At 43.1% G+C, this 72089-nt stretch overlaps 1 protein-coding gene across 1 annotated transcript; it reads right to left on the bottom strand.

Moving 5' to 3' along the window:
* Positions 1 to 33075: 33075 nt before the first annotated feature.
* Positions 33076 to 66507, bottom strand: PNLIPRP3 (pancreatic lipase related protein 3). Its single transcript, XM_056120327.1, has 12 exons — positions 66459 to 66507; positions 58693 to 58847; positions 52896 to 53015; positions 52088 to 52219; positions 49454 to 49562; positions 47831 to 47950; positions 47625 to 47747; positions 43769 to 43887; positions 39088 to 39220; positions 36895 to 37006; positions 33469 to 33636; positions 33076 to 33139 (listed from the first exon to the last, which is right to left on the bottom strand). The coding sequence occupies exons 1-12, from the start codon at positions 66505 to 66507 to the stop codon at positions 33076 to 33078; spliced, it is 1404 nt and encodes a 467-aa protein (XP_055976302.1).
* Positions 66508 to 72089: the final 5582 nt, after the last annotated feature.

Genomic DNA, 72089 nt, shown 5'->3' with positions numbered 1-72089 from the left:
TCAAGGGCCTGTTTCCAGGTAACCTTGAGTGAGCCCTATCAATTGATTTGGATAAATCCTCTGTTGCATTTACTCATTTTTTTTTTTTTGAGCACTACACTCAGTAATTCTCTTCCCAGAACTACTCCCAGCACATTGTGTATTGGAAGTCACTCCTGATGGGGCTCAAATTCTGGGTTCTTAATTCCCTTTACTTCCTTGGTCTACAGCATGATTTGGTAAAGTTTTTTTCTATAAAGGGTCAGGTAATAAATATCTTACACTGTATGAGTTCTGTAGTCTCTGGTTATCACTCAATTTGTCTGTCGCACCAAGAAATCTGCTGCAGACAATACAGAAATGAATATAGTTGTGCTTCAATAAAACTTTTTTTTATGGACACTTGAACATTTCATGTATCATAAGAAGTTACTTTCTTTTGACTAAAAAGCTATGTAAAAACTACTACCAATAGTTGCTTTGAGTGGCGTGTAGGACATGTTTTGCTGAATTTTGGTCTGTAGCACTGGCCTCCTGTTGTTCATCGATTTGCTCGATTGGGCACCAGTAACATCTCCGTTGTAAGACTTGTTGTTACTGTTTTTGGCATATTGAATCCTTCACGGGTAGTTTGCCAGGCTCTGCTGTGTGGGAGGGATACACTTGGGAGCTTGCCAGGCTCTCCGAGAGGGGCAGAGGAATCAAACCCAGGTCGGCTGCATGCAAGGCAAACGTCCTACATGTTATGCTGTCGCTGGTCTAAAGAAGGCAAAACTGCCCACACCCGTGTGGTGAATTAAATCACACAAAGGCGCTCACACTTTCTATCTGTCAATCCCTCTCCACTATGTGCTGATGTGAGCTTACACTCACTACCAAGGCATTTTGCATCTGAGTTTTCTTACTTATAAAATAGATATGTTGTGGAACCTACCTCCTTGGGATCCTATGAAGAAAAAATGAGGCTGGGAAGATGAAGTGTAAAGAATAGGCACATACTAACCCCTTCTGGTTTGATGAACTTTTCTTGTTTCATTTGTGTTTCTATAAGACTTTGCCAACATTACTAACAATCTTTTTTAAAAATCTCTTCTAATTAAGCTCTACCCCTTTCCTCCCTGAAAGCAAGTAGCAACTTTGACTAATAGATACTTAATTTTTAATTTGATTTTTAAATTTTGAAATCATGCATATCATCAAATATAAATTCCACAAGCAAATACTTTTTTTTTTTTTGCTTTTTGGGTCACACCTGGCAATGCATGGGAGTTACTCGTGGCTCATGCACTCAGGAATTATTCCTGGCAGTTATTCCTGGCAGTGCTCTCAGGGGACCATATGGGATGCTGGGAATCGAACCAGGGTTGGCCACGTGCAAGGCAAATGCCCTACACACTGTGCTATCACTCCAGTTCCAAATCAAAGTATTTTTAATTTTAATGATGAACAAGTTGTTGTCTAAAGAAAATCACAATGAACACTGTACCATATAATGAAACCATTTGCAATTTTTTGGTTTACATGATGGCTATAACTTTGTTCAGAGGATGCTAAAGATTTAGAGAGACATAAATACTTCAGATGAAGTCATAATTAAATTAAGTATGGCATAAAGTTACGCTGCATTTTCTCTAAAATACTCTTTCCTGGAATTTTTGGAAAGTGTTTCTTAAAAGTATGAGAAAACTGTATGAGTCAGAGAACTTTCTGGAAATAATGTGCTATTTTTCTTGTAACATAATTCTCTAGTCAGTACAAGGTCTTGACAAGTACCTCTCTTAATTAAATAGCTTAGGAGAAGGAAAGATGGCCCACAAAGTTATCTGGCACGAGAGGACTAGAGCAGTGGCACAAAGCTCAAGCATCACCCTGGATTTGATTTTCAGCATCTCATATGGTTCCTCAAGCCCTGCCAAGAGTGATTCCTGAGCACAGAGTGAGGAGTAATCTCTAAGTACTGCTAGGTATGGCCCTGAAATGACACAAAGTTATATGGCATAAGATTGCAAGTAGAATAACCCCTTAAGTATTTCACATAACATAAATTCTCTTATGAAATCAGTCTTTACTGTGCATTGATGTCAGTAAGTACTTTTTCCTAATTACTATCTTGGTTGGAGCGATAGCACAGCGGGTAGGGTGCTTGCCTTGCATGCAGCTGGCCTGGGCCGACCCCTGCTAAATATTTGATATTATCTAGTTATTGTTTTTTATGTGAAACAATAACTGCCCTGACTCTCTTGGAGAGCCCAGCAAGCTACCGGGAGTATCTAGACCTCACAGTAAAGCCTGGCAAGCTAACCATGAAGTATTTGATATGCCAAAAACAGTAACAAGTCTCACAATGAGACATTAGTGGTGCCCGCTCTAACAATCAATGAATAATGGGAGGACAGTGCTACTATCTTGGTTAAGATACAACAATGTAAAAGAATACTGTCAATTTGTCAGAATTACATTGAAAGATATATCATAATCTTGATTTATTTCCTCTGATTCATTTTTTTATTTCCCAAGAAAGGGATGAAAAGATTAAGTGGAAAAGATTGATTCCTTTAAAACTGTCTGACTAATTGATAATTTTAAATATTTGTAATAAAGGTAGCAATAACAATTATTTATTTATCCTTCTTGCATTGTAGAATTTTTACAGACTACTAGGAGTCTTTGGAATAATATTTGAAATTGTTTTGCATAAAAAACAATAACTTGATAATATCAAATATTTGTTGTTACTGTGTTTGGCATATCGAATACATCACGGGGAGCTTGCCAGGCTCTGCCATGCGGGCGAGATACTCTCAGTAGCTTGCTGGTCTCTCCGAGAGGGGCGGAGGAATCGAACTCGGGTCGGCCACGTTGGCTGCGTGCAAGGCAAATGCCATACCGCTGGGCTATCGCTCCAGATTTGGCAAAACTTATCATTTTCTTAGGAAAATTTCTTAGCCAGAGCGATAGCCCAGCAGGAAGGGCGTTTGCCTTGCACGCGGCCGACCTGGCAGACCCGGCTTCGATTCCTTCGCCCCTCTTGGAGAGCCTGGCAAGCTACCAAGAGTATCTCGTCCGCATGGCAAAGCCTGGCAAGCTCCCTGTGATGTATTTGATATGCCAAACACAGTAACAAGTCTCACAATGGAGACGTTACTGGGCCTTCTTGAGAAAATAGATGAACAATGGGAGGACAGTGGTACAGGACAGTGCTACAGTGCTACTTGAATAAAGGGCTTTCTCGTCCCAGAGTCAGTCTCTATCTGCAGGGTATAGGAGAGAATTCTTTTTTCTGTATAATATTTTTTTTCTCCATTTGTGAGCAACCTAGACTCCTGCTACCCAATGTGTGGTCAGTGGCGCGGCAGGATGAGTGTCACGTAAGAGTTAACCAGTGTTGAGTCCCAATTTGCTTCCAAATAGGATCTTCATATTTGATCTTTATGACCCTGATTTGGTTCATTCAGGATATACCTGATGTACTTTTAAAGGGAAAAGATAAAGTTAATGATTGCTACAGAATAATAGCCTTCAGAAATTGGAATTGATGAGTTCATCTATTTGGGGATTACGGGAACTACATCTATAAACATGCTAACACTACTGTTGTCTTCAGGCTTCTACAGGCTTGGCAAATCCAGCCCCCAAACAAATATTTACTCATCACATCAATTGTCATAAATTAGCAGGACCCTTGCCTTTTGGGCAATGAAGTTGCACTTAAGCACCTGCTGTATATTGAACTTAGGTTAAGGGAAAAGAGAAGCTCTAGGTCTCCTACCAGGATTTCACATGAAATTTCCGAGCGGCCATTGATGTTATAGATGAAATTCACAGAATTTGCTTCTACCTCTCTAAATGCATTTCCACCCCCCCCGAAAAATGTTTGGGGACAATAATGTTAAGTTCATAGCAGTATTATTGGGAGCTGGGGGCAAGACACTGCATGTAAGGGCTTGGCACTATCCCTACACACTCTCAGCTTGACGGGAGCTGCTGTGAATACCAGTGTGCCTGATTGTGAGGACTAGCTGCTTTCCTGGGAACTCCCACAGTTCCTTTGAGTGTCAAGAGATGCTGTACCCATTTAAAAGCAGCTCAACTGTGCTGCAAAACTCCTGTGTAGCCAATAAAACCTGCGGGACATTCCAAATAGCAAAAATCTCATACCCAGGACATCTGACTAGACCCAAACACTCTGAAGAAACATTCTCTTTTAGGCATATCACATGAGAGGATGGTAGAGAGAGAGGGTGGGGTGAGGGAATGTTCCACATTCCTGTGGGGCTAAAGGAGAAGCACCCGTGAACTTGATACTCCAAGGTTGATATTGTGAATCCAGGTGACCTTCTCGGGCTTTGGGTATTCTGCTCTCCTTTGTGATAAGCCCACCTGATATTTAGCCATTATCTAATAAACATTCTGACCTTTTTCCTCTCTACTGTTAAGAAATTGTCATGCTCTGGTGTCAATCTGGTGAAGCTGGCTATCAGCAGTTAGGCAATTCTGGGCTATTCCACTTTCACGAAAATGGCTTCGTGAAACAAGGGCATAGGGAATGACATAGTGACCCATGAAATTAGGACGTAAGAATGGCATCAGAAAGCAGAACAGCACCAAGGTGGAAGTGAATGCGGTTTCGCTATAAGGTTCCAATCATGTCTCTCTTTCATCACTGTTTTTGGTGGCTGGAGCGATAGCACAGCGGTAGGGTGTTTGCCTTGCACGCAGCCAACATGGCTGATCCGAGTTCAATTCCTCCGCCCCTCTCGGAGAGCCCGGCAAGCTACCGAGAGTATCTCGCCCGCACGGCAGAGCCTGGCAAGCTCCCCGTGATGTATTCGATATGCCAAACACAGTAACAACAAAGTCTCCATTGGAGACGTTACTGGGCCCGCTCGAGCAAATGGATGAACAATGGGAGGACAGTGCTACAGTGCTTTCATTAGAAATAGATTCTTCCATTTCTTCATCTTCTTTCCAGGTTGGTCTTTGTTGGTCTCTGCGACATATATTAAACAGCTCTCTCTCTCAGTCCTGACAGACGGGAGAAGACTTTTCTCCTTCCCTGGGACGGAATTCTTGGTTGCCTTCCAACCTGAGCACTGTCTTTGTTGCTAAAGGCTGCCAGGTGTGGAGGACATGACAAGACCGTTTTGTTGGGATATTCTCATGTTCCCTTGATGTTTAGAACTTGCTTAGCTACTGTCTGGGTATATTTCAGATAGAACTGCTCTATGTGCAGCGTTAGATTCTGCGTGCCTATTGGAAGATGTGTATTTAGGAGTCTTCCTTGTCATCTTGGACCAGAACCTCCCGAATGAAGGCTCAAAAGCACCTTCAAAAGGTTAATAAAGGTCAATAAAGGTTCAACAGGTCAATAAAACCAGGAGCTGGTTCTTTGAAAGAAGTAACAATTTTGACAAATCCTTTATTAGACTCATGAAAAAAAGAGAGAAAACTAAAAGAAACAGGATTCGAGATAACAGGGGAGAAATTAAAGCAGAGACAGAAGTACAGATTATAAGAAGCTACTCTCAAGAACTTTATGGCACCAAGTTTGAGAATCTAAAATAAACGATGAATTCTTATACTCATAACACTTTCAAGAGCAATCTAAGAGGAAATAGGAAACCTGAACAGATCAATCATGATTAAAAAAAATTTTAAATGATAATGAAAAATCTCCTTAAGAACAAAAACAAAGGTTGAGATAGCTTAATTAGTAAATTCTTTCAGAATTTCAAAGATGGCTTAGTGCCCATACTCTTCAAGCTCTTTGAAAATATTGAGGAAACAAGAATTCTCTGCTATAGCTTCTATGAGGTCAGTATTACTCTAACACCAAAAATATACAGAGACACTACTTAAAAAAAAAAGAACTTTATCAAGCTTCCTGATGAACATTGAAATAAAAATCTTCAGTAAATTTCTTGTAAACCAAATCTAACAATACATCTAAAGGATTAAATACTATTTAATTATTGATTATTTGTTATTTTATTAAAAGGTAAAAGGTAAAGGCCCTCCCGTTGATCGTCGATTTGCTCGAGCGGGCCCAGTAACGTCTCCATTGGAGACTTTTGTTGTTACTGTGTCTGACATATCGAATAACTCTCAGTAGCTTGCCGGGCTCTCCGATTGTTATTTTATTATTTATTAATAATTTTATTAATTGTTATAATTAATTAGGATTATTACTTATTAAATTAATTAGGATTATAAATTATTAAATACTTAGGCTGGAGCGATAGCACAGCGGGTAGGGCGTTCGCCTTACAAGCGGCCAACATGGCCGACCCGAGTTCGATTCCTCCGCCCCTCTCGGAGAGCCCGGCAAGCTACCGAGAGGATTCGATATGCCAGACACAGTAACAACAAAGTCTCCAATGGAGACGTTACTGGGCCCGCTCGAGCAAATCGACGATCAACGGGAGGGCCTTTACCTTTACCTTTAAATACTTCAAAAAGTTGAAGTGCTGGGATCAGAGCCATGGCACAATGAGTAGGATGCTTGCCTTGCGTGCAGTCAATCAGGGTTCAATCTCTGACTTCCCACAGTGTTCCCCAGCCCTACCAGGAGTGATCCCTAAGCACACAAGATGTGCCCCCATCCCCCCAAAAAAGGGGAAAAAAAGAAGAAGAAGTGGAGATACATAGGCACAGTGAAATAATATGCAGCTGTAAGAAATGGCAAAAGCATGCAATTTGCTGCTATATAGAGATATCCATGTTGAGAGAAGTCAATAAGAAAAAAGGGATAAACATAGAATGATCTCATATTGAAGATTTAAAGATACACCGTAAGAAGCAACAAGTGATCCAAGGCAACAGAACTGGAGAGGTGGTCCATAGAACTGAGTTTAGAAAGACAGGGGGCTGAACAGGTCAGGCCTTTTGTACTTTGGTGGAGGCAAATGGGATGGAGGGTAATGCTGATGGTGGACATTGTGTTGGAATGATGCATGTATTAAGCCATCATTCATAGTATTGTAGATAACACTACTCCAATAAATATTTATTTTAGAGCATCTGATTGAGTTTGGGGTAGCATTTATTTCGTAAAATTTCTTTGGCAACTCCAAGGTTGGTATCAATTAAAATCTGCTTATCCCATCACTCAGCACTTGGTTTTGTGGCCTCTTTGGTGGGTGAGTGAGGTCTCCCAAGAAGTGCTCAAGAGGCCTGGGTGCCCCAGTGGCAATTCTTGACCAACTGGGCCTAGAGTTCCATGCTAGAACCAGAGGGTGCCATAGTGCTTGATCCCTGCAGTGCTGGGGATTACTCAGGCCCCCTTGCTGAGTCTTTGGACCTCCAGAGCCACACCTGAGATTTGCTTGGACATTACAGTATCAGGGATGGAACTTGGTTCTAGTCCTAGTGCACTTTAACCTCTGGGCTATGTCCCCGCCCTCAAAACTGGTTTTCTGTTCTTGTAGTTCAGGACTTGGAAAGCATTTGGGAATCACTCTCCCAACCGTAGTTCCCAAGAGCTATTTCAAGTGTCTCTTGAATTTGTTGCTTGTTTCACCCAGGGCTGCACACAGCTGCAATTTGCCTGGTGACTTACCTGCCCTTCTTACAGCCTTCCAAGGAAAGTAGGCACCCAGGGGTCTCTAGTGATTGAAACTTCAGAAGGTAAGTTCCTACTTTCGGATAGTAAATTGCTTCTGAATGTGCCAGAAAGAGTCAACAATAAAATAGTACGTGTAACGGGAACTTCTGGAACCTTGCTTTGCGGGTAACTTGACATGACTATTTGTAGAGAAACCATGGGGTGCAGCATAATGAAGGGAAGACATAAAAACATTCCCAATATTTGTCCCAATTTTTATGACTTTGATATTTTTTTACTTATAAAAGTAAAAAGATATTACTTTTAATAGTAATATAAAAAAAGAGTAAGAATACCTCCAATTCTTTCTTGTTTGGGGATCACACCTGACAGTGCTCAGGATTTACTCCTGCTTAGGGATCACTTCTGATGGGACTTGGTGGACCATAATGGGGTACCAGGGATTGAATTTAGTTTGGCGACCTGTAAGGCAACCTACAGGGCAAGAGTACTTGCTGCAGCACCTCTAGGCCCCATCCTCTGACTTTTATGGCAGTTCTTACGGGTCACTATCTCTTCTATAAAGAAGAGACTGCATTTAATGAGCATTTTGGAAACTTGCTATAAAAAAGGGTTATTTTTAAAACTCACAATGAAATAGTGCAAGCCCAAGAATAATTTTTTATTTCTTTCCTGATTAGTCAGTCTAGCTTTTCCTTTGTTCCAGGAGATTCACTATAGCACAACCAATTGGATGTTTTGGATGAATTACATCAATTTGTTGAAATTAAAGCAGATAATGAATGAGATTTAGTTTAAAGATCAGATTAATTGCTTAATTAAATTGCCTTAGATGTGTTTATATTTTTAACCCAGAATCAGCCAGCAAATTGGGTCAAACTGACTTCTGCATGGAGCTTAAAAATGGACACTCAGTAATTTTCTGTTGACTTCAGGGGAAAACCCATGGCTCCATCAGGAACATTATTGATGTTCATGCTAACACAAGTGCTTGAGATCTAGTACTAGGATCAGAGTCGGGGGCTCCTTAGGTACCTGGGGACAGTCGCCTATAAAAGAATTTTCCAAAGATGCTTTTCAGCTTCCAGTTCCTCCACCGAGGTGGGAGCTGAATTCATTTCCTTCGTGTAATTTCTCTCCAGGTCACACACATGTATTTATCTCTTTCACCAGAAAGATTCAGGACTATCCAGGAAAGAGGGAAATGATTCACAACCCAGTGTCTTATCTTTTAGTATGCATTGGAGGATAAAATAAAGTTTTCTCTAGGTTATGCACGCTTTTGCTCACAATTCATCTAACGGTCACAAGTACCTGTTGGGACAGACGAGCTCTGAATGTTACAATCCTCTCCACGGAGCCCTTCATACAGTTCAATATTGAAGCCCAAGGATCAGTTTAACCTGAGAACTCAAAACTTGAGAATTTTGCTGAAATATAGACTTAAATGTTTTATTTTTTAAAGAAAAAAAGAAAAAAAAAAGTAGCTTCACAAGCCATTGAGTCTGCGAGCTTTAACTATCCCAGTGCTGTGTGCGCGTTATTCCACTAGGGGGCCCCTCAAGTAAATAAATACGTTGAAGGGCAGTGAAAAAGCCTCTCATGATTCTTCACCATGAACAAATAGATTAGTGGAAAGTTATTTCGCTTGAAAACACACAGAAATTCAAGCAGAGTTTTATAAGCTGGGGAGTTTATGATCAGAGGAGAATTTCATAAGCAAATTTAAGGAATAGCTGTATCCTATTAGTGCTGGATAGAAACAAAAATCTTAACCTAAGAATTCATTCAGAAACGCTCTAACCTAATTCCAAATATTATCTTCCCAAAGGAAGCAGTTTTGTAAATGAGCTTTAACATTGTCAGTATTTCCAAAATTGGGAACTCCAAAGCTCAAAGCTGGGGAGTAATTTATCTAGGGCTAGAGTCCTAGTTATTGCAGTTACCTGGGTAACACCCCAGAGTCCCTGTTCATGGTGTGCCCCCGTGTTCTCTAATGGACCAGTATTCTGTTTCTATGAGGTTAGAGTATTGTCTCTGTTCTCCTCTCGGGCTCCAGATAAGCATGAACTCCAGGATTCAGCACTGGAAGAGCCAGAGAAAGAGGTAGTCAAGCTGAAGGTGTTGTTGGGATAAGGCCACTAGCCCAGAAGACTTGATAGAGCGGAAGGATCTAAGCTGAGAGGGAATTCAAGAAGGGACCCTCCTTCACTGCTGATGGGAATGCTGACTGGTTCAGCCCTTCTGGAAAACAGTATGGACGCTTCTCAAAAAATTAGAAATCGAGCTCCCATTTGACCCAGCAATACCACTCCTGGGAATATATCCCAGAGAGGCAAAAAAGTATAGTCGAAGTGACATCTGCACTTGTTTGTTCATTGAAGCACTCTTTACAATAGCCAGAATCTGGAAAAAACCTGAGTGCCCGAGAACAGATGACTTGATAAAGAAACTTTGGTACATCTACACAATGGAGTACTATGTAGCTGCTAGAAAAGATGAAGTCATAAAATTTACATACGAATGGTACTACATGGAAAGTATCATGTTAAGCGAAATGACTCAGAAAGAGAGGGATAGAAATAGAAAGATTGCATTCATCTGGAGAACATAAAGTAACAAAATAGGAGACTAACACCCAAGAGTGGCCAAGATTAGTACCAGGAGTTTTGCTCCATGGCTTGGAGGCCAGCGACACATGCTAAGTGAAAAGGGAGCTCAGACAGAGAAGGGAGCACCAAATAAAGGGTGTTGGGAGGATCCTCCTAGGATGGGAGAAGCATGCTGAAAGTAGACTATAGACCAAACATGATTACCACTCAATGCCTCTTTTGCAAACCACAACACCCCAAAGGAGAGAGAGAACAAAAGGGAATGCCCTGCCACAGAGACAGGGTGGGGTGGGATGGATACTGGGATTAGTGGTGGTGGAGAATGGGCATTGGTGGAGGGATGAGTATCATTGTATAACTGAAACGCAAGCACAAAAATTTGTAAGTCTACAACTGTACCTCATGGTGTTTCACTAATAAAAATTAAATAAATTTATAAATTAAATTTTTTCACTAATAAAAATTAAATAAATCTTTAAAAAAAGAAGCAGCAGCACAGGAAAAAAGCAGAAGTTCTTAATAATGAAAAGCTCCCTGCTATGGGTGAAACTACACAGCAAAAACCAGAGGTTGGGGCTGAGCCCAGTCCAATGTGTTTGAAAATCTATGCTACCATGGCTGGAGTTTACTGAGAACATGAAGGGCATTGAGTTCCTGGATAAAGAATCCAAATAGGAAGAATTGCTCCTTGATTGTGCATAATCTCTTGAAACTCTTCTCCTCAGAAAGCGGCTCAAAAGCAATTGAGAGAGTTACAGTGATTGTTTAGAGAGAAAGTTGCAAACCTGTGTTGGGACTCCCTGACACGGGATGGAAACGAATGCCAAGAGAAAGAAAAGCCCTCCTAGACTCTGAAGCAAATCCCCCAAGAGACTGAAGAACGGGCTACAGAAATTGATGTGGAAGCAAAGCAGTGATATAGTCTGGGTGGATTAAGAGGAGAGACGGTTGCCAGGGGAGACATAGAATTTTGAGAGTCTCAGTCTTTTTCTTTGAAACTATAATATGGAACTAGTAATATTTCCAGTAAGAAGACATTTCCAGTAAGTCTTTTTACATAACCTATTTGCATAACCTTCTAAATAAAGGCAATAAATTATTTTTTTCTTCCCCTTATTGGCAAATTCATTTAAGTAAGATATAAAATACTTCCTGCAAAGACAGTAGCCTGTAGGATCTGTCTGGATTTGATCAAGAAAGAGCAAAAGGTACTTTCAGGGCAAAAGTAAATTAATTCCTAATTAAACAGAAAATTCTCACACATAAAGTTAGAAACATTTTTCAATAATTCATTTTGACATGATATTCAGCATATAATTTTATGGCCCTTTTGTTATAAGTTTATGATTATAAATAGTAATTATTATGTTTTACTAAGTGATCTTTCCATTATTTATTGCTTAGAAACGTAATCTTATTTTTTAAATAGCTGTTGTTAACTTTTTAAAACTTTTTTAGTTGGGCACTTTTAAATTAAATTAAATCAATTAATTTTTATTGAGGTGACATGATTTATAATAGTAATAATAGATATGCATTAGACATTCACTGTTATGCATAACATCCTTGGGTTTTTTAAATTGAATCACCATGAGATACACAGTCACAAAGCTGTCCATGGTAGCATTTCAATCATACAATTTTCCAACACCCATCCCTCCACCAGTGTACATTTCCCACCACCAATGTCCCCAGTTTCCTTCCCACCCTCCCCCTACTCCCTCCCCCCCCCCCCCCCCACTGTCTTTATGACAGGCACTTTTTCTTTTGGACATCCTTAAGGATTACACCATTTTTAAAAAAAATTTTATTAGTGAAACATCATGAGGTACAGTTGTAGACTTACAATTTTTTGTGCTTGGGTTTCAGTTATACAATGATCAAGTACCCATCCCTCCACCAGTGCCCATTTGCCACCATCACGGATCCCAGTATTCCTCCCCCCCACCCTTCCCATCCCACCCTGCCTCTGTGGCAGGGTATTCCCTTTTGTTCTCTCTCTCTTATTGGGTGTTGTGGTTTGCAAAAGAGGCAATGGGTGACAATCATGTTTGGTCTATAGTCTACTTTCAGCATGCTTCTCCCATCCTGGGAGAATCCTCCCAACGCCCTTTATTTGGAGATAACACCATTTTTTAAGGGTGTTATTTTGGGGTAATTTTATTTTTAAACTTTATGTCTTTATTTTTTATTGGGAGGATTGAGGGGATGAAGAGAAAAATGAACTCTTGTAATAAGTAGATGGTTAGACAGTTTTAAGTAATAATTTTATGAAATTTCTTGAGATTTACTTTATGGCAAAATAGATGGTCAGTTTTAATGAAAGTATTTTGCTTAGGAAAGAACATTCTTGTTGCTACTGCTAATTGCTCACACATATGCATCCAGTAACATAGCTTCAAAATATAGAAAACAAAATTATGAAAACTTCGAAGATGAACTGATACGCATTCATATGACCATAAATACATTTACAAAAACACTTTAATGAGAGCGATAAATCGATGAGAAGACAGAAAAAATAGTGGTGACTTAAATGATGTAAATAATTACATACAAAATACTTATGGTAAAGAATAACATAAAATGCATCATCTTAACTATTTATGAGTGACATCGAATGTAGTCATAGTTATGCAGTCAGTCATCACACAAACATCCCTTCCCAGAGCTCTTGGAAGGGATGTTTGTATGATGAATGCTAAAATTTTGTACCCATTAAACAGTAATCTCACACTCTCTCTCTCCTTCCCACGTGCCCTGGCATTCACCATTTATTCTGTCTATATGAATTTGTCTAAGTGTTCTATGTAAATAAAATCATATAATATCTGTTTTTGGTAATTGACATTCCATGTAACATTATGTCCTCAAGTTTAAAACAAACTATAACATGTGTTAGAATTTCTTTTCTTTTGAAGACTGAGAGTTACTCAACTGTATATATCGACCACATGTTGCTTCATTGATGGATACTTACATTCATCTGTTGATGAATATTTGAGTTGCTTCTTACTCTTGACTTCCTATTGTAGCTCTTTCATGAACATAGATGTACTCCCAGTTTATTTTTCTATGAAAAGGACTTAATTCTGTATGCAGGTTATTCCTTGATCTACCTCTCTGATAAGCAGCTGAATTGATTACTTCAAAAATTTCTCCTTGAATTTTTGAAATCATAAAAATGTCAGCATAATATTTGAACTTTTTCTTTGAATTACTTTGGATATATATCCAGAAGTAGAGTTACTGAGTTGGACGATAAGTCTATTTAGTAATTAAAAGTTTAGAAACTTAAAATCCTCTGAAATAATACTGTATGATCCCATGTCTTAGGTGAAGAAGAGGAAAAACTATATTTTAATTATAAAGTCATAAAATTACCTTAAAGTGGTAGAGAGGTAATTGAAAAGAGTGTAATGGATTCCTCTAGAATGAAAGAAGTGTTTTACATCTCGATTTAGGTAGAGGTATACAGTTTGTATATAGAAAAATTCACTATATTAAGGATATAAGAGAAAAAGTCATATATCAAGTATGCATATATTTTACTGCATGTAAATTATGTCAAAAAACTCTCAGAGAAGTTCATCAGTTATATTTTAAGTGGCTATGACTCAGAAAATGGAGTCACAATATATTCAAATTTGATTTCAATATAAACAAGTATACAAAAATGTTATGTTTTTTTAAAGAGAATTTGTAATATCTAATTTTTTCAACTCACGAGACAATTCTAGAAGGTTCCGAATATCAATTTAGATTATGAGCACCAATTCATAGGCAATGTTTCCTTTGGCCCAATGTCCCATAAGAAAAATACAAGAAAAGAGAAGAGTCCAAGGATTAATATCCAATTTTAACTTTGAAGAGTTTATCTGAATAACAAATATGCACAGTGATTAAAATTTTATCATTCAATCTGGGTTATCAATGCTTAAATGAGTACTGATTTTAATGGGATGGGTGTGGTTTTTCACTTTTACCATTTTGAGTGTTGATGTGCTTGATGTGAGTAGACGTTGCTAATGGTGAGTCTTTTGGGGAAGGAAAGCTGCCAAACAAACACTAAGAATTACTTGCCTACATATATTTTTTATGAACAATTGTCTAACTCAGTATTTCTCAAGAGGGGAGGGCATATGACCCCAAGAATACTCCAAGGGGGTTACTGGTGAAAATTACAGAAATGTGGGACTATGGTAGGTGGCTGGGGTCCCATCAGTAAAACCATGGTCACAGAAAGGAAGTAAGGACACTCTGAAGGAAGTCTGCAAAACACTAGCTTAATCAGAAACAGAGTCAGAAACAAAGGTAAAGATAATTCTATACCACTAACCCAACAAGGTAATTCAACCATTCTAGAAAATTGGCCATTATTTTGACTTAGTATGAAGAATGCCAGGCCAATTTATCTTTACTAACAATGTAAAAGAAAAAATATGCTAACCAGAGGAGTTGGGATAAAAGTATAAAGAGAGAACAAATCATAGGTTACCAGAGGAAATTAGGAGAGAGAATCAGCTGAGATTCAATTTGGAGAATTTCATGCAGGGAAAATAGAGAAAAGAACTTACTGAGAAGAGAATTGAAGATGAGTTAGACACTGTCTGGTCTACCAGCTTATAAATTCCATGAGCTTGAAGCAGAGACTTGGGGTACTCATACAGAGTCTGTTTTATGGAGTTCCGAACATATAGTCATCAAAAAGGTAATTCAGTGCCCAAGTTAAGGAAAGGTAACAAAATAAATAAAATGGCTTTTTGTCTCATGAGTGATCAAAATATTACCAGAAGCTCAACTGTTACTGAAAAGTGGTGGCATCATTTATCAGTCCTCAGTTTCTGTCTCCTGAGAGGAAAGAATTCACATAGGAGACTCAGTATTAGCTAAAGTAATGGAAGTCTTATGAGAAAAGACAGGAAAGAATAGTCCACTCAAATGGCATCAGAACAAGCTAACCCAAGAATGGGAGTAGCTGCTGACTTTTGCCGTTTCTCTGAAAACTGATCCCTGAGCACCAACCCACGAGCAGCCTCCAAGTACCACCAGGTGTGGCCCAAGAACCCAAACCAAAATAAAACCACAAACATACCCCCACAATGATGTTTCCCCATCATTTTCTGTACATGTGCACTTACAGTATGTACACTATATGTTTCTCAAATGCACATGCTCATGGTTCTCTCTCATGAATATGTATGAGTTTCCTGAAAAACTACTAGAATACACATAAGTTATTATATCACTATCTCTGCTGGGCATAAAACCAAACTCCTACTCCCTTTCTTGGAAGCTGTTCTCCAGCTCATGCTGTGCTCAACTTTAGTTGTTACCACACTCGTATGGTCCTTCTTTTTTATTTTATTTTTCATTTTTAAATTTTTTTCTTTTTGGGTCACACCCGGCAATGCACAGGGGTTACTCCTGACTCTGCATTCAGGAATTACTCCTGGAGGTGCTCAGGGGACTATATGGGATGCTGGGAATAGAACCCAGGTTGGTCGCGTGCAAGGCAAACGCCCTACCCACTATGCTATTAATCCAGCCTTCCCTCCCCCCACCCCCGCCGGCCCCGGTCCTTCTTTTCTGTTCAGTTTCCCTGTGTTTTTTAAGATGATAGTGCTATATAGCACTGTAGCACTGTCCTCCCGTTGTTCATTGATTTGCTCGCGCGGTCCCAGTAACATCTCCATTGTGATACTCGTTATTAACTGTGTTTGGCATATCGAATACATCACGGATAGCTTGCCAGGCTTTGCCGAGCGGGCCAAGATACTCTCAGTAGTTTGCTGGTCTCTCCGAGAGGGGCGGAAGAATCGAACTGGCATCAGCCAGGTTGGCCGCGTGCAAGGTAAACGCCATACCTGCTGTGCTATCGCTCCAGCGATATATATATTATATATATATAATATATATATATAAAGGTAAAGGCCCTCCCGTTGATCATCGATTTGCTTGAGCGGGCCCAGTAACGTCTCCATTGGAGACTTTGTTGTTACTGTGTCTGGCATATCGAATACTCTCAGTAGCTTGCCGGGGTCTCCGAGAGGGGCGGAGGAATCGAACTCGGGTCGGCCATGTTGGCTGCGTGCAAGGCAGACGCCCTACCCGCTGTGCTATTGCTCCAGCCCATATATATATTCTTTTCAAAGACATGCTTATTTACATCGTAAAGATGTTTGGTGCTGTCCTCTAATCATTTTACAGTTCTTCCTTTAATGTTTGAGTCTTTAATTTTCATAGAACTGATTTGGGGGTTGCCTCCCAGGCACTGCTCATGGAGGAGATCAGGGGTAGCTCCTGATGATTCTCAGAAAATCAGGCAGATTGTTCAAAGTTAGGGCCTCAGATATTCGAGCAGCAATTTGGGGCCTCCAGGGCTCACCCTATGATACCCAGGAAGTCACATGGTGCCAGGGATTGAACCTGGGTCAGGCATGTGTAAAGTATGTACACTAACCACTGTACTTTCTTCCAGCTCTAGTATTAATTTTTAAATATCTAAATTGACATTGGTGGTTCAATTGCATATGTGTAATCGACTCTTCAAGCATGATTAGTTAAGTTTGACATGTTCTCTTCACAGCAGCCAGTTTTATAGTGTGTCACCTTTTTCTTTCTGGGTTAAACCCGGAAATACTCAGGGGTTACTCCTGGCTCTGCACTCAGAAATTACTACTGACAATTTTCAGGGGACCGTGAGCCAGGGATCAAACCCTGGTCAGCTGCATGCAAGGCAGATGCCCTACCCACTATACTATCACTCCAGCCTCAATAATGTGTCACTTTCATATTTGGGGCTATGCCTTTGGTACCACTGATCTCTTTATCATTTTACTCAAAAGTTAACTTTTAAATTTTATTCTTATATTACTGTCATAAGAATACTTTTCAGGAGATCTGCCTTATTAATGGATGTTTACAGATGTTTAACGCACAGGGCACAGTATCATAAAGCAGATTCTGGGATGTACCCATCATCATGTATAATCAACATTTTCCACTGGTGGACAGCACCCCATTTTAGAAACACACTAGAAAGTGACTTCCTCAACATAACAATACAATTCCCAAGAATCAGTGCTTAATGTTGAAAGACTAAGCATTTTCATTTACTCCAGATGACAAAAGAAGCATCTATGTTTATTATAATTTAAAATGCTCTAAAAGTGCTAAATAATGCAGTAGTTCAATAGCAAGCAAGATACCAGCTGTACTGGAACAGGCAATATTCCCTTATTTCCAGATGCTAGTTATTGATTCATGCAAAACACATAAGAAATAAGAGATTTATGCAAATGATCAATGATACAATTCATATATAAAAAAATCAACATACTGTATGAAAACAGTATCATAAAAGAAGAGATTCTTTTCACAAAAACAAAACACGCAATATCTAGGCACCCTGGTAAGAATCAATAACAAATACCTGCTGAGACTATGGTCTTATTTTTAACTTTTTTTAAAGTAACTTAATTCTCAAAGAAAATGTTGAGTAGATGGTGTTATTATTTTAGCCATTTTGTGATTGGAAAAGGGGAACTCTCATTTCAATTATTTCCCTGATCATTCACAGGACATAGAAAAGTCAGGATTTAAACCAAAGTTCATGATTTTAGATATTAGGTAAGACTACAATTCCACTTTTACAGACTCTACTGAGAAGATGGTTGCAGATGTCAAATATTTTCATAGTGCATTTGAGTTTGAGGGCAACCCAATAAACTCTGAAAGAAATTTTTTATGTGCCAACTCTATTGATATTCAACTATTCATATCAAGAGCTCTTATCCTTCATTCTCTAAATTATTCTGAGCTCTGTAAGTCTAAACATTAAAACTCCAAAAATGAAAAAGGGAAACACCTTGCTGATTCTAACTTAAGATTTATAAAGCCACACTTATTAAAATAATAAGGAAGTAGGATAAAAACAGACCAGAATTCTCCATCTGGGTAATATTGTCCCTCAAAGAACTTTGGATAGTCAGAGAGATTTTCCCCCATTATTACAACTGAGGGGTGAGGAAGCTTTTGGCATCTGGTGGGTAGAGAATAGGAATGCTACTGTACTCCTAGAAAACCTCCCACCCCCAACAATCTCCCTAAATGCCAATAGTTCCAATACTAAGAAACTAGACAAATTAAAAGAAAACATTGTAGAGAACGTGACTTTAGACTTAAGTATTTACAGAAACATAATTCAACATGGTATCTTTATATCAGAAGAAAACAATAGATTTCAGATAAATAGTGAACTTAACTATTTATCAATATACCTATTTATGTATTTATTGTATTGGTTTTGGGGTGATATTTGTCAGTAATCACGGCCTAATCCTGGTTCTGTGCTCAGAGATCACTTTTGGCAGTGCTCAGTGAACCATTTTTGGTGTTGGGGATCAAACCAGAGCCGCACTGCAAGGGGAAAAGCCTTAACCTCTGTACTATCTTTCCAGCTCTAAACTCATTTTTATAAAATCCGTAGTAACCATAATCTCATTTCTTACATCAAATCTGACAGTGAACAAAAATTAAAAACATTTCCATGGCATAAAGACAGAAACAAAAAATAGACTATAACCTGGGGGAAATATTTACTCTATTCATTGGATGAAAAACTAATATCCCTAATATACAAAGAGTTTTCACAAATCAATAAGGAAGATGCAACCTATACAGATAAAATCAGCAAAACATATACACAGACTATTTGGACATTAAATATATAAAATAAGTTTGAAATGCAAAATAAAAATTTTGTAAAAAGTAGAAAATATATGTAGTAATAAACACAGAATGAAAACTTCAGATTAAATCAAGACATTCTGAAAAGAGTAAAAACAAGAGCCTGCAATGACAAAAAGCACAGATTTGGGGACCAACTCTCCTTGAATCTGCAGTATCCTTAGTAATAGGCTGTAATAAGTATTACCAGTATTGTAAACTAGCTAGTCTCCAATTTCATAGAAAAGTTATGAAGGGCACCTACAGCAGATGTGGTTACATAATGAATAGTCTAAATTTATGTTACCCAAATGCAAGATAAACAGCATTCTTTTATATAGATGGAACTTATTTGACTGTATAAATCTGCACAAATTCAATCTTCCTGGTGCAAATTCACTAGAGGCAATAGCAGGAAATTTTATTTGCTGTTGTGATTTACTCAGGCCTCTAGAGTGCTATTTATTTCCCAGTGGAAAAGTAGTTTGGAATACTTCAGTATTTCATTATTCACTGATTTCTCCTAAAGTCCATTAGAAGTTCAAGTATTCAAAAACTCTCCTTCTGGGCCACAAATGTCCTTAATGGTCTGAGCTGTACTGATGAATATTTCTGAAGAAAAAGCTTTTGGATCTAACCCTAATCTCTTGGAAGGGACTTTCAATATATAAGGAGGAAAGTTCCCTCTCTAATTGTTGTCTTTAAATTGCTTAAACTATCTAATTTGGTAGAGAACTTCGTGTTGTAAAGAGCAACCCTGGTGATTTATCAGGCCTATGGGAGTGGCATGTCCCAGGCATCCTGAACTCAACCCTCTGCTTGAAATCCAATGCCTTCATGTGACTTACTCAAGACTGCCTGGTTCTCTAAAACATTTCTGTGAGGTTGGGTTTGCCCAACGGGACAGCAGACAAAGGCAATTTAAATATCACAGGTTGGCTGCCCCCTAAACAGACATCACATCCTGAAAAAGCTCAACCTTAACCTACTTGGGTTCCCAACCCTCCCAGATGGGCCAGGAGGGAAGATCTGCAGGTCTTCGGGACTTTTGTGGGGATCCTATGGGCCAGAGCGTTCTAGGAAGCACAGGCTCAGAAACAAAAGCAGTGGGACAGAAAGAAAACATCTAATTGTAAGGAAGAATCAAAGAGGTCATTTTTTATTCAGAAGAACTTGCTCATAGAATAAAAGTATACAAAGAGGAAGTGAAATGGGGGAAGCCTGCCAGGTTACCAAGATCACAGCAGCAATCTGACAGAAATATGCTCTCCTAAACAGGAACACTTAGCCCAAACTATTGGTAAAATGCACTAACCAAGAGTACTGCAAAAGTTGAGGATATGGAACAAGTTTTCCTATGAAGGAGTGTTACCGTATGGGAAATATTCAGAATCTTCCACTAGTGTCCTGATGTCCTTGGGATGAATTCGAAGCTGCTACCCATGTCTCCCAGCTGCTCTCTGCTCCCTGTGGCACTTCCTCTCACCTGTGCCTGGTGCTCTGACTCTCACCACACCTGTGATAAGCATTAAACATGCCAATATCAGGCTGGAGAGACAGTTGTAGGGGCTAGGGCACATGCCTTGTCAGGTTTGGTCCTGACACTACATGCTTGGAAGCAAGCATGGCTCCCACACGCCACTGGATGGTCTTTGTGGTCTTCAACAGTGCATCCTTGGACTCTAGAACTAAACTGCCTGATGACATGCTGAGTATTGCTGTGAGTGGCCTCAGTCTCCCTGAAAGCCACTGGGGAAGGCCCCTTCACTCAAAAAAAAAAAACAAACATACCAAGTCAATGCCTACCCGAGGCAAATGTTTGTTTAGTGAAGAAATGAACCCAAGCTTAAACTCTGAAAAATGAGGCCTTATGCAGAAGGCAGATGTTGTGCCCGTGTCTTCCTGTGTGGACCCCACAGAGAGGGATTTGGGAAGATTCCAGAGTGAAGCTCAGTAGAATCAGGGAATCCCCCGATTGCCTGCCCTGACAGTCTCAGGGCTATCCTCTTCCCTCTACCTGAGCAGAGAAGCATCTGTCTTCACCCCCACCCCCACCCCCGCCCCGAACTACACCCCTGGAAACACCAATGAGTCCCTCAGCCATGGAACCGGCCTCTACAGCACCCCTCCTGGACAGGACACAAAAGTTCCCCCCTGGGTACTCACCTCTGCCTCCCAACCCTAGTGACTTCCCCTTCAGCCTCTCTTCAGTGCCTCTTCAGTGCAGCTGGCCACATGTGTCTGAGTAACTGGTTATTTCCCAATATCTCCAAATTCATCTTCCCTAAGCCACATCCTCAAGCCTTTGCATAGTAGGCTCAAGTCCTCTCCGGAAGCCACTAAGGAGGAAGAGGGAGCGCACCCAGAAAGAGGCTGGGTTCTTTACAACTGGAGAAGAGGCTTGCAGATTACGATGACAAAACAAAATAAAGAAAAGAAATCAGAGCCAGTATTTTGTGTCACACTTGGAGCGATAGCACAGCGGGTAGGGCGTTCACCTTACAAGCGGCCAACATGGCCAACCCGAGTTCAATTCCTCTGCCCCTCTCAGAGAGCCCGGCAAGCTACCTAGAGTATTCGATATGCCAGACACAGTAACAACAAAGTCTCCAATGGAGACGTTACTGGGCCGGCTCGAGCAAATCGACGATCAACGGGAGGGCCTTGTTCTCCCTACCGAAGACCCCTTTGTGGTCCATGGATCTTGTGCCATCATCTTAATGGTTTTCTGCATTCATAGGAGAGCCAGCTCTGCCCAGGGAAAGGCATGTGGGATTGAGCTGGAGAGTGGCCTGGGGTCAGAATTAGTCAAGTGCCAAATGAAATTCCAGTGTGCACTTGAGTTTCTTCAACTAAAAAATGATAGGGTGCAAGTGTTTCTGATGCTAAGGCACTGGCTTTCAGTAATTGGCATGGCCTTATGAAGGAGAGTCATTGGCCAAGTCACTGTGCCATCATGGGGTTTCGTTGGCAGGTTCCACAGAGACTCCCAGAGAAACTAACAGCTCCCTGTGTCCCACTGAGGATGTAGTGTCTCTTCATTCTTACAAACATTCCTGTCTGTGGGGTGGTGGGTGGCAGAGGGGAGAATTCCCAAGTGATGAGAAAGCATCCAATCTTAGAGATCAAGTTGCCTTTTTTTTTTTACACTTTTTTTCTCTGGCAGCCGAAGACCTCCAGGACCAGCCACACCATGCTGAGACCACTCTCCGCACACATGAAGGTACTGGCAGAGGGACAAAGCCACGCGGGTTCCGGGGCCGAGATCTCCAAGCCTACTCGGATTGGGGCCGAGCATCCTCCACCCAGATCCTCCAAATTCCAGTAGGCGGGGGTCACACCCACCACCTGGCCCCCTGGCGCCGTGTAATCCCATCAGCGGCCAAGACTCAGAGACTATAAAAACCAGCTCCCGGAAACGCGCGGCCAGGACATCTTATTATGATATCTTATTATCTCATTCCTACTTTGGACAAACTGGCAAGCTACCGTATGTAGCCTGCCCACAGGGCAGAGTCTGGCAAACTCCCCGTGGCGTACCCAATATGCCAAATACCAGTAACAATGATGGGTCTCATTCTCCTAAAGAGCCTTGAATATAATCTCAGGGCTAGGATGAAGGAGACATTACTGGGGCCTGCTCGAGGCAATCGACGAATAACAGGATGATTTGTGTGATTTGTGATTTTTCTTTACAGGAAAATAAATTCGAAAATATGATCATTAGCATCAGAAAACAAGAGATTTAGGTTATGTAAGACAATGAAAGTGTGGTGAGGGCCCCCTTGATTGATGCAGAGTCTGTGTGGGGAAGGGATTTGCTCTCCTGTGAGCGCAGAATCTGAGTTGTGGTCACATCCACGGATCCCCATTTCCCATATAGCACTGTCAGGATCAGAGCGGCCTACACTGGGGGATTTACCACTCCTGGAACTTCTCTGAGAACTGTCACTGCCTGCCCTTGCAGACACAGCTGGTGCATTGGTCCCGATCTGTCCTGTTTTTTTTTTTTTTTTTTTTTTTTTTTTGCAACTGTGCTTACTGCCCCAGGGCTGTCTTTATCAGAATGCAAATCTCTTCTCCTACAGCTGTTTAAGCAAGAATGGGAGGCAGGGCTGGGGGAGCTAGCTGAAAGGGCTGCAGTGCAGGAATGCCCTTATCCGCTCAGCACCTGCACCAGAGAGGCCTCTGAGACCTTCACCACAATTTAAATCTATACACATGTATTTGCTCTTAAATTGGCTTCATAAGCACCTCTACGATTCTGTGATTGCACCTGCTTTTTGTTACAAAGAACTTAACATTGACTGATAGTTTTGCATTCTTGGATGCATCTGGTTCGTAGACTTTAAAGAGCAATGCACTGTTTTTGGCTTGTGGGGAAAAAAAATAACATCTTGTGGGGGAGAGCTGGGGCTGCCTGGGTCCCTCTACCCTGGGCTCTCAGGCTGACCCTAACCTGCCGATACAACAGAATGTTGTTGTTTTTTTTTTTTTTTCCAATTTTCTCCTCTAACATAACTCCATATTCTACTTGTCAGTCAGCTCCTTCACCCTCACCTCAAGTCCTGTCCACCCACCCGCTCCATGGGAAAGAGCCTGAGGTGGCAGAGACTGATTCTTGCTGCCCAGTGGAACTCCCATGAACTCAGCCAGGGGCACAGGGTCTGTGTAGGAGGGTCGGTGTTGGGGAAGGGGAAGAAGGCAGATCATTCTGGGTATTACAAACCCTGGGTCAACCTAGTACTGGCTTCCCAAGGAAGTCCCTAGATTCCACTCTGTTCCTTCCTCTCAGACCTGCTCTTGGCTCACCAGCAGGCCCATCTCTCCCCTGGCAGCCCTGGGGATACTGTCCCAGGCAAAAACACCCAATAGCCACATAGAAGTTTGAAGCCGTGTTCACCCTGGGGTGGCTCACTCTGTCTTGGGCTTCAGGTTGCTGGATGTGTAGGGCAGGAAGAGGATTCTGGGGCTTTCCTAGCCTTGCAGGAGAGGACCAAAAAAACTGAGCTGCTTCTCCCCTAAGTATTACTAGCACTTCCCTGTAAACCCAGGACAGAGGAGCTCTTTCATGCTACCTCAGGTTCCTCCCATGCATGCCAGGGTCCCCTTGCCCTCAGGTAAGGTAAAATCCAAAGGGCCTTTCTGAGGGAGGCATTTTCTAGCTCCTAGAAACTGTGAACCAGGAAGAGCTCCCATGTTGTGTCTCATCTGGGGTGGGCACCTGGCCAGCTCTTCGGGATTTTGTTGAAGGACCCCACACACTCACTGCCCTCTGACACTGGTTGTTCTAGAGATTGTTCCCATTTTAGCATCTTCTGGGTCCGGCGCTTATGCACTTACAGAAGGAGGTGAACCCATCATGTTTCTCTCCCTCCTCAAAGTGCAGAAGGGGTAGCAACCACACCTTGAACTGGGGATGATGAATGGCTTTTGACTTGGGTGTCAACAATAATGGACTGGCAGGACCTCCTGGAGCACTGGAGTGAGAACAATTCGGAGGTTCCATCTGATTGAGTGGGAATGAGGATGGTGATGGATCGGGAGGGGGCCATGACTGGGAATGAAAAATGTCATCATCTTGCCTGTGCTTCCCTTCCCATCTTTCCTTAGTTACATGGACTGCATAAAAATAGGAGAAAAAACCCTGAATGCTTTAAGTGCTGCTGGTGGGTTATAAGGTGCCGGGAATGAAGCAAAAAAAAGATTGAGACTTGTCTTTTGATGGACTCTCCCCAAATCCCAGGACTAGAGTCACCTACAGCCTGCCCCATGCAGGAGTCTGTAGGGGTACATGGCTCCCCCACCCCACTGGGCTCCCAATAGGTGAGTTATTGTTTTAAACAGACAGAGACCTTGAGGACTCTGAATTCTAAAATCTGAATTATAAGGGACTTCCTTGATATCGCATATGTCAATGATCAATGTGTATAATATAAAATACCTGCTCAGACATATTCATTCTTAGTAGAGTTAAGAGAGATAGTACAGCAGGAAGGGCACTTCCTTTGCATGCTGACCCTGGTTTGATTCTTGGCAGCCCCTATGATCCTCTGAGCACTATTAGGAGTATTACTGAGTGCAGAGCCAGGAGTTAAGCCCTGAGGAGCACTGGGTGTAGTCCCCAAACAAGCAACAATAAAAATCCATACAAAGGTACAAAATCATTATATCAAAATCCGTACAAAAGCATTACTTGTAGAGTCACCTCAAAATAGAAGCCACCCACTAATCCTGTCAAGTATATAGGGACACACTAAAATTTCTAAGCAGCAATGGAAAAGATCAATCTATCTGTGAGAATCTTAAAATGTTGAACCAATTAAGAATGAATATATCCGTTAATGTCAAGTTTAAAAGAACAATTAACCAGTCAAAGATGAGAAAATTCACTTATTGGCATAGAAATCAGAATAATGGTTACTTTTGGGTGAGTAATGATGGAATGCGGTGCAAAGCAGATATATTTTACACTGTTATTGGGCTTTAAAATGTTGGGGGTGCTGGAGAGACATCATGAGGCATGTTGCCAACCTACTTGATGCCTGACACTGTGGCCTCCCTGGCATTGCCAGGTATGACCCTTGTAGTCCCAGAGCACCACTGAGATGTCATGGAGGCCTTAGAGTAATGCTGGGAGGTTCTAGGGGTCCCAGAGAACTGTTAGGGTGGCCTGGTGTCCCTAATATCTCAGAGCCCCAGCAGTACCACATCTTTGGGTCCCAGTGCTGAATCACTGACCCAGTGGATGAGTCTCACTGGTGTGGTGTTCATATGCCCTGAACGAAGTTTGGGAGGCCCAATGGGGAAAAAAACCATACTGGGGTATGTTGACTTTGGGAAAAAAAATAACATTTAAGCCACACCCGAGGGTCTGTGCAGTTTCTTGCAAAGATGTTTTATTTCAATAAAATGAAGCGTGAATGAGATGGCCATGGCAGTCTGCTCCTCTGAGACGTTGCCCATAGGTGACCGGTTGGGTTGCATTTAACTTTTAATTTTGTTTTAATAGAACCATCTATTGTCCTTTTGCTATGAAGAATGATCTAAACTTTGTATGTTGCATAGCTAAAGCAGTTTCCCACATCAAATGCTGCTCTAGAAAAATATGAATTTGGGTAATGATTAAATCCCACAATATTCAAGTTGCCATATCCCTTTCTAGAGTTTCAGATACTCCCTTACACCTTCTGTACCTACAACCAATGTGATATTTTGGATGAACTGGTGTAAAAATATATTAAAATTGAAATCAATAATTGGTGAGATTCCCTTTAAAAAAATAACTGTTCTCTGACTGAAAGGCTTTTGTCACCTTTTAGCAAACAAATTGTGACCAATTAATTGTGCTAAATTGGTTGGCAGAAAAAGCTTAAATGTTGTCCTCACACACTGTTGGTTTCTGTTCAACCAAGGGGAAAGTTCAATCTCTGGAGAAAATCCTTATTGATTCTTATGCCAACAGCAATTAGATCAAAACCAAGGCTAGTAAGACCTGTGAGTTCTTACAGAATCTTTGACAGGTAACCGAGTTCCACTCTCAATAGCTACCCTTTTTGCTCCCACACTCTATGTATGCTGGGAGACCAGTATCCCCTTGATCGCTAGTGCACCCCACACCTACACACTCCACCCCTCAGCTATCAGCCTCCAAAAGTACAAGGGCGAGTAACATATGGCCAACCCTCAGCATCCACCATCCTGTGGCTTCTTCTTCCTTCCTAATTGTCATGTCACACATGCTTTGGCAGACCCCTGAAGTGCCTCTTTATTTCATGTTGCCCAATGCATGCTCCCCAAACAGCATCAACAATCAAGAAAGGGTTCTACTTCTATACGTGTTGGTATTCTGAATATCTCAATATTGAGCCCAAACCAGAGTTTTAAGTGAAATGAAACCTTTTTTGTTTGTTTTGTTTTGTGTTTTGGGTCACACCCGGCAATGCACAGAGGTTATTCCTGGCTCTTCACTCAGGAATTACTCCTGGAAGTGCTTGGGGGAACTATATGGGATGCTGGAATTGAACCTAGGTTGGCTGCGTGCAAGGTGAACGCTCTACCTGCTGTGCTATCACTCCAGCCCCTGTGAAGTGAAATATTAAGATCATGAGAACTCCACATTTTGTTGCACATAAAATTAGACTCATTGAAAAAGATAGCAGTGTTGTAGAGTGGTCTGCTGAAGACAGAGCTATCACTGGAGGTGCAGTGAGTTCATTCCCTCCAGAGAGGGCACCTTTGTGAACAGATGAAGCTCAAGGCTTTCTGCTCTAAGAAGACAAATCAAACTCTAGGAAAACATAAATTTATTTGGGACAGTGTAGCATTATATAAAGGTCTAAATACCTTCTTAGAGCTTTAGATGGGACAATCATGATCACTGAACAAAATCCAATTTTTATTTTGGTTGCATGACTTGCATCTGTATCTCCTCATTCATATTGTGTGTATGTAACTCATCTAATTATCTAAAGGATTTCAGAAAATAAGCAGCATCTTCATTTTACATCTGGCTACACTTGGGGCTCAAGGAGGAGAAATTATTTTTCTGAGTTCCCTTCATTAGCTCTAGACTCCAGACCTGTTTGCTGATCCAGTAATTCACAATCCTAAGCTTTATAAGTTATGCTAAATTTTGAAATAGCATGGAACCTCAAGAAGAAATTGTTCTGAGGTTTCAGATATTATTGCCTGAGTTGTTGGCTCAAAACAGTATGTGCTCAATCTTCTGTTTTTTTGTCTGCAGTTTTCTTTTTCTAGCTTGTGTGTTTGGGATTCCTTGGACCTATCTCTTATTATTTTTTTTTCTTTTTGGATCACACCAGGAGATACACAGGGGTTACTCCTAGCTCTGCACACAGGAATTACTCCTGGCAGTGCTCAGGGCACCATATGGGATGCTGGGAATCGAACCCAGGGCGGCCGTGTGCAAAGCAAACGCCCTACCCACTGTGCTATCACTCTAGCCCCTATCTCTTATTCTTTGTGATAACCACTGGAATTAGTTTCTGGCCTTAAAATTCCAAAAGATTTTGCAAGTATTGGTAATAGAAATCTGTAAATGAGACAGAAGATGTCTCACACTCACTCTTTGGCCCACCTTCCCAATACACAGCAAATGACTTTCTGTATGATCAAAATGTTGTTGCAGATGTTATTTCTGAATGTTAAGTGGAATTTGGTAAAACACCTGGCCCTTAGTTATTAATGATATAGCCCACAAAAGTACCTCTCATACTCAACAAGGTCTGATTCTGATTGGACTCAAATAATTTGTGTTAAGGAGAAATATCAAATTCCTCTCTGCTCTCCAGAAATCATAAATAAGCAGACCTTTACATGTTTAAGCCATGAAGGAGTCGTCACCAACACTTTATTTTCTCACAGTGGGTTTTGGTACAATGAAATTTGGTTAAAGTTTTTACTTAAACAAGGAAGTTAAGAGAGTGTGGTCTCATCTCAGTGAACCAACCATGTGTGGAATCATCCTTTTCTGTCTAACAGGGTCCTTGAGCTAAGAATCAGAAAGTAATGCTATTCCCTCTTCTTTCAAGTGGCATTGTCAGATGCTGTGCTTCTCCTGCACAGTCACACATTCTTAGCCTCCAGTTATGAAATGTTAGGCTTGGTGTGATTACTCCTAAATGATGGATTGAAAATTGGGATTTGTCTTCTTGGTTGTATACAGACTAAGTACTTGACTCTGTTAGGACCAGCAGTTATATCAGGAACTCACCTGCGAGACAGTAGGGTGATAATGCACTGGTAGGCATCACCCTAAATCTATAGGCATGACCTTTGCTCCCTTTGCCATAGGAATTCCCAAAGATGATTGGTCTGCTCGCAGTTGACAGACAATAGATCATTGAATTGGTCACGGTCACGGTCACGGTCCTCCCGTTCTTCATCAATTTGCTCGAGAGGGCCCAGTAACGTCTCCAACATGAGACTTATTGTTACTGTGTTTGTCATACGAATACGTCACGGGTAGCTTGCCAGGTTCTGCCGTGCGGGCGAGATACTCTCGGTAGCTTGCCAGGCTCTCCGAGAGGGGTGGAGGAATCGAACCTGAGTCTGCCAGGATGGCCGCATGCAAGGCAAACGCCCTACTGCTATGCTATTGCACAGCGGGTGTTGAATAGATGTTTATGTTATATAGATGAGTAAAGTATCAGTTATATCTGTTCTGGGTAATTGTTATAGGAAAATCAATGAACTAATTTGAGAAGTGAGATCATTGATAACCATATATTTGGAGACCCCAGAATTTGGAAGTGAAAACCTACTGTTTTCTCTCTCAGTCAATGTTTTTTTTCTCTTTTTTCTTTTTGGGTCACACCCGGCAATGCTCAGGGGTTACTCCTGGCTTTGCATTAAGGAATCACTCCTGGCGGTGCTCAGGGAACCATATGGGGTGCTGGGAATCGAACCCAGGCCAGCTGCATGCAAGGCAAATTCTCTACCAGCTGTGCTATAGCTTCAGCTCCAGTCATTGTTTTTTAGAGAGCAGTGACAGAGGGTGAAGGTGTCAGGGCTGTTGCACAAGCTGGTTCTTTTTCTATGCTTCTCTGATCTCTGTGCCCATTTCTCTCAGTTCTTCCCATGAAGAATTATATGAGAAGAGTACCATTTTGGTGTACTCCTCAACACTGTCTACACAACAAAAACACAGCACAGCTTTTATTCCTCCCCTAACTTTACTATTTAACATGTGCTTGGCACATAAAGGGATAACTCAGTAAATATTGGCTAAATGAATGACTAAGAAAAAAAGATACAGCTTATGAAATGAAAGAGAGAATCATAGGAAGGCTAAATGTTTGCAAAATTCCAACAGAAAAAAAGAAAATATTGGCCACAAATCTTGGGCCCAGTCTTTGTACACATTCAGCCTCTCAGATTGGAATAACATTTACCGGAAACTCCAGTAGGTTGAGTCTAAGAGTTAAATCAGTGTGAGCAGAGCTCTTAAAGAAACTTGGGTAAAATAAAATAGCCCATCTGGCATTAAAATATAAGTGTTTACTTGGGGGTAAAAAATAACATAACACAACACAAAACACACCTATCTTTTTTATTATGCAATCTACTGAAAGGAGAGATTTACAAAACCTTTTGGGCCAGAGGGTATATAAAAAAATAAGATTGATTTTCCCAAGTGGAGGAATAAAGACCCCAGGAGGGACATGAGATTTTTGTTTATCTGACATAAGCTTGGCTTTTAAAGGGTTGGGAAACAACAACTGGGCATAAATTATGCTTCTGTTCCTACAACCCTCCTCTGGTTCTGAAGTTGCAGAGTCAGCAAAACCCCAGGGTTCCATTAAGCAGTGTAATTGCCATTACTCACTCGGATCTGAGGAGCTGGGGGAAATCGTCACAACTCCACCAGGTATGTGAATTCTCCTTCACTTCTGCAAACATGTTTACGATTTACTTCCTCCCGCACTAGGCAGAGTGTAGGGTTCAAGGCTTCTTCCAAATCTGGTTCTTTCTCTTCCCTTTACTTCTAGGCCTCCTGCAGCTCAAATCCACTTAGACCTTCTTCCCAGAACTGTTCTTCTCTTCAGCTGCCATTTAGCAATGAGATTCTAACCATCAGATGGCCTATTTGCTTGCAACTTTAATGGGAATGGCTCTTTCACATTTATCAAGCCCTATTGCATACATCATCATGCAAATGTATTTTGAGGGAGTAACTCAAAAGAGAACTGCAAGAAGGGTGCAGAGATGGTCCCTCCTGCAAACCAACATGGAAGTGAATTCCCTTCTGCCCACTGGCGAGGAAACTGACTCTCACCAAGTCTCACCTTTCAGCACATTGATAGGAAATACAGAGGCTAGAGATGACACAAAGGAATTCAGTTATATGTAAAATATTCTACCAGACACTGGAGCTGGAGCAATAGCACAGTGGGTAGGGCTTTTGCTTTGCACACAGCTGACCCGGGTGACCTGGGTTCAATTCTTCTGCCCCTCTCGGAGAGCCCAGCCAGCTACCGAGAGTATTTCGCCCACACATTAAAGCCTGGCAAGCTACCTGTGACGTATTTGATATGCCAAACACAGTAACAACAAGTCTCACAATGGAGACATTACTGGGCCCGCTCAAGCAAATCAATTAACAACAGTAGGACAGTGATTCTACCGGACAAGTAATCAGATTTATTTAACTATTGCTTTGGAAGAGGGAGAGAGGAAATTGTTAGAAATAAAAAGAAACTTGGAAACAAAGTCAAAAAAGATATCAAATGTCTTTCATTGATCGTTTTTAATCTTAAATTTATTTAAAAATAATGCTGTTAAATTTTGTAAAATGGGAATTGTAAAAGAATTGTGTTTGGAGAGATGTACTGAACTATAAATGGGAGAAATAGTGTTGTGTCAAGGATTTAGTTAAATACTCTGGCAAAACCAAATTAAAGCAAAGAGTATATTTTTGGTTACCCCATACAAAAGGGTGATAAAACTATTAGCACCAGGAACAGTGGGTATGTTCAAATTGAGGCTTTTCCTGACAGGAAACAAACAACAAACAAAATACACGGAGTTTAGGATGTTGTTGGGAAGTTATTACTGAATTAAATGGCGCATCAACCTCAGCTAGGTATGAAAGCCACAGGGCAATTCCAGAAAGCAGAAGTGCCCTAACATTGGACAGTGGCACAGGGATTTCACTAGACACGTGGGGTAGTTTGGGGGCTCTAATTATGGCCTCATGCCTTCAAGGAAGATGATGTACCGGGGCCCTGAAATTTGTCTTTTGAAGCTTCAAAAACCCCGAGCCTCGACCCTTGGAACAAGAGAGCAGGCCAGGACTCTGAGCTGAATGCAGTTCCCTAACTCCTCCTCAGCAGTGAGAGAGGCAGTCTCATAGCAGCCATGGGAACAGGGAACTGTCCCACTGTGGGCTGCCAAGTGCAGGAGTCTGGGGAGCACTAGGGGTCATGGCGTTGGGATCATGAGTAAAGTTCAGGCCCGCCTTGCCCCAGGCTACACATGGCCACAGTTCTCCTGGGTGAAGCTGAGTTGAGTGTTGACATGCTCTCTTGGGAGGAGGAGACTCAGCTAGACCCTTCCCCTTCCCACCCTCCACCAATCCTCCCAGTCCATCCTCTCCCTTCCTCAGACAGTGCAAAAGAGCCACCACACCTACACTCAACTCTATGCCACAACTCAAAGGCTAGCTACGGGTTTCTTCTTAGGATGCAGGCTGCAGTGTGGCACCCAGAAAGAGGAGAGAAGCCCCCCTGCAGAGTGTGGCTATTTCTTTTTTGTCAATATTTACAGCACAGGGCTGTGGGCTAAATTTGGAGCTCCAGAGATAGGAAAAGCAAATAAAACATTCATCTTTCATTCTCACTGGGTAAGAACAAGTGAATTAGAAAACAACTGAAGCCAAATAAAGGAGCCCAGTCAGTGCATTTCAGTATCTAATACTGTTATTGTAAACATACACAACAGTCAGTCAAGTGCCTTATAAATGAAATGCTGCCTTCGGGCTAAATACAAATTTGCTACAGGTTCTACAGGCCCTTGGGAAATGAGTGATTCTCCTAGAGGAGGGGCTTCTAGAAAAGCTGGTGAACCTCAGGATCCATCACTAACTGATGCACACATAATGGATAAGCCCTCGAATCTTTCTTCCCTCTCACACACTTACACACTGAAAGGACTCTACAAGCTCACTCGTTATTAATTCACAGACACACCAACCCACAGGGTTACAAGCAATTCTATACTATGAGCAGTTACCCTAATTTATCGAAGCAAAACTGCACAACATAAAAAATATTCCTTAACCATTTTAGAACAATGGTTTTTCCACCAAGAAACATTCTAAACACCCTCTGCACATGTAACCAACAGAGGCTAACTTCTGTCACGTGCATTTCTGTTGCACAGGGTGGGTCAGTCTACACTGGCACCACAACCCCTTATTCAGAATAAGTAGTTCTGCTTTGTCATGCATATCCAGAGTCCAAGAGATGGCAGCGCTGTCTCTCTCACGGGACTCAGCCTGTCATTAAGGCACACAGAAAAGTTTATCAATGAGAATAGCATTCGCTGAAGCAAAGGGCACCTGTGTTGTTTGTTTTCCAGTTATCACCTATAAGAGCCAAGTTCAGTTCAGGCCAACTGGAAGGAAAGCATTTCCCATCAAACGAACCCATCTTGATGGCGTATGGATTAGCATGGCTTCAGGATCTGGGTGGTTCTGGGTCCCAAAATGTCCTGACTGCAGAATGCGGATCTGAAAAGTTTAAATGGGGGGGGGGGAGGGATGAGAGGATATTAAAAAGAATTATAGGTGAGGGAGGCAGAAAAAAATTTCTCATTTAACACTAATGATTATTTTATAAATCATTTTACAAATATAGTATTGATGTATTAAATAATTTTTCCATAATTCTACAGAATAATTTTATGAAATAATTAATAATAATAATAGATAATAATTCTACAGAATTTTAAGGTGTCCAAACTTGCTTTCTATAGAAAAATTTCAAATGACATATGGCTTTTAAGTACCAGTTATTAAAGAACTATTTGAACCTACAAAGGAAAAAAAAGACTACTTACTTGTGTCCGTATTTTCCAGACTTATTGATCACCTTTTCTGCTCCCAACTTATTCTGAGTAAGTCCAAAGAAATGTGGCTTCCAAACAAACTGAACACTTGTAACATTCCCGACGTGGATGCCTACATCGATGAATTTTGTGTAAGTTGTGCCCGGCTGCAGTGTTCCACTGTAAACAGACAAATAGGGTTCATAAACCTGCTTCACAAAGCTGCTATGAATGAGGCCTCGTGGGTACACCCTGGAGAGAAAGTTGTATCTGCCTGTGTTGGCTCATTGGGGTTCATTTTTCCATTCACAGTGATCAGTAACCCCAAAGAGCCTGATTCCAAAGCCAGGAGGGTGAGGAAAAGGGATGCTGTGCTCTCAGAAACCAGCAGTCACAGACACCAGAAACCATCACCCTCTCAACAAGGATCCCAGTTCCCACAACGCTGACCTGCCAGTCTGTTGGCCAGCCCTCAGTATTTAACACCCTCTTTCCAACCAACATTTCCTCCTACTCTTTTCCTGACTTTGCACAAAATGAACTAGATAATCAAACTCATGGCCAGGAAATATTTCCGTGAGCATGCCAACAGGAGAGAAATGCGCTCCATCTAGTAGGGGGAATGAGGCACATTTTATTCGAGTCTAAATTTGACCTGGAAGGTATCTTTATTTGATTTCCTTCTCTTTAGGTTAATTTGTTGCCTGTCTTCTCTAACTGGAAGACAGCTCCAAGATAGCAGGACCTATGTCTGTGGGGCAGCAATTAGAACAATTCCTGGCATGCAGCAGCCATTTAGATGCTTGTTGAATGGAGTAAACCTTGTTATTCCTAGATAGGTCTTATTCTATGGCATGTAGGATTGACTTCACAGAAGACAATTAGGTCCTTTTCTTTATCTCTTCATTCCCTCCATCTCTCTCTTTTTTTTTCTGTGCTGGGGATCAATCCAGGCCCTCACACAAGTGCACAAACCAGGTAAGTGCTCTTCCTCTGAGCTACATGCCAGCCCTCTTGTTCCATGTTGTTTCATGAATTTTTTTTCTATAAGGGCACGGGGCTGCCCTTCATAGCAGGGGGATGAGAAGACCAAAACCTAAAATAAAATCCATGGTGAAACTTGGCACTTAAAGCCTGACTGAGAATAGGAATTCGCTGGCATCCAGACCCATCCATTTCGTTCCTAGATGAGACAGCTTCTGTGAGCCTGAAGCGCTATGCTTCCAAGAGGATCCAGTGAAAGTAAAAGTAAAGGCCCTCCCGTTGATCGTTGATCATCGATTTGCTCGAGCAGGCCCAGTAACGTCTCCATTGGAGACTTTGTTGTTACTGTGTCTGGCATATCGAATACTCTCGGTAGCTTGCCGGGCTCTCCGAGAGGGGCGGAGGAATCGAACTCGGGTCGGCCATGTTGGCTGCGTGCGAGGCAGACGCCCTACCCGCTGTGCTATCGCTCCAGTGAAAAGACGTTGCAATAAATGAGTAAATAAAATGCAATCACCTTGCAAACCGCTTCTTTAGACGTAGCAAACCAAGTGCAAAGATGTTTAAGCATTCTCAAAATCTTCAAAGGGGTAAGAACTGCAGACGTCTCCTCATCTGCCACCAGATGACAAAGCACAGCCTGAGGCAATATCCTCAGGGACATCAGAGCCACGGACACAGATCCAGGGGAATTGTTCTCAAAGGAAGAGCTTAAGGGGGCCCCCGAAGGACAGGTGGAAATGAGATCTGCTAAGACAGGGTCTGTGAAACAGCAGCAAGTGGGCAGGATCAGAATTGGGGCAAAGATCAGCATCAATTTTAGCAGATCTGGGGGCTGTGGGGGTGTCACCTGACTGAACTGAAGACACATAAAGTCCAGGGCAAGAGTCAGGGCTAGGAGTCTGGGTTGGAACCAGCACATCACCTGCACTTGAACTCACAAGCCCCAACTGAACCTGGACTGCACTGAGGTCAAAGCATCCAAACCCTGCCAGAGTAATTAACCCAATACGCTTCCCCATTGACAAGATAGCCACAAAGGCCACTCCTCAGGCCTCAGTCCCGAGTTTGAAGATGCTGAAATCCATAAGAGAAAAACAGGGACCCTCTTCCTGGATTTGATGTAGTCATGCACGCAGACAAGGAAGCCCTGATCCCAAGGCAACAGCAGTAAATTTCTTGAGAAGTGATAGCCTTGAAGATGCAAAAGACAGCCTTGCAGTAAAACCTGTAAGACCCTCACCTGGTGCCAGCAACAGATCCTGAGAAGCTCCAGCAGAGACAAAAGTCCAGGAACGGAATTTCAAAGAAGACCATCACCACTCGCAACCTTATCCCCCTTGGCAACCTCCTTAGCAATGGACTTTTACCTAGTTAGAAGGTAAAACCCTATAAAAGCCACCTTGAGCAAAGAAAGAGTGCACATATGCTGCCCAAGCCCATGTGCTACTTGTACCCACGTGGCCAAGCACATGTATCACCCACATCTCCCCTCTTGATATGTGCACTTTCATGCTTTCCCGTCTAGTGCTGGGATGTGTGTAGGGGCTCTCTCCACCCTTGGAGAAGCCTGGGTTTTCTCTTGAGCACATTACTCTCCACTACCCCACTTTCTCTTCCTCCTTCCCTTCAAAACCTACAAATAAAATGTTTTACTTCACTGCGAGTCTACTCCTGAATTCTTTTCTGTGAGGCAAGACAAGAACCCAGTAACCCTGGTTCCCAGGTGGCAGAGGAAGATTGGGAGAAAGTGACTCTCTTTCTCCTCCTTGCTTCACATGAGCCACCCATGGGGGCCACCAACATCAGATTGACAAACATGAGTGCCCTTACTACTCATTCTTGAAGTGAGGTGCAGAATTGTTTGATGAAAGTGAATTATGTTATATGAAAAAGCGAAGACTGTTCTAAGAATGGGAAAAGTCAGGAAAAGAGGGGGAAGTTTACAGGGGAGACACAAGTGCCTTTAACTATTTTCACTCATGTCCTATATCTGGGGAACTACTTTGAGAGCTTATTAAAAATTTTCCAGTAAATATGAACCCTTCTTTTATACCTAATTTATGTATAGAATATGGACAAAATAAATGCTCAATTATGCATAAAATTCAATGGACTGGATAAAATCTATTTACCTTGTCATCTTTTCCCTTGCGCGCGCGCACACACACACACACACACACACACACATACATACACACTACATTATTTTCCCACTTGATTATCTAGATCTGGATTTTTTCATGACATTGTTTCTTCGCCTTGATGCTAAGAAACAAAGGATCTTTGACAGAAACAGACAGCCCGAGTCCTATTTTATATCTGGAAACCACGCAGTGAGTGGAGAGAGAAGCCACATGTGAGCGCACAGGAGGAAAAGTCGAGTTGGCTGAATAACGAGCCCTCCTGACGAGTCCCCAGAGCTGTCACCTGCCAGCTCTCGCTCTTGCCTACCTGGCGATCAGAAGCCTTCCCGTTTTCCCTGCTGTTCCACCAACATGGAGAAATACGCTCCCCTGAGTGATGTTATTTCCACCAAGTTTAACAGACAGCTTGTGCCTCCAACCTGAAAATAAAGAGCAGACAGAGAATGTAGGGTGCAAAGCCAGTCAAAGGCTTCACTCCCCAGATACTTGAATGCTGATGCAACTTCAGGGTTCCAGGGGGAACTTCAGGGGAAGCAAGGCTGCACGGCAATCAATGAAAATACAAAACTTGGGAGGCTTGAGAGATAGCAGAAGGGTTAGGACACAGGCCTCGCATGCAGCAAGAAGGATCTCCTGACACCAGATGTGACCATGGAGAACCCCCGCACCGTTACGGTGAACTGAGTAATCCCCAGCAGGGCCTGAGAGCTTGAACCTGGACATTGAACCACTGGCCTTGCTGGCTGAACTCTGCTGTGAGACGCCCTTGTGTCTCCTGAGCACTGTTTGGAGAGCCTCCCCATTCCCAAATATGTGTGTGTGACATTGACATTAAATGTCTCTTTCTCTCTCTCTCTTTCTCTCTCTCTCTCTCTCACACACACACACACACACACATATAACTTTAATATATTTAGAAGAAATCCACATTTCAAACTAGAGCCAGGATGGTTCAGTGAATAAATCCCTGCTTGACTGGCCATTGTGAGGCCGTAATTTGGATGCAAGATGCTGCCCACATATAAATTCGAGAATTGTGGCCTGGAAACTCCGTGTGGGCAGCACAGCTAAAGAGTTTGACCACGTGGGAAGCATGACTGTCAGAACATGTTCAGGCACACAATGGAAGAATGTGACCCGGGCAAGCACAAGTCCAGGGGACAAAAGCAAGTGTGTGTGTTTGGCCCCTGGTCACTTGAAAAATAACACTAAGAGCGAGAAAGGTAGAGGGAAAAGGGATTACTTTTTTTTTAAATGCAAAGATTTTTTTAAAAAATGAATGCAAATGTTCACATTTTGATTTTGCAGAGAGTTTGCTGACCCATTTCAAAGAAAAACATTTTTGCTGTAGTGCTTGGGCCACACCCAATGATGTTCAGGGCTAACTCCTGGCTCTGTGGCAGAACCATCTGGGGTGTTGGAAGTTCAAACCAGGTAGCTGCCTGTAAGGCGAACCCCGACCCACTGTATTATTGCTCAATTTCAAATTCTTGAATGTTTCTAGTATGACTGACGTTTCTGTGACCAGAGGAAGATGGAGTGTCCAGGGGAAGTAACTGTGTCAGAGCAGAGCCACTGGCTCCAGACCAGGCCCTATCTGTGACTTTAGGTCAGGGAAGGGCCCGTTATCAGCCCAGTCAGTATCATCTTCAACCTCTCCATTCCCTGCCCCCAACTCTATTCATCAAAGACCTTTGAACATGGCTTTCTTAGCTTTAACCATTCTTTCTTCACTCCCACTGTGGCAGCAGCTGGGGATTTCTTCTCTCCCAACTTCCTGGGCATGCAATTTGGCCCTGACATTGGATAAATCTAGAGCGTGTCAGGAGATGATTTGGTGGACATACCTGTGAAATGATTCCCACAGGGAGGCCAGGGCGTACCTCCCTTACTCATGGTACACAAGCCTGAGGCAACAGCTCTTCTGTGGTACCCTCTGCCCTGCCTCCATCCTGCCCCTCTCTGCTATGTTTGGACACTGCAGTGATGCTTCTCAAACAGCAGCAGCATCTTCAGACTCTCTGGTGAGTCTCCATTAGCCCAAGAGAAGGCCTCATGGAGTGAACCATTCCATTATTTCACCCATACTGCCTCACTCCTACGATTCCCCTCACGTGGCCACACTCCTGGGGCTAGAAAGGTCTTCTCTGGGTCACTCCCAGACTAGTTCCTTTTGTCTGGACTGCTCTTCGTTCCCTTTTCCTCCTCATCTTTCAAGAGGGGAGTGAGAAACCACTTTCCCTCAAGGGTTCCCAGGCTGGTTGTGGAAATCCCTTAGGTTTCCTAACAAGAAGTTCATGAGTTGGGGCTGAAGCTGAGATTTTTATGTATTTATTTTTGCTGTCTTCCCCACAGACCTTAATTCATGGTGCTGTTCTCCACCACCATCGCAGGGGCTGGCCCGACGCCCAGTTCTGTAGGGGCCACTCAGTACAAACTGTTGAATTTTTAAAGATAACTACCTCCGAGCATGACAATAAAAGTGAGCTACAATACTTACGGGCAAATGGGGGAACCGTCCCTGTGTTTAAAAAATAATACAATCTATTAGGCTTCACGTTTTTGAGGTGAAATCTATCAGCAAAATGACCCATTGTTGGGCAACCTTCTTTGGGACAATGGAAGCAATTTCCCTGGTGACAGAAAAATAAGAGGTAATTAGAAATGTGACCACCAATAAATTCACGATATATTATTAAACTATAATAAATCTTTGGAGTCTAAATCAACTATGTGCCCTTAAAAAATAGCCAAGGGGCCTAACAAGCTATGCTGTTCTTAAAACAAAAACAAAATCAGCTAAAACAAGAGAAAAAGTAAAGCAAGGGGTCGGAGAAATAATACAGAAGGGAAGGCGTTTGCTTTGCACACAGCTGACTGGGTTTGATCCCCAGCAACCCATATTGTCCCTGGAGCCCACTAAGAGTAATCCCTGAGTGCAGGGCCAGGAATAAGACCTGAGAACCACGGATTTGCAACCTGCATCCTTCAAAAAGAATAAAGGAAAGAAAAAAATAAAAGCAAGTATGCCCCATTTAGAAATGAAATAAAATCAGCTGACTAGAACGAGGAGGTGAAGGATAAACAATCTACCAACAAGGACACTCAAACAGCCACTCGGCTGTGGAAGATGCTTTCCCTGGACCCCAGGAACACACTGCTTTAATCTACTAACAGTAATTTGCAAAAGGATGATATTATGTACAATCAAGTCAGGTGAGGATAGAGTCTGGGAACCTCAAGGTTCTTGCTGAGGATGCAAACAGACATTTTATTTTACTAAGGTATCGTGATTTACAAAATTGTTCATAATGGAGTTTCGGGCATACCAAGGCTCTAACACTAATCCCATTGCCAGCGCCAGCTTCCCTCCACCATTGTCCAGGTTCTCTCCCACCCTCCCAGCCTGCCTCCTTATCAGGCATGTTTTAAAGTTTGCTTATTGCAAGTTTGGTTCTCACACTTCACATTTCGTTGGCTCTGTGGTCCAGAGACACCGCACCTCTATACCACCTATGTGCCTGAGGCCCCTGCCCCCAGCCTGTTACCACCTGTCTCCCTCTTCTTCTTACTTTTCCCATCCATTTCTTTCCTTCACTGTCCTCATTTATGAAATATAGGATCAAGGGTAATCTAGGCATCCCCCTTTAGTACCTTGCATTCTCTTGTTACGTTACTCTGCATACCACAGATAACTGAGACCATCCGGTACTTGTCCTTATTTTTCTGACCTACTTCACTTTATATGATGTCCTCCAGTTCCATCCAAGTTGCAGTGAATTGAATGATTCCGCCATTTTATTTACACAGCATTACACTGCAGTGACATAGCATTCTGATGTGTATATACCACCCGTCACTATCCACTCATCTGTCACTAGACACGTGGGTTGATTCCATACCCTAGCTATTATGCTGAAATGAATAATAGTGTGCATATGTTCTTTTGAATGAATGCTTTTGTGTCTTGTGGGTAGATATCAAGAAGTAGAATGACTGGGATCCATAGTAGCTCCATTCTTACATTTTTGAGAAATCTTTACACTATTTTTCACAGGGGTTGAACCAGATGACATTGCCATCAATAGTCAATGAGAGTTCCTTTTCACCACATCCCTGCCAACACAAATTGTGTTTTGTTTGTTTCATGTGTACTACTCTCACTGGTGTGAGTTGATATATCAGATACATCAGAGCTATCTTGATTTGAATTTCTCTCATTTTAAGTAATGATGAACACCTTTTTCATGTACCTATTGGAAATCTGTTTTCTTCAGAGAAGTGCCTCTTCATTTCCTCTTTTTTGGATAGGGTTTAAGGAATTTTTGCTGATCTTTTCATTTTCGTGAGTGATTTATTTACCTTAAATATCAACCTTTATCTGTTGTGTTCAGTGTTAATAGGTTCTCACATTCAGCTGTCTGTTTTTTCATTTTAGTCTGTATTTTTTTTTTTTGCCACGCAGAAACTCTTTGATTTGATATAGTCCCATTTACTTATTTTTGTTTCTGTTGTTTTGTCAGTGGTATCATATTTAAAATACCCTTGATGTTCAAATCTTGGTGCATCCTGCCTACATCTCCTAAGTATCTTTTATAGATTTTGTTCTGATCTCAAGGTCTTTGATCCACTCTGAATTGACAATTGTATAATAAGTGAGAGATGGATCCAGCTTCATCTTTCTATATGTGGTTATCCAGTTTTCCCAACACCATGTGTTAAAGAGATTATATTTATTCCACTTTATGTGCCAGCTCCTTCGTTGAAAATTAGCTGACTATAGACCCGGGGCTTTTTCTTTGTGTACTAATCTAACCCACTAGTTAGAGAGTCTATCTTTGTTCCAGTACCAAGCTGTTTTGATTATTGTAGCATTATAGTACAGGGAAGTTAGATAGTAAGATTACCTCCTACTATTCAAGGTGTTTTGATTTCATACAAGCTTCCTTATTGGTCTCCTATGGCATATACATTAGCAAATATCTCAAACTCAAATTTAACAAAGAAAGCAAGTAAAGAATAATACTTACAGGACAATACTATTTATGGGATATGATCAAATTCTCCTAAAGCTCTGTCTTAGAAAAGGCTGAAGGGAAGTAAACTATTTCCATTTTATGTGTGCTTTAAAATTGAAGCTAAACTATGCCCACAACTCTACAAAGAAAAAAATCTGGGTAGCAGTGCTTTTGTATATTCTATTTTAAAGCCTTGAACATTTTTTTATATCCATAAAACACAGACTACTATATTAGGACTCTGAAAAACCACCCCACTTAAAAAGCCATTTTTTTTTCATGATGAAAGATTCTGACATAATCAATCAGGGCTTGTATTTATTGAGAACTTAGATTGTGCCAGCCACTGTTCTAAGCACATTCCATGCAGTTAACTCAATGAACCCCTCTGAAGACTTGCATGATTATAAAGCTACTGTCTCTTTGTTTTATAGAGGAGGAGACTGAGGTAAAGAGTAGTTTTTCCAGTGTTGCATATCTAGTAAGAGATGAACAAGAACTGAACCCAACATCGTGGCACTAACACCCTTTAAATTTTTTATTTTTTATTTTGTGGGGGAGCTTCAGCTGGAAGTCCTCGGGGAATATTCTTGGTCTGTGCTCAGGGGACCTACCCAGTGATGCTTGGAGGACCATATGTAGTACCAGGAATTAAACCTGAGTCAAGATCATGCAAGCCAAGCCTTAACCCCTGTACTAGCTTTCTAGCTTCTTCATTATTTTTAAATCTTCACTGTCACTGTCCTCCCATTGTTCATCAATTTGCTCGAGCGGGCTCAGTAACATTGTGAGACTTGTTACTGTGTTTGGCATATAGAATACGTCTTGGGTAGCTTGCCAGGCTTTGCCGTGTGGGTGAGACACTCTCGGTAGCTTGCCGGGCTCTCTGAGAGAGGCAGAGGAATCGAACTCGGGTCGGCCATGTTGGCTGTGTGCAAGGCAAACGCCCTACCCGCCGTGCTATTGTGTATTTTTGTATTATTATATTTTATGCTATCTCATTCTTTTCACATCATTATTTATGACGACTTGGGTCAAAACTACAATAAAATACATCAAAAATGACTCAATGGTATCTAGTTTGATGCTATTTTTAGCATCCACATGGCCCAGGAGACTTGGGGTTCTTCATCTCAGAGACTGAACACCATCATCTCAAATTAGGTCTTGACTCTGGGGTCCTGCTTCCACCAGTAACCACAGAGTAAATGCTACGATCCCTTTAAGCTCTCAAAACATCTGGGAGCTGGAAGAAAGAGGAAGTAGGAGAGATGAGAGGAGGGGTCAAAAGGGAGAGGCTGGCGTCTGGTCCAGTAGCTTCCACAGAGATCCAGGACAACTGGTTCAGGAGCGGAGACAGAGGCTGAGGCCAGCCACCCTCCTCGCAGGGAGATGCTCCCGGACCAGCCCCAATCTCAGAATGCTTCTGCTTATTAAAGTTCAGCTGGAAAACCCCATCTTCCTACTCTGATAAAATGTAATTAGGTCTCTAAAGTACCAGAAGGAAAATCTTTCCACGTCCCACTGCAAAATAGATTTTCTTTTTCCTTTTCATAGTGATAACCAAATGAAAAATACGTTCAGCTCAGATCTAGCCTGGCATGCTTTATGACTCAAGCAAAATCAGATTTAACAGTTTGATCTGAGTGGAACTCCTGTGAGCTATCTATGCCTTAGTTCTGTTGTGTATAAATAATTAAATTTTAATAAAATAATTTTCATGTTCCAAGTAAACAGTAATATGTTTGGCGGGAACTATTGATTGGTTCAGCCTTCTCGGGGCTTCTTTGAGGATGACATTTAAAATATAAACAGAGAAAAAAATCTTGCCCTGGACTTATGCCTCTTACACAGCAGCATCTAATTACTGCATAACAAATAGCCAGGAAAGCAAAATTGGATATAATCTTCAAAATAGCTGAAGCAACCAGAATACAAATTGCAGGTTTTGTTACTTAAGTCCATCAGTAAGTCTGTACTCAGCATAGAAAAAAAAAATCTATCATTTCCCAAAATGGCAGATGCTTTTCTCTCCCCACATATTCAAAGTCCTAAGTTTTACTTGGCTGATCACAGACAGACAAACACACACACACACACACACACACACACACACACACACACACTCCCTAATTAAATTCCATTGCAAAATGCTTTACTTACTGCTTTAAAAGACTCGTAGGATCGACAAGGGTAAGCAATGAATGCATCAGGGTTGAGAACACTTTCGGTATAAAAGCGATGGCTTCGGGCATGGTTGCAGTCGAAGAACGAAGCCATTTCTGTGAAAACAATTTACAGTGAACTGATAGCAATGGACCGATGAACTGATAGCTGAGAGAGGAACGTTTCTTAGAAAGAGGAACTTCAACAATGACCGGTCTCTGGGTGTAGATTTGAAGTTTGTGAAATATTTACCAATGCTACCTGTCATATTCTCTGTTCCGAAGAATGATTTTTTTTTTATGACTCTAAGGGAACATTCAAGCAGGATAAGTAAAGATAGAGGATTTGGTGCTCTGACACTAATATCCCCCAAACTCCCCAGTCATCTGAGGAGAGCTTTAGGGATCCCTAAAGGTAACAGCTCCACCATCCACCAATTAATTCCCAGTCTCCCTGTTTCTGTAAGGGCAGAAGGCCCTATTCAATCACAAAGCAGTCAGCAGTAGTGATATGTAACTTGAGCTGAACTTCCTTGAGTGAGAGGCTGGCACTACCATAAAGAATGCCAAAGGTAAATTAGCTTTGTTATTGTCAGGCAAGTCGTGATAACCACCAATAGTTAGGATTATTGAAACAATAAATAAAACAGATCTAAATACACTTTGCTTTCTGAAGTCATCACAGTATTGTAGCACACGATAACACTTTGACTGGCTTGCAGAGGCTAGTCTGCCAGTGAGGCATGCAGCTTAATTCATCTTTGAGATGCTAGACTTCGGTTTTAGTGGACATGGGAGAACTCTGTTTTCTAATAATAACCTCCAATGAACGCCTCCTCTCTTTAGAATATGAGGTTACTCTTCCTCCATTAAAATGATGGTCATTTTTTTTGTCACACACCCTCCTTGCTGGGTTATAGGCTAGTCATGGGATGTACTTTGACTAGAGATTGTGGAGGATCAGACATTGTACAGATTCCTGTGTCTTGGACTGAATCTTCATCTCCAACTCTTGGTCTCTTGGAACTCAGTCTCTGTGTTAAGAAATGTGGGTCACTTGGGAGGGACCTTGAAGGGGAACCAGTCCCCAGATATGGAAGCCAATTTGGACTTCCTCATCAGTTTAGTCCAGTCCAGCTCCAGGTTGGATGAAATCACACTAGTTACTCCCACCTCCCACTGCATAGCACAATCTACAAAACTCTGCTTGAATCTTGAGCCTCAGAAGTACAGGCAAGAAACCATTGTTCCTGGCCATATGATAGTATAGAGGTGAAGACACCTGCATAGTTTAATCCCTGGAACTTCATAGAGTCTCCTGAGTAATTGTATTAATTCCTTGACCACAGGAGTGATTGCTTCACACAGAGCCAGAGGTAAATCCTGAATACTCCCGGTCTGGCCCCAAGTTCCCCAAACATACAAATAAACAAACGACTGTTTCTCCAAGTCAGCACAGTTTGCTTTGCAATAGATAACCTGGTAACCAAGACAGCATCATTTCAGAAATGTGATAAAGTCAACAGAGATCAAGAACTGGCTTCATCTTCTTAAAAAGCCAAAGTCAAAACTTCCTCATACGTTAGATTATTTCATAGAGATTTGTACGCACAGCTATGATTTAGACTTGGTTCATTCAATACAGGGAAGTATGTATGGATTTTAAAAAGTGAATATTTTCTTAATTATAAATATAATGAAAAGCAGAATGTCTTGAAGTCTTAAAATCATCTAGACTTAAATGACAAGTGTGCTTTTAATCTGATGGAGTTATTTGAAATCTTATAATGCCTAAAACTTATGGCTTATGCTGAATATGTTTTACCATTTTTTACAGACTTTCAAATGCTCACTATTACATTTAATATAGTATGCAAAGGATTCTTGTGATCTATATTTTATCTTAGTGGAAAGCATTTTAAATAATGATTTGGAAAGTAATAAGAGAAAGAAGTTTTACATAATCAAGTTTAAATGAATTTTGTTTATCTTTTCTAAACCAAATTCTCTTAACGTCTCATTTTGGATATCTACGGATTCACAAGGTGGTCACTTCAAACAGTTCTAATTACATCCACTCTTTCAGAGCAGATATTAAAACTATTTTTAATTGTATCAACAGTAAAGAAGAAATTCAAGCCATCTCAATGCAATGGTGAGTGGATCTTTTCTCTGATTGAGCCTATTAATTACATCTTAATTACAAATTAAGTTACATATTAATTTTTATAACCAAACAATTACACCATTGGGATATTTTGACCACATGGATTTGGGTGAGGATCACCCAGGTATTTGTTGTGACATGATGATGGATTATTCCATTATGTATTCTATATGTGATGGTTTTCATTATTTGTATGATAGGAATATAGAGAAATAGGGAGAAATGGAATTCCCAAATAATAATGTTTTTAGTGCCTGTAACTAAGAGTCTTACAGACCAATTACTGGAAACTACTAGAAAAGGCAACTTCTAATAGCAATGGACTGATTAACTGAAAATTGGTTCTAAATCATTTTTATTGTTGTTTGATTTGGGGCCTACACCCAGTTGTGGTTGAGGTTTACTCCTGGCTCTGTGCTCTGGGATCACTTATTGGGAGCATTGGGGACTAGATGGGAACTGGGGATAGAACCCAGGTTGAACACCAGGCAAGCACCTTACCTGCTGTACTATTGCTCCAGCCCCTGATTCAAACTTTGTGTTCAATTCGTGATTAATTTAATTTCTGATCCAAAGTGAGTCCGGTAAAAAGTAAGTAAGCCATGACTCACATTTCTTTAAAATTTTCTTATGGCTCCCATCTCCCTTGAGTAAAAGATGATGTTTTTGCTCTCTCCCATAAAGTCCCAGTATTACTCATTATGGTTCATTTTCATCCCTAACCCCACACCCTACAGTTCTGTCTTCTCCTTCCCTCCAGCCAGGCTCCTCACTGCTATGAAGTTCCTCTGTAGGCTTCTGTCCCAGGCCCTTTGCACTTGCTATCCTCCTCGTATCCCCAGCCTGGACCACCTTTCCCCCACATCCTCATGCTAACTCCTTTAGGTCACCTTTTCAGTTTCCCTGGCCACCTTATCAAAAAATTTACACTCCCATTTCATACCCATCTGTCATAAATTCCATAATCTATTTGGTTTCCTGAGCACTCATTCTATTGTTTTTCTGTGAAAAAAAGTAGAAATTTTTGGGGGTCTTTGTTATTTTTTCTATCTCAGTTGTTCCTGGAATAATGCCTGGCATGGAGGAAGCACTGAATCCATGTGTGCTGAGTGAATAAACACACGCTTTGTATTTAGATTTACTGACATTCGTTCTCATTCTCTTGGGCACTGAGGACACAAAGGCCACTAATACACAGGCCCTGATCTTGCAGATCTTGCAACACACACTGGGTTCGGGGTGGGAATACATTTCAATTTGTGGGAAAGTCATGGCCAGTGATGTTCTGGAAATTATGCTGTCAGGGGACCAAACCCGGGACTCTGACATGCAAAGTGTGAACTCTTGTTTGAATGAACTCTTTCCTTCTTGCACTAGAATATATATATATGTCTATATTTTTTTAGAATATATTTTTATATTAAACTCTAAACACAATAGAGGGAGCATAGGGAATGTGAAATCAAGCTTCACTCTGTCACTCTGTATGTGTGTGTGTGTGTGTGTGTGTGTGTGTGCGCGCGTGCGTGCATGCCCGCACGTGTGTATGAGTGTGTGGACCATACCCAGTGCTGGAGGGATGAAGAGCCGTACTGGGCATTGGGACCAGGCTTGGCTGGATGCAATGCAAGTGCCTTCAGCCCTGTATTATCTCTCCAGCTCCCAGACTTTACACCTTAGAATTTACCTTCCTTATAAGCCTTGAAATCGAGTTTAAAGAAAGGAGTAATGAAGTCTTCACATCCTGGCATGTGCTTCCCTCCGTTTGGGTAGAAGTCCAGGTGACCACAAGCATTAATAGTTCCAGCCCCTGAAAGAGAGTCACGAGGGGTCAGGGCTCCTCAAAGTGGCCTCTGAGCTCCTGGGCAGTGGCCGCTTCTGTTCAAGACGCACCAAACTCAAAGAGAAAGCGGGCCGCGTTGGTGTGAATGACGTCGACCAAGGTGGCATCCGAGGGGTCCAGCCTGACTTCATTCGGGGTGTTGTGGAAATACGGTCCCGCTGGGTCCAACCCTGGGAAAGAACAGAGAGTCCATGAGCCAAGATGTGTCCATACTAGGGCCCCTTGGCCCCAGGTGGTGCTTTGGGAGGGCTAACTGGGGCTGGGGGCCAGAGCAGTAGCACAGCAGTAGAGTGCTTGCCTTACATGTGGCCAACCGGGCCGACCCAAGTTCGATTCCTCCGCACCCCCTCGGAGAGCCTGGGTAGCTATCGAGAGTATCTCACCCACACAGCAAAGCCTGACAAGCTGCCCATGATGTATTCGATATGCCAAACACAGTGACAACAAGTCTCACAATGTTACTGGGCCCGCTTGAGCAAATTGATGGACAGCAGGAGGACAGTGATAGTGACAGTGACAGCTGGGGTTGGAGGCTGGTCACTGCTGTCTCAGAGAGCCTGATGGCTACTCCCAGCTCTCTGCTTGGGGTCACACCCTACAGTGCCATGGGAATCATGGGATGCTAGCGCACTGAACCCAAACCTCTTGTGTGCCCACTGAGATATCTCTCCAGCCTGAGGTCTTCTTCATTTTTGCTATGATTTACATGGGTCAAACACACTCAGGGGAAAGTCCAGCTATATAAGCAGAGTCTATAAATGCAGGTTCTGCAAATACCCCTCTGACCCCTCCACCCAAACAAGGCTCTTTCTAGACGATGCTGCAACAGTGAACAATGTGAGGAAACTTAAACGGGCTATTCTGGGATGTGTTAAGGGACTTCCAAACACACACACAGTTCATAGACTGCAGATAATCTCAGAAGCAGCACCTGTACACAAACAATAGAAGGAAAATCGACACTTTCCGTATCAGCATGAATCTAACTGGCTTTATTATAAACTGTGAGTGCATGATGGCTACTCCCAGCTCTCTGCTCGGGGTCACACCCTACAGTGACATGGGAATCATAGGGTGCTAGCGCACTGAACCCAAACCTCTTGTGTGCCCACTGAGCTATCTCTCCAGCCTGAGTTCTTCTTCATTTTTGCTATGATTTACATGGGTCAAACACACTCAGGGGAAAGTCCAGCTATATAAGCAGAGTCTATAAATTCAGGTTCTGCAAATAACATCAGTCTTGCTGAGAAACAAACCCAGGGTCTCACACATGCCAAGTGGACCCTCTCGAGCTGACTCACATCCCAGGACTCCCAATTTGTTCAGGCCTCAGTTCCTTTGCTCCTGGGGAACATGATTGTACCACACCTGATCACTCAGGAGGAAGACACATGGCAAAATCCAAATCCCAGACTCTCTTGGGACCATCAGAGAGCCTTTGGTTGCTATTGTTTTCATATTTCCTCTACAGGACGGTTCGCTTGGCAGGAAAATATGGGGAGGGAAATGGTATCTGGCTTTTGAAATAAGAAAGTTCAGAGAGGGATGAACTTTCCCTGAATTCACCGCAGCCCAGAGTGTGTATCTAAGGGCTGTGCATTCCCAGGCTGGGCACTTGCATCCTGTTAAACATCCCTGAGCAACCCAGCCCCAGGGCAGGCTGGCGGGCTTACCTGTGATCCTCCCCAGGCCTGGCGTCCGTGACCCTGCTTCCCCCGCCACGTGAGCTCCCAGGCTGTGTCCGATGAGGTGCACTTGAGAAGGGGAATATCCAAATTTTTTCTGAGGGATTTTTTTTTTAAGAAAGCAGAATGAATAGTTACTATTATTAGCTGAGCAAATGCAGTGAATGGTCCAAATATGCTAAATACAAACAGAACTGGGGGTCTCCCCTCAGGCACAGGACAGGACAGGCATCAAGACCTTCAAGGCCCCTGGCAGCCTGCATTTGGCCCACTGGGCAGAGTATCCAGAGACCTGGAGGGTTTCTGTGGGTGCTCTGCTCCCCCTGGAAAGGGGTGCAGTGACACGGTAGCTCAAGGGACTGTGTCTGTGGCTTCCGGATAAGACCTGTCCTTCTGGGGTCCAGCTCTGTCCCACCCTCCCTGCCAGCAGGCTCCCCCCACTGGTCTCTGCGAAGGCAAAGGTCTGGGAGGAACTTCTGGTTTCAAAGGGAAACCTGGAAAACTAGTCACACAAATAATGACGTGCCACAAGAACCACACACACACACACACACACACACACACACCATGACAAAGGAGCCAGCAAGCCTTCCTCATACTATCATATCATGTGAATCATATCATGTGAGTCATATCATGTGACTATCCTATCTGGAGTATCATATATGATATCACACATGGCATCATAGAAACGTCCTACGCTGAAGCACAGGCCTTCACTGGGCACAGCTCAGATTTGGTGAAACCTTCTGTTTCGTTTGATGGAATGTTCCACACCAGCAGTGACCCTCGGATGTGCTGCCCCACAAACCTAGCTCGTCCCTGTTCCCGCTGACTGGCAGCCACCGCAAGCTCCTGGTCCCCACACCCTTTCCTCCAATCACCATCACTCTTTCTTCCTCTCCATCACAGGCTCTCAGCTGTCCTCCCTGTCAGCCTCCTTCCCTCCTCCGTCTCCGGGTACCACTTGTGGAGGGTCAATCCGGATGCGGAAGCGGGCTTCTGGATTATTCCTGGGTGCTCCCCTCGCCTGGACCCTCCCCTGCACTTCACCTGTGGCCTCCAAGGCCGCTCTCTGAACGAACCGAACACGGAATGCAGCAAACGCTTTCTTTTGCTCCGCCAAGATCTGCTCCCCATTTCTTGCAAAGCCTCCTAGGATCTATTTCCTGGCCTCAGCTCAGGTCCTGCAAGCAGGGAAACATTTCACCACTGCCGAGGTCCGGTCTTCCCCAAAGGAAACTGAGGCTGATCTCATCCTAGGGTTGCATTCTTGCTGGGTGCAGCATTGTCCTCCCACAGAGCAGAAGGGCCGGGAGAGGCGGGAACAGGAGGTCTGGGAGAGGAATGTATTTGGGGCCCTACCGACCTTCCCCTGCCTCTCATCTTGCTGCTGCCATCCTCCAGCCCTGCGCCTAGGTGGGGGGGGGGTCTTCTCGCATCCCCCCCATGTCACACTTTTCCAAAGCAGGAAAAAACCCTCTGGGTCCTGGGAACTTCCCCTTCTGCGCCTGGAGCAGGGCTAGCCCGACAGAACCAGGGAATGATACATGAAACCCCTTACTAAAAAACTGTAGTCAAAACCTTTAGTCTCGGCTTCCTGGAACTTCTCGCTATGCAGGGGAGCGGGTGCTGGCATGTGAAGACCCCTGAGGGTGCAGAGGGGGTCCCTCCCAAACTGCCTCGGCTGTTTTTATCCTTTTAGAAAAATCTGTGTGTAGATGCAGGGATGGGCCTTGGGGCCTCACTCCGTCACCGCCAGGGAACCCTCTTTCTGTGGGAAACGGGGTTTCACACCCTCAATAAATAGCATCAGGGAGATGGGAAGATTTTCATCGCCCAAGTGGTGGTGACTCGCGCTGACCCAGGCAGCAACCTTAGGAGGAAGGGGACGCTTGGAGAGGCGCTGTAGGGACACTGCCACCTCGTGGCCGTTTGTGTAACTACAGGCACTCGCTTGTCTTCACTGCCACTGCCCTAAGACTGATTGCACAAGTTCAGTACTTCGGTGAACTAATGGATAGAACAAACAGCTGCCCCTGCTTCTCGGTTTGGTGATACAAAACCAAATGGGCCACAGTTCCTTTAAAAGTCGGCCTTTCTTAGAGAGGGACAGACATAGAAAGATTGCATTCATCTGGGTAACATAAAATAACAAAATAAGAGACTAACACTCAAGAACAGCTGTGATAAATACCAGGTTGTTCACTCCATGGCTTAGAGGCCAGCTGTACACTCTATGGGTAAAGGCAACTCAGATAGAGAAGGAGCACCAAATAAAGGGTGCTGGAAAGATCTGCCCAGGATGGGAGATGCATGCTGAAAGTAGTCTATAGACCGAACATGATTGCCACCCAATGTCTCTTCTGCAGACCACAGTACCCAAAAGGAGAGATAGAACAAAAGGGAGTTCCCTGTCACAGAGGCAGAGTGGGATGGGGGATGGGGGGGTGGGAGGGATACTGGGATTGGTGGGGGTGGAGAATGGGCACTGGTGGTGGGATGGGTACTCGATCATTGTATAACTGAAACCCAAGCACAACAACTTGTAAGTCTACAACTGTACCTCATGGTGTTTCACTAATAAAACAAAAACAAACAAAAAAAATGGGCCTTTCTTACCACGAGGACATCAATAAAATAGGCCACTTCAGCACCGACCACTCGGAGGTTGTTGACAGCGTGGAGATACTCCAGCGAACCGTTGATCCAGTCTAAATTTATGCAGTTCACATCTTCTACTTGGAGCAATGCCTGGTCCAAAGATTAAGTGTTTGAGAAAACAAGAATCAAAGAAATCCAAAGGGTCTGACCACTTTCTCTTAAAATGAAACAGGATCATGCTGTTTCATAATGAAACATCATCATCCTCATCTCATCATGAGAACCCAGTGTCTGCAGGGCACTGTTTGAACCCTGGATGGAACCTGTATTAGCTTATTTAGAACCGAAGGAACTGAGGCAAAGTAGGTGAATCAACTTGTACACGACCACAGAGCTAGTAAGACGAACCATGCAATGGATTCAAATACTTCAGTTCTCTTACTCTATATGACTTTATAAATAATTCATTGCTCACTTATGTTAGCAGTCTATTAATCTTGAGTATAATAGAGGAACATTAATTTCATGGAGTGAACTTGGAAAAAAATTTTTTTCTCCTCAAATTAAATAAGAAATTGATCATACCATTCAATCTTTTGTCAAAGGTGAGAATTTACCAAAGAACAATTACAATAAATGTGCTTTTATTATAATCTGTGCAATTCATAATAAGTGAAGACAAATGGGAATTAAATCATTCAACTGAGGCCTTGGAACATGGACAGTCTGAGTCCTGAGGGGAGGGTTTCCATGAATACTCATTAATGCATTCACATTAAACACAAAGCGTTTGTGCCAGAGTGAAGGAGAGCTATTCGCATCATACATTACACATATCTCGCTGCCATTTGCCGTCTGTTTTCCATCCGGGTATGTTGATCCGGGTGATCTTGTTTGTCTCGAAGTTTGAACGCCGGATAGTCAAATAATTAACAGCACTGATCTCCTGTTTAAGTGATTAAGGTAAAATAATCATTCAAAAATAATTCAAATAATTCGGAGACAATTAGAAATAATTGGAAAATAATTGAGAATAACTCAACTCATTAAAAATAATCCCATTGATATAAAATCCAATAGGATTTATTGTAGATATACTCAAAATTCTTCCACTAGAATTTTTAGCAATCTTTTAAGATTGATTTTTTTCTGAAGAGATTGTTCTTGTTACATTTTGCAGAAGTACCGAAAGTACTGATGCATTATAGAATACGATCTACAAATTTAATCACGAGCAAAGGAAATAAACACGATTGGTTTCTTCAGACAACAATGCTGAGTCAGTTCCAATCAGAATTTTAGTAAGCCCGAATTCTGCATAGCACTTCTGTGTTGTCTACGGAATTTAAGAGAATTATCTGGAGGCCTGGGAGCATGCTACAAGGAGAGCTAAATAGATTGTCTACTCCACTTTATGACTAAAGAGTAGAGGTTAGACTCTTCCCACATGAAACACCACACTACATTTTAAAGAAAATTTTATATGACTGCATGATATCTTCTGCAACCTTTATGGGTAGTCAAATCCATTTTACACGCAAACTCAAAGACTTTACAATACTGTGAACTTAAGTGATTTTCTTATAAGGACAACATTCAAAGGCACAACTATATGCGATTCTATTGAGAAGACTCGAATCTACAAAGAGCAAGTTGGACACCAAGAGTGAACCCTACAACCGGAAAGCAACACTTTTGATATTTATGTAAGAAAGCAAAGAGCTATCAACTAGCTACTTGTGTTTAATGGCGATACACAGTGAATTGCACCATTTTCGAGTTAAAGTGTCTCCAGGACTGTAAACAGACAATTATGAGAATCATAAGTTGGTTTACAGAGTAATGATAATAAAGTGAGCCCACAAAGCTTTGCTCAGGGAATTATGGCAAGTAGTTTAGAGACCAGCTCGCTCCACCTTTAGTTCGCTGGGATAGGGGCAGTGGTTCTACCCAGTAGGAAGGGGCATGGTGAGGGGTCATTTCTCTTGGCTCACAAGGCCTGAACGGGGTTTGCAAATCCACCGGTCTCCCTCCAAAGTCACTTGCAGAGCTGCTGAGCTGCTGGCGCTCTGGTTGTGATCTGTGCAGATTTCTCTACCAGAGCAGATGCGGCCGCCAGAGCAGATGCGGCATTAGCTCATGGGCTGATATAAGCACTAGTCCTGGGACTTTCTAGGAAGCACTTGTCTGCAAAATAATGAAATCCAAGTGTAAACATGTGTCCATCTGTGTATTTAAAACGATCCAGATGTTCCTTCTAACTCCAGCAAGAGCCCCTTAAACACTTCCTACAGTCTTGTTTTTATACCATAAAGTAAAAATGAGAGAGAGAGAGAGAGAGAGAGAGAGAGAGAGAGAGAGAGAGAGAGAGAGAGAGAGAGAGAGAGAACAGGAGGTAAGGTGCTTGCCTGGCAATGTTGTTGTCACCAGTTGGGTCCCTGACACTAGCTCAGATCCCTCAAAGTGCCACCACAGCTCAGAGCCAGGAGTAGCCCCGATGCACCACAGTTTCTAAGCACTCCACATTCCCCAAAAAAACCCAGCTCATTTGGACAGGTGGTTTAGTAGAGTCTGTTTAATTCTTGCCATTTCCTGGGAAGAGTTTGTTAAGTGGTCCCTTAGCAAGCCTCAACGTGGCAGTCCGGAGACAGGGCCATCAACAGACCCCTACTGCCACAGAAGCCACTGAGAAGCTTTAATCAAGGTGGGAAAAGGGTCTCCATAAAGCAGAAAAGGAGATTTTGCTTCACTTCCTGCTTCACTGAGGGCAACCCTCTGAAAATAGCATGCTCTCCAAGCCACTGGGGAGCCCCTTCACCCATCAGAAGCAGCCCATTCTGCCCGCTGCCTGAGGCAGGGCATGGAGAGGGGCCAACAGGGCTAGTTAAAGGGTCACCGCATACAGTGGGCAGGGTATTTGTCTTGTGCCCTGTGTAAGGGCAAAACTGACACCATGTCAGGTGGCAGAAATCAGAAAAATCAGCTAGGCCTCAGGTTCAATTCCTGGAACTGAAACACTCTCAGTTTCCCAGCAATAAAACAATGTGTAACTAGCCAACCTGAACCCACCTGGGAAAGTTCCTGGGCTCAGCAAGTGGGCTCAATCAATTCTCATAATGACCCAGAAATTGCCTTTTGTTAACCCTAAAAGAATAAGTAGCATTTGTACCATAAACTAGTGGAAACTATCGTTTAACTATTGCCTGACCAATGTTCCCCTAGACACTTGCCAAAACACCTTTGTTTGGTAACTAAGATTTCTTTCTTAAACAATAAGGCACGTACTGCTTAGGTGATCAAACCTGATATAAACCGCTTGCTGCCTGAAGTTGGGGTCGCTATCAAGAGACCACACTGTGGGTGAGATAGTTGACCCCAGTATACTGGAATAAAACTCCTTCTGCTTTTGCATTATCATGTTTGTGTCTCTGTCTGTCTTGCCACTTGGGAACCCATAGTCCGGGGCTTAACAACTGTAGACAGGGGTTTGATACCTGGCACCCCATATGGTTCCCTGAGGCAGACGTGAGCTATGGTCACAGAGACAAGGGTCGGTGGTTTTGGGTCTCTTTGTGAGGAAAAGATGGGCTCTCTGCTATTCAATGAGCTGGCAATAGGGCCCAGACCAGACTTGCCTAAGCTCTGCAAGTTCCAGAACAGGTTGGATAACTGCCACCCCATATGGTCCACTGAACCCCACCAGGTGTAATTCCTGAGCTCAGAGCCAAGAGTAAATCCTGAGCACCAAACAAACAAAGTGACCAGGCACTCTCATCTCTGAGCCCCTTTTCCTCAAGCACTCAGGGAATCTCAGTGACGGCCGTCAGCCCCTTCTCCCTGCCTAGGGCAGCCAGCTCCTTCCCCAAGGGACCTTCCCAGCTCTGGACAAGTTTCCAGTGAGGCATGTTCTGGCTGTGACGAAAGGCTGCAGGCATAGAAACTCCATGTCTGTGCATCACCCCTAGCGATGAATGAGTCACAGGGGTACAGAGTCACGGGTCCAGGAGGAAGCGGGTTGATTCTATCCCAGCTTGAGGGCAGCTGCACAGCCCTGCGACACTCCTATTGAACCACGTTCACCCTGCACCACTCCCGAGCCCGGGAAGGGCGTACGTGAAACCCTGGCACGATTCACTTCTGCTTTCTCATCAGCAAAGGCAGCCGGACGTGGATGAGATGGCCTCTGGGCGATCCTTGCTTCCAGGGCCCTGCCCCAACTCCACCAGTGTCTTCCTGGTCTTCAAGGAATATGGGGAGGCTTCTTCCTGTCAGGCCAATGTGCAGGCGCACGCTCAGGCCTGGCTTGCCACACAGGCCTGGTGTCAACACCATGAGGAAACCGGAGGCGAAAACAGGAGGGATGGTGGCTTCGACCACCATTCTGTGAGGAAAAAACAGGGGTCTCTGCTGTGCTCGAAGCCCAGCCCAGCACTGGCCTGTATTCTAGGAGGTCCCAGGGCAGGCTCACGGCAGCGGGTAGAGATGGGCCAGTTCTTAGACCCAGGCTTGATAGCAGGCATCTGAGACTAGAACAGAACGGGCAGGTGCCCAGAACAGAACATTGTTCTCGGTGCTTTACGTCTTATGAGATGTGTGGGAAGCACCCACGCGTGACCATATCAACCTTCTCTTCTAGAAGGTTTCCACCCTCCCACATGGAATTCCGTTCCCGTTAGGCAACAGCCTTCCAGGACCTCCTGTCCTGTCTTCAGTGACGACTGTCCCACTTCCTGTGCCGATGAATGTGACCCTGCCAGGTGCCTCGTGAAGCTGGAATCTCTTGGTGTCCGGCTGGTTGAACAGAGTGAGCTTGAGCCAGTGTCCTATGTTAGGGAACATCTGTTGGAATATCCGTCTTCCTAGCACTCCTGTGGGGAAGCTCAGGGCTGGGCATGGCATCCCTCATGCCAGCTTTCACTTCCTGCATGCCCGGCTACCAGGCAAGTTTCCCTGAGTCTGCCATAGCTGTGAAATGCAGCTTTCTGTGACGGTGCAAACAGTCTCTTCTTCGTACTGCCAAATCAGTGACCACTAGGCCCAGGTGGCTCCGGAGCCCTGGAAATGGGGTCGGTGTCGCTCAAGAACTGAATCTTAACTGTATTTAAGGTTGACAGCTGGGGTGTAAAGCTGCTCTTCCGTGAGATTGCACAGAATCAATGGGCTCTGCAGGGCCTGGGGTCCCAGCACCCTGCAAGGGGAGACTCCAGGACACCCCAAATCCTTACAAGGGGGAGATTACAGCTCCCTGCAAGGGGGGAGACTCCATGTCACCCCAATTCCTAACAAGGGGGAGGTTCCAGGCCTCCCTTGATCCCTATAAGGAGGAGACTCTAAGAACCCTGGGAGAGGGAGATTCTGGGCCACCCCATCTCCCTGCAAGAGACTTCAGCCAGACTAAACATCCTGAAGACTCGGGAGGGCCCTGGCTCCCAGACACAGCCAAACTGGACCAGGAAGTTCTCCAGTTTGTTTCTAAACCGCCCCCACCTCCCTTGGCTGGGTTGGTGCGAGAGCTTGCTGGTGTAGTCCGGCCCACCCTGCAGGCAACAGGCTCTGAGCACCAGCCTCCTGAGGCCTGTGTCCCGGCAACCTCCTCTGCCCTCCTCTCTTCTCTGCCTGCCTTTGCCCTGTAACCATCTCCATCAGGCCCCGAAAGCCTCTCCTGACTCCTGCCCTCCGCTGCCCCCCAAGTCTTTCAGTGCCCCCAAGACATGGTCCCGGGTGCTGTCTCATGTCCCTGATGCATTGTAGGCGCTGTTGCTCCATCACAGTCATGCCAGCAGCCGAGACTCAGTGCTCAGACTCCCTGGGACCTGGAGCTCAGGGCTTGGGGCAGATCCACATCCATAGCCCTGGGGGCAATCCTCACCGCCCTGGTGACTCCTAGCACCAGTGGCAGCACAGCCTGGCAGGGACAGTCCAGCGGACCAAGTGACAGGAGTGACACCAAGGATTCCCTGAGCACTGCTTTGGGAGGTCCAAATGTGGACATACAGTTAAGGAAAGGAAGTAACAGATTAGCCCATGAGAAACATCCTAGTCAGAGCAATCTTTACATTACAATGACAAGACATAATAAGAGGAGACTGGAGAGATAGTACAGGGGTTAAGGTGCTTTCTTAGTATTTACTGACCTCAGTTGGATCCCTGGCACTGAAGGGTGGGGGAGGAAAAAAGAAAGGATGGAAGGAAGAAAGAAAAGAAAGGAGAGAGAGAAGGGAGGGAGGGAGGGAGCAAAGAGGAAGGAAAGTTAAAGAAAGGAAAAAGGAAAGGAAGGAAGGTGGGAAGGAAGGAGGAAAGGAGGGGAGGAAGGAAGGAAGAAGGAAGGAAGGAAGGGATGAAGGAAGGAAGGAAGGAAGGAAGGAAGGAAGGAAGGAAGGAAGGAGAGAATGGAGATAGGATGGATGGAAGGAAAGAGGAAAGAAAGAGAAAGGAAGTGAGGATGGATGGAAGGAAAGAGGGGAGGAGGGAAGGAAGAAAGGAAGGAGGGAAGGAGGGAAGAGACAATAGGAGAGAGCTGTCCCTTTCAGTTAGTAGCCCAAGCCACAGTGCTTTACCCAGGTCTTTCAGGCTGTAACTGTTCGTATTGTACCAACAGTCTGTGCAAAGCGCCTCTCCCTTACCTGATGGACAAGGAGGTTCCGTCTGGTGTAGAGCAGAAAACGCGTGTCTATCTCCTCTGGAGACCAGGGCAAACCTGCCAGCTGCCGAGACAAAGTCTGGGTCCATGGGAAATCATCCTTGAAGCACCCCAGCCGTTCATAACACACTTCTTTCCCTGCAGCAGAAAGACGACGTTAGGAGTGACAACGTTAGGGCAGTTCAGCAGCCCCTGCCCTAGGAGACTGTGTTTCCCGCTCTGAGGGGTTCACGGACATTAACCTTTAAGTGAAGCAAATGGAGTCTGACTCAAAAATTATTTACGAACAAATTTTCATTGCTTCTCCTCCAAATAAAGGTTTGTTGATAAGAAATAAATGAAAACAGCGCTAGGCGCGGAACGTTCACAGGGTTGGAGCTCGTGTGGTACAGGTGGGGGCCTGGGTTCGACTGCTGGCACTGCACGTTCCCTGAGCATCACCAGGAATGATTCTCCCCAAGCATCGAGACCGGAGCAAACCCTGATCAGCTCTGAGTGTGCCAAACTAAGCACAAATGTGCAGGAAGGAGCAATATCCCCTGACTGTCCCCAAACCCAGCTCTGTCCCTAGTGGTAGCCACCTTTAAACCTGACTGAGATTCTGCATAACGTTCGGCGGCGTTACCATGCTCAGCTGGAGCCTCATGTGATCTATTACTCGCTGCGGTGATACATAAGGGTGTAACCCACTCACCCCTGGGCCAGCCAGGATGGGGCAAGGCAGAGCAACTCTGACTGCTGACCGGGATTCTCAGAGGATGGGCTGCTCTGAACCCGGAGCTGGAGAACGAAAGGCAGAGGGGCCCCGCCTGGGTTCAGGGGTGGAAGGTCAGAGAGCAGGAGGGCTGGTCAGGGAAACCAGGCAGGTTGAGTTATTGAAATGTGACAGGAGCCTCGAGGGCGGATAGACCAAGGCAGATGGTGTGGCATTCTCAAGTCTGAAGAGGTGCCTGGTGTCTGTCTGGGTCTTGAAGGGCCACGGAAACAGCAGACCAGCCCAGCTTTTGCTAGGATAATCGTTTGCACCAGGATGAAGGGCTATTGCAGGAAAAGCAGTCAAGGAGCCAGGAGCAATTGGAAAACAGATCCCTTGTCTTTGGCAGAGCCTCAGTGTTCCTCTTATGACCCTGGAGTGGCCAGCAGGGTGAACTGTGTAAATAAGAGTTGATGTGCAGTGACCACCTTCTCTTCTCTGTTACCCAATTCTCCCCCAATAACTGGGTCTACTTCCTCTGCCATGCTTTGGGTGTCAGGGCAAGGGGCACAGGGGGCAGGTAGGGAGGTTGTAGAACTCTCTTTCAGGGAAGGAGAGTAAATGATTGGGATCAGTACCATAATCCACTCTGGAGAGGTGTGCAGATGGAGAAGTTATGTGCTGATGGGATGCTATAAGCAGGTGGAAATGTTATAGGCAGATGAAGATGCTGCATGTGGATGAAAATGGTGCATAAGGATGTTGTTTGCAGATGGAGATGTTATACGCAGATGGAGATGCTATATGCAGATGGAGATGTTATATGCAGATGGAGATGTTATAAGCAGATGGAGATGTTATATGCAGATGAAGACGCTGTATGCAGATCTCAAGGAAAACCTTTGGTCAGTTCAAGGTGCCTGTCTTTTACCACACAAGAGTAGGGGTCTATACTTGATGGTCTCTTCTTGTGCATTTTTGTTTTTTGCCCTTCTGTGGCTGAGATCGTCAGTCCTATGTACATGTTTTCATTCTAACATCTTCTGTATCTCACTGATGACAATTCTGATGAGTAAAGACATCTGACCCGCTTTCAATCAGATATTTAGAAATTATGTTGTGGTTTGGTAGCTTGCTGGGCTCTCTGAGAGGGGCGGAGGAATCGAACTCAGGTCGACCATGTTGGCCGCTTGCAAGGCAAATGCCCTACCCGCTGTGCTATTTCTCCAGCCCGCCCTCACGGCAAAGCCTGGCAAGCTACCCGTGACATATTCGATATACCAAACACAGTAACAATTGTCACAATGGAGACGTTATTGGGCCCGCTCAAGCAAATCGATGAAAAACAGGAGGACAGCGACAGTGATATTGTGATTCATACTTACACTTTTCTTCTGTAGATTTTATTTTGCCTCATAAAGAAGTATTGTCTTTTATTCAATAAAATGATCTACTTTTCCTTTACAGCTTTTAGGGTTTGGTTTGGTTTAGCAAAGTCTTTCTGACACTGGGAATATTAGTAATGCTACTCCTTTAGTTTCTCACTTTTGTTGTTTCACACTTTTACTTTTGTTGTTCTTTACTTATTTTCTTTCAAGTATAGTTTAGGTAACATGGTTCTAGTAGCATTAACATTAATGGTACTGACGTACAGTGACTGCACTCCACCTTCACAAAGAGCCCAACACCCTCTACCACAGTCTCTATGTCACCACTGGTTTGATTTTCACTGCCACCCTCCCTACTGCTTGGTGGTCTGAGTTGTGTGATCCAAGGTCAAAGCTTTGTCATATTTCCCTGCTGTCTATGCCCTGTTGTTGCTCTTTTTAACAGAAAAACAAAAAATGTAATTCATTTTTGTACTTCCTGAACGTTTTTATTATATAAATAGAAAATAATAAATAAGGACCCAAGCATTATATTTCTAAAGATATCACGCTGTTCTGAGATGCCACTCTTTTACTAGCTGGGATTTCTTTGGCTATAATGAGTAAGATTTCTCATCTAGAATGCCAATTTTTCTTTTCATGAATTTATGCAGGCTTGATAATTTCAATGCCTTCCACACCTGTGCCTGTTCTCTTTGTTTATTTAAATATGCCATCACTAATATTTATGCTCTTTTAGTTTTACTAAGTAATCAACACATAGATTTATCAGTTAATATTGCTCTTCCCGGTTCTCATGAATAAGCCTCTATTTTTACTTTTATTAATTAAATTCTTCCTTCACAGTTAATTGTTCCTCTAGTTCCTTCAGCTTTTGAGCTATTATTTTTAGATACATTCTGCAACTGTAAAGCTTTATTTCTTCATTGATCTAAAAGTTCCCTGAAGAAGCCTCTGAAATGCAGGACATTACATAAAGCTAGTGCTCTTTGGTGAAGAAAAAAATATATATATAAACAGTCACATTAGCTCATAGTTTCCCTAATTTTTACTCTCAAAATGAATCATTGTCCTATCAGATGCGAACAGTCCTTGCAATAACAGCAGAACACTGAAAACTAGATTTATTCACTCAAGAAATGCTGATTTGTGTGTCAGTTAGGAGCCAGACCACATTCCCAGCAGGGGCAGGGGCATGATCCCAAGCCTCCCTGGAACAGAGTCCAGTGGGGAGTGTGACTGGGGTTAGAGAAAGAAACCCAGCTGGTGTCCAAGAGGCTGTTCTGGGAGGAGCATGGTGGGAGGAAGTTTTCACTTCATCCCAGGGCTGGGAAGACGACCCTAACCCAGACCTAGTGGGGGAAGACAAGGGGAGGGCAGGTCAGCATCCCCCACAGAATGAAGATGGCAGGAACATGTCCAAACAGGAGGCGGCATGAGGGAGGCAGCCCAGATCAGTGCTGGGAGAGCCTGTTCCCTGAGCCTTTGGCTGAAATTTCAAATTTAGGAACCTCCAGAGGGAAAAGGTGAGGTTTAGGGTTTTTTTTTTTTTGGTGTGGGAAGTAAGGCACCCAAGGAAATTCTTAGGATTTACTCCTGGCTCTGCACTCAAGAATTACTCCTAGTGGTGCTGGGGGGAATCATATGGGATACCAGGGATTGAACTTGAGTTGAACACACGCAAGGCAAGTGCCCTGCCCACTGTACTATCTCTCCAGCACCATGGGATTTTGGATTTTGGGTTTCTTTCTTTCTTTTCTTTTTTTTTTTTTTTGCTTTTGTAGTTTGCATCATATTCACTTGGCAGGCAAAATGACTTAAGGATACACAACCATACATGTACATACATTTTTCCATCCAGTTTTACTGCAAGCAAGCACGGTAACCAAGCACAGTCCTCCCGTTGTACATCGATTTGCTCGAGCGGGTCCAGTAACGTCTCTATCATGAGACTTGTTGTTACTGTGTTTGGCATATCGAATATGTCACGGGTAGCTTGCCGGGCTCTCCGAGAGGGGCGGAGGAATCGAACTCGGGTCGGCCATATTGGCTGCATGCAAGGCAAACGCCCTACCGCTGTGCTATCGCTCCAGCCCTTAGTTTTACTGCACATTCATATATTTTACTACAGAAACATAGACATGGCTGGTGATGCTGTACAGCCACAGGTCCTTCTCTATAGCATACTCTGACCCCTTTCTGAATCTCCAAATCATCTGAATTCTGGAGCACATCTGGCCCCAGAGGGTTGGTGAAGGGATGATGGGGAACCCACAGGGAATGGGATGAAAGGGGTGACAAGGCAAGCAGGTGACCCCAGGAAGTTTGTTGGAAGGACAGGGTTTGATGATGAAGGAGAAAGAAACCACTGAAGGCATCCACGTAGAGGTCTGTATAGAAAAGGTCCTTGATCTGAGTCAGGATAGCCTCTCTGTTGAGTGAACTGAAGCAGATCAAGGGCAGAGAGACTGTTCAGAGGCTCTTATCCAGAACTGTACCAAGAAATAATGTTACCACAAATCATGGTGCCAGCAGGGCAGGCCATGAGAGGAGCTCAGGAGCTGAAGGCGGGGCCAGCTGACCATGTCTGTTTGCTGACTAATGGGCAGTAAGGTGTGACAGAAGAAAAGTCAAGGATGACATCAAGACTTTGGGCTGCCACACCTGGAAAACTGGAATTTCCGTGTGTGTGTGTGTGTGTGTGTGTGTGTGTGTGTGTGTGTGTATTGGAAGTTGAAATCTTGGAATAGATTTGGGGGTAGAGATGGAGGGCCCTATTCGGTTCATGCAGATTTTATATGTCTAGTGCCGTCCCTGGAGAGGTCACAGTGGCCGAGAAACATGAGAAATCCCAGGGGATTTCAGAGGGACAAATGGCTTTGGGCATCATTAACTAAATGTGGTGTTTAGATCCATGAGTAGGAATGAGATCACCAGGGGAGGGATTGCAAGAAAGAAGAAGGATTGTCCCAGACAGAGTCCCAGGACACCACATCATTAAGGACAAGGAAGATAAAGGGGAACTGACAAAGAGGCAAAGAGAGCCAAGAAGTGTCAGAGATTTAAAGGATCTGAGGACAGTGAGGCCTCTTTGAAGTCAACCTAGAGTTGACGGCAATCAAGAATGTCAATTAGATGAGGATGGACAAGTGGCCGCAGTCTAATCAACGTGGCTGCCTGCTGACCATAGCAAGGGGAGGTCCTGTGGCCTGTAGGTATAAGAGACTGACTTGAATGAGACCTAGAAAGAGGGAAGGGAGTAATAGGAAAGCCACGAAGACTAGTCAGAAGTGGAATTTTTTTTAGGTTGAAAAAGTAACATAATTGTCATGTTGCTCGGAATAATCCAGTGGAAAGGAGAAAAACTGGTGATGTAGGGGAAGTAGAAGAAAGTATTGCTGAGTTCTGTGTTTGAGCAGGTTGGCAGAGCTACGGTCTCTGCCATGGAAGGGAGCAGTAACAGTCTGTGAGAGAGAGAAGGCAAGTGTGTGTAGGTAGCTGGACACAGAGATGGTGGAGACTTATGGGCAGCTCTTCTCTTCATTTTTATTTCCTTCATGAAACAAGAATCAAGGTCCTCAAGCACGATTTTTGGTGGCAGGAAATTGTTGGAGGTTAGAACAGAAGCCAGAGAAATGCAGAAACCCAGGGGCCCAGGGAACGGAATGCTTGAGGGAAGGAAAGTGAGATAACTTGGCAGTGTTGGGTCCACTTTAGTTTATCGGCATTGGATTCACAGTGAGATGGTCAGCAGAGCATATGCTTTCCCCAGACATGTTTAGCTGTACAGGAGCAGCCACAAAGGAGCCCAGATGTTGGATTTAACCAGGGGTGATGGTTAAAGTGAAGCCAGAGCAGAAGAGAGTTCTGATGTGCACACTAAGAAAGGATGCTGCCTAGAACGTTTAAAATAAAATATGAAGTTGCATGACATTTATATATGCATGTATGTGTATACGCACACATCCATTATCTCTACATGGAAATACATTATACGGCTGCCAAAATGAAAAAATCAAGTCTATAACACAGCTGTATTATTTTCCTTATTACATCTGCTAAAGCTGTAACAGAATCCACCTGCATTCATTTTTCTGGCATCTGACATTTTACAATCGGTGCTTGATTCGATGAACTTCCAAACAGGAGTCGCTCCCTATTGAGAAGCTAATATTTCTGATGGGTTTAGAAAAACCCCATCAATCACAAGAGTGTCTCCAGAGCTTCCAACAGTGCCTAGAAGAGACGGGGGTACTGTAGTGGCTGATTTATAAAGGAGTGTAGAGGAGTTAGAGAGACAAGACAGCAGGTAAGGTGCTTGCTGTGCATGCAGTCAACCTAAGTTCAACCCTCAGCAGCACATAGGGTTCCTGAGCCCTACCATGAGTGACCCATGAGTACACAGCCAAGAGTAACCCCTGAGCATTGCTGAGGCCCCCAAATGAAACAAAAATTTGAAAAAAATATGTAGGGTCTTGAAAGAGGGCCAAATGGTTGGAATGTATGCTTTGTATACTGGAAGCAAAGGTTTTTTATTGTACTCTCTATTTCCAGTACTACATGGTTCGCTCTGATCCAGTACAGCCAGGGATAGCCCAAAAGCATAATAGGGGGTTCGCCCATGAAAAAAACAAGATGTATTAGTGTTCTTGTTCAGAGAGGAGTTTGAGGGCAATCACTTAGAGGTAATAACAAAGAAGCATCAAACTGGAAGGAGGAGACCTCTGAGAAGAGAAAGTGATTAGGGAGGATTTAACTCTTTTAGAACTATCAGTCTAACTTCTTTCCTGGAGCAGGAAATCCTGGAAAACAGCACAGCTCCTGACATACCAAACTAATGATAATTACAGCTCCTTCATTGTTAATCCCATAGTGGGATACTGGAGGGAAGAGAATGAAAGTCACAGAAATTCTCTCTCTCTCTCTCTCTCTCTCTCTCTCTCTCTCCACCCCCCACCCCAAGAATCGAATTCAGCTCCCTACCCCAATCCCCAACATTAACACACAAACATACATCGCAAGTGTTCTACCAGCTGACCACATCTCTGTCCTTTTCTACTCAATTTTAGTTAAAAAATATCAACTAACTTTTACGGTTTATAGATTCAGTATCTTCCCAGGCTGGTAAGAAAAGAGAAAAATCAATTACTACTGCACAGGAATGCATAAAGAGTCCACAATATAGAACACATAAATCAATGAATATGGAGCAAATTCATTGAATTATATTTATATAGTAAATGTCTACAGACCAATACCCTTCCACAAAATCATGACCCCCACAAAAAAATCAATGCGGATGTACCAATCAGCATTAATTATTCAGTCAAACATCTATTGAGTACCTACTTATGTGTGTATTTTCACAATTACTACTACATACAGCTTTCAAAAAAGAAGAAATTGAGACCTGAATGAGTGTGTTACCCAATCAAGGTCAAGTGGCAGAGCTGTGAACCCATGTGCATCCTGACTTGTACATTCCTGGAAATGAATGCCTTTCACATGCTCAGCAGTCGTTCAGCATGGCAAAGTTGATGCATTTTCTTTCGATAACTAGATGACAAATACACACATGCACAAATGGCAGTCTTTAAAATCTGTGTCAATATTGGATGGGAATATATTCATGACTTTAGATGGAACATTATAAATAAAGAGTCTTACCTGTTGACTTGCCAAAGACTAGGAGAGTAGCGATCCAAATTCCAAACATCTACGTTGATTATCTTAAATCACATAAACTCTTCCTGAGGATCTCTACTTATGGCTTCACCTCAGTGTAAGACAGTAAGCCGCTGTATTCCAAGTGACAGCACTCAATATCCAAGCTTTAGAGGAGCATGGGCTGCGCACCGCCTTGAATTTCCTTCTGTCCTGCAGTCTGCAGGATCCTCAATGTCTGGCTTCATGCTAAGAGATATAATTAGTGGGGCGTGTCTTGTGTGATGTTTGGTAATTAAAACTTCTGAGGTTTGGCTGCTTCATCATTAGTAATATTTTGGTTTAGCACAAACTGAGTCACTCCTGAAAGTTCTTTCAAGACCTTGGGATGCTAGATAACATTTAGAAGGTGGAACTGTTTCTATTTTTTCAAACCAGGTGTTTTGTGTAGTTCGCTGTTCCAGGTTGATAATAAAGCTATTGTTTAGGAATGCCTGGGGCCAGTTCATCTGGGCCCCAGTAACTTTCCCAGAGATTTTCCCTTTTAATCCCAAATTACAAAGTGGCCCTGTCTTTGGGTTTCTTATTACAATTGCAAGATACCCATCAGCAATAATCATCAGTAACTGCAGAAAAAGGGGTTCATTACTCAGAGCATTGCACTATAGCACTGTCCTCCCATTGTTCATCAATTTGCTCGAGCGGGCACCAGTAATACCTCCATTGTGAGATTTGTTGTTACTGTTTTTGGCATATTGAATACGCCATGGGGAGTTTGCCAGGCTCTGCCGTGTGGGTGGGATACTCTCAGTCGCTTACCGGGCTCTCCAAGAGAGACGGAGGAATCAAAACAAGTCGGCCATAGGCAAGGCAAAAGTCCTACCTGCTGTGCTATGGCTATGCTCCTCATAACTCAAAAGACCTAGAAATGACAGCAAACTTGGGCTACAGTAAGGTTGAGGGGTTGGGTGGAGATGAGAGGGGGGCAGGTCTCAGAGTTTTCAGAGTTAAATCTTTTTTTTTCCTTTTTGGGTCACACCCAGCAATGCTCAGGGGTTCCTTCTGGTTCCACACTCAGGAATTACTCCAGGCGGTGCTGGGCATTGAATGCCAGGCATTGAACTCAGGTCAACCGCATGCAAGGCAAATGCCCCACCCACTGTACTATCGCTCTGGCCCCTCAGGGTTAAATCTTTATGGGTGAATTTAAAACATAAAAGCTCAGGAAGAAGCATGATAACCTCTCAGTATCAGTATTGCAGATTATAGTGCCCCAAAGTAGAGACAGAGTATGTGGGAAATTGTCTGCCATGGAGGCAGGTGGAAGGTTGGAAAGTGTGTGTCGGGGGGAATATACTGGGGACATTGGTGGTGGAGAATGTCACTGGTGGAGGGATGGGTGTTTGATCATTGCATGATTGAAATTCAAACATGAAAGCTTGTAACTGTATCTCATGGTGATTCAATAATGAAAATTTTAAAACAAACAAAAAGAGCTCAGGAAGAAAGGCAACAACACATCAAAGCCAAAAAAAAAAAAAAAAAGGAAAGAGGGAAGAAACACAAGTCACACCAGCTGGTCAATAACCTAAATCAACCAGAACTGGTCAAAGGAAGGAGGTGCCAGAGTGGAGGTGGGTTTGCCTGACTCTTAACTTGTTAGTCCTGACAACTTAGACGCCTTGGTCAGAGAACTTAGGCTGGGTGCTTGCTTTACAAAGAGCAATGAAGGCTGTTAGGGTTTATGCCACACTAGATTAACTGAGTGTTTTCCCCGATCCGTTTCTAAAAGTAAAAGTCCATGTCATGTAAACGGATCTCACTCGATTAACTATGAGTTAACTAGTGAACATGGCTACTCCATTCTTTGTACCGGTGGCAATGGAACACCATGATGGCCACCACCTACTGCAGACCCATACTGCACCCAAGTTCTCGCTCTGAAGTGACCTGGGGCTTTTCTCTCCTGTAAAACGGCTTCTCACGATTCCTAGGCACTGGGTTATTTAGGTGATTGAATTACTTATTATATGAATAGTACCTAGTACATTGTGGGCTGGAGCGATAACACAGTGGGTAGGGCATTTGCCTTGCATGCGGCCAACATGGCTGACTCGAGTTCGATTCCTCCACTCCTCTTGGGGAGCCCGGCAAGCTACCGAGAGTATCTCGCCTGCACGGCAAAACCTGGCAAGCTACCCATGACGTATTCGATATGCCAAACACAGCAACAAGTCTCACAATGTTACTGGGCCCGCTTGAGCAAATCGATGAACAATGGGAGGACCGTGATCATGACCTAGTTTATCGTAGTACTAAATCACATCACTGTCACTGTCACTGTCACTGTCCTCCCGTTGTTCATCGATTTGCTCAAGCAGGCCCAGTAATGTTTCCATTGTGAGACTTGTTGTTACTGTGTTTTGCATATTGAATACGTCATGGATAGCTTGCCAGGCTTTGCTGTGCGGGCAAGATAGTCTCAGTAGCTTTAGCTTGCTGGGCTTCCAAGAAGGGCAGAGGAATTGAACCTGGGTCGGTCGGGTTGGCCGCGTGCAAGACAAACGCCCTACTGCTGTGCTATCACTTCAGCCCTACTAAATGACGTATTTAGTAGTATATTGTAGATACTAAATTATGTGGATTTATTACTGCCATTTCAACTGTGTCAATGAATATGAGTAAAGTTATGTTCACATATAGCTAAATATGCCCATCTCACTGGACACAGGCTTGTACTTTTGACCCTACATTAATGGAAAGTGATGAGCAATTCATTCCACAAATGTTCTCAGTCTCTCCATTTTTAAATGTACGAAGAAGATGACTTAAAGTATTTCTTGGTTTTTTTTTTCTGAATTTTTTCCTTTCACCACATAGCATTAAAAATTCACAACATTTATGAGGCATTCAGTTCTTCCATACAAACCTTGTTACATTATGCAAGAATCAGACAAAGGAGATATTATGAACAAGGGTAGTTCCAAGCCTTAGGTTGAAATATTTCCTGGAACATTGAGCAGCTTAGTCCAGCTTGACATATAGACATGCAACCATCAGCAAATAGAGTTTTCAGCAGTATCCATCTCATAGGAGGCTGGCATATGAGTGCCCAGGAACTATGCCTCAGAAAAGACTGAAAGTTTCACCAGTGAGAACTGGTCTTCTTTTTCTATGTAGCATTTTAAAAACCAATCTTGTCAGGCATAGAACTAGGATAATAATAATAATAATAATAATAATAATAATAATAATAATAAAATCGATCGCTTCGCTTGATCACTTGATATCTCGTTACTCATCGATTTGCTCGAGCGGGTGCAAGTAACGTCTCCATTCATCCCTGTTGTGTGCTAGTGCAGCCCAATGTCATCTGCTCATTCTAGGAACATGAAGAGCCTCAAACCGATCATTCAGGGTCTTGACGAAGAAGTCTGACCATCTCGTAGGTGAGCGTCCATGTGATCTTTTGATGTCCCATGGAATCTAGTTGGTAATGGCTCTAGTCCAGCGGTAGTCTCTAAATCTCATTACGTGTCCAACCCATCTGATTTTCGATGCCTTGGCAAACAAGAAAGCATACCCGATTCTTGAGTGTTGATGGAGGTTGGAACTCTGGATTCTTTCTCTCATTTGAGTGAAGCGTGATACTCCAAGCGTAGCTCTTTTGATTCCTCTTTGAGAGACCCGAATAGCATTCTCATCCTGTTTTCATAGGGCCCAGGTCTCTGAGGCGTATGTTAATGCAGGAAGAACAGTGGAATCAAAGAGATGTGCTTGGAGCTGGAGGTTCTTCGTTCTCTTAGTTATTTCTTGAAGGTGTTCCAAGCTGCTCTCTTCCTCCTGCGCAACTCAGGTGCCAGGTCATTTGTCATGTTGACTTCTCGACCTAGGTACACATAACTGTTGCATTCAGAGATGGTCATTCTGTTGAGAGTGAATGGAACGTTAGGAACAAGACTGTTTCTCATGAAAATTGTCTTTGTGAGATTCAGCTGTAATCCGACCTTTCCACACTCACGGTCGAAGTTGGTCAGCATTTGTGCCACTTGGCTGATGTTTGGTGTTATGAGAACGATGTCATCAGCAAAGCGGAGGTGGTGTAGTTGCCGACCATCTATCTTCACTCTCATTCCTTCCCATTCCAGTCGTCGCATGATGTTCTCATATTATTATTATTATAATAGCATAATTATTCACAGAAATTCTAAGAAAATAATCTCATTTTTCTGAATAGGACCTGATCCCAGGGGATAAACACAATGTCTAGAACTTTGTAGGTATTTAATAAACATTTTTAAATGAAAAAAATACACAAACCTTTAATGATATATAGGGAAAAATCTGAAAATATCTCTCCTCCATGTTTTCACCAAAGTTTTCAATGAATCTGCTTTAGCACTTAGCATTTAGTAAGTTAGACATTTACATGTTACCTTTGCCCCTTCAGTTGATCAATTCTGGGATAAGGATTTGTTTCCGTTCATTTCTGGGATGCAAGCAGCTAGCAATGGGTCTTGTAAATCAGACACGTGGTCAATGTGCAAAAAAAAAAAGAAAAGCATTAGATTTCATTAATCTCACATCATTCAAGGAAATTCTTACTCTAGAGAAATTTTCTTTCTGAGAGCTGAAGACCCATTATACTTGAACAATTATATTTAATGATGATGAGAATCCACAGATGCATGTTAACAGTGTGGCAGTTCTGCTTGAGAAATCTCATTGAAAGGAGTGAACAATTACTCTCAGAAGTTCACCACAAAAATCAAAGATGGACTTATACATGACAGTATACCCAAACAAGGCAAAACAGCAAATCAGCTGAATTCTTGATTGAGAATGGTGAATAATTAAATTATTTTTGCCCCTGACAGGGTACAGTCCTTTGAAGATTTAGTAGAGCAGGGAATCTTTTAAGATGTCATTGTGAATATTTCCATATCAATGTTGTAACCATGAAGAATGTAGCTGTAATTTTTTAAGATTGCTTTCTAGGTTACACTTTTTTTATTTGTTTTTTGGGTCATACCTGGTGATGCAGAGGGGTGACTCCTGGCTTTTGCACTCAGGAATTACTCCTGGCGGTGCTTGGGGGACCATGTGGGATGCTGGGAATCAGCCTCGAGCAAGGCAAATGCCCGACCCACTGTACTATCACTTCAGCCCCACTAGGTTGCTTTTAACATCTCTTTAAAAGACCTAAGATTTCAATTAGACTGGTGTCATGGCCAGTGGGGGAGGCAAAGAAAGAGTGGAATGGAAGGACAAACACCCGAGTAATTGTAGCATTCCTTCATTTCATTGACTGCTCTCTCAGTGATTTCTATATACCAGGCTACAACCTCATTTCTAATGTCATAGAAAAACAGACAACAAAGACCATGACTTTTGGATATTACAGTGGGGAGGCAGTCAAGCTCCTATTTTATAAGACAGAAGTAAATTACGGAGAACGGGGAAAGGTGATTTAAATGATCTGGACCAAAAATAAAATAAAGCAGAAAAAGGAAACGAGGAGACTTAGGATTTGACTGTTGAAGGTGACTATTCAATGATGTAGATCAAAGAGGCCTCATCAAAAGGGAACATGGAGCAAAGGCTCGAAGTTGGTGAGAAAGTTATAATTCTCCA

The sequence above is a fragment of the Sorex fumeus genome, unplaced genomic scaffold (genome assembly GCF_029834395.1).
Source record: "Sorex fumeus unplaced genomic scaffold, SorFum_2.1 ptg000043l, whole genome shotgun sequence".
NCBI classification, from domain to species: domain Eukaryota; kingdom Metazoa; phylum Chordata; class Mammalia; order Eulipotyphla; family Soricidae; genus Sorex; species Sorex fumeus.
This window is presented reverse-complemented; position numbering and strand designations above follow the sequence as displayed.

Excerpts from the sequence above, each read along its gene's own strand:
- PNLIPRP3 (XM_056120327.1), bottom strand. The coding sequence starts at position 66,507 with ATGTTTGGAATTTGGATCGCTACTCTCCTAGTCTTTGGCAAGTCAACA. Across the intron at positions 52,220-52,895 it reads GGCAGCGAGATATGTGTAAT|GCATTGCTCCAAGTAGAAGA; the intron begins GTATGATGCGAA and ends TCTTTGGACCAG. Across the intron at positions 37,007-39,087 it reads GACGGTTCCCCCATTTGCCC|GTTGGAGGCACAAGCTGTCT; the intron begins GTAAGTATTGTA and ends CTTTATTTTCAG.